This window comes from Gracilinanus agilis, chromosome 4 (assembly GCF_016433145.1).
Source record: "Gracilinanus agilis isolate LMUSP501 chromosome 4, AgileGrace, whole genome shotgun sequence".
Classification (NCBI taxonomy): domain Eukaryota; kingdom Metazoa; phylum Chordata; class Mammalia; order Didelphimorphia; family Didelphidae; genus Gracilinanus; species Gracilinanus agilis.
In genome coordinates this window covers 226,874,024-226,939,993 of record NC_058133.1, presented here as the reverse complement: position 1 = coordinate 226,939,993, position 65,970 = coordinate 226,874,024, and the positions used below count along the sequence as shown (strand labels likewise).

The 65,970-nt window shown below is 38.5% G+C and overlaps 1 protein-coding gene across 1 annotated transcript; it reads right to left on the bottom strand.

Moving 5' to 3' along the window:
• Nucleotides 1-9,135: 9,135 nt before the first annotated feature.
• Nucleotides 9,136-40,023, bottom strand: P4HB (prolyl 4-hydroxylase subunit beta). The gene is made up of 11 exons (XM_044672483.1): nucleotides 39,698-40,023; nucleotides 37,596-37,802; nucleotides 36,933-37,066; nucleotides 36,563-36,700; nucleotides 23,981-24,085; nucleotides 20,263-20,388; nucleotides 18,792-18,992; nucleotides 14,509-14,629; nucleotides 14,194-14,375; nucleotides 13,513-13,599; nucleotides 9,136-10,233 (listed from the first exon to the last, which is right to left on the bottom strand). The coding sequence occupies exons 1-11, from the start codon at nucleotides 39,846-39,848 to the stop codon at nucleotides 10,153-10,155; spliced, it is 1,533 nt and encodes a 510-aa protein (XP_044528418.1). The 5' UTR covers nucleotides 39,849-40,023; the 3' UTR covers nucleotides 9,136-10,152.
• Nucleotides 40,024-65,970: the final 25,947 nt, after the last annotated feature.

Below are 65,970 nucleotides of genomic sequence, written 5' to 3'. Positions count from 1 at the left end.
TATTTCTAGTGCGCACTAGGGGAACTCAGCAAAGGAGTTCCAAAGCAACATAGTCAGAGTGGAGTTTAAATACATTTTTGAAGCTTTGATCTAGTACCTATGAATAGATTCATGGTTTCAGTTCAGTGCTCAGGAAGGAACAGGACTTTACCCTAGAGATAAAAGGACTCAGTGTTTTGGTCTGGTGCTTAGACTTAAGGAGAACAAGACATTACATATCAGACAGGTATGCAAGGTGGGAGTTAGTTGACTGGTTTTAGTTTTAATCATTTACTTTACTTCACTGGGATTTTTGGAATTTTTGGAATTTTTGTTTTTGTTTTTTTAATTTTTTAAACCCTTAACTTCTGTGTATTGACTTATAGGTGGAAGATTGGTAAGGGTAGGCAATGGGGGTCAAGTGACTTGCCCAGGGTCACACAGCTGGCAAGTGTCTGAGGCCGGATTTGAACCTAGGACCTCCGGTCTCTAGGCCTGGCTCTCAATCCACTGAGCTACCCAGCTGCCCCCTTGGAATTTTGCTATAATATTCCTGGGAGTTTTCTTTTTGGGATCTCTTTCAGGAGGTGATCAATGGATTCTTTCAATTTCTATTTTATCATCTGCTTCTAGAATATCAGGGCAGTTTCCCTTGATGATTTCTTAAAAGATGATACCTAAGCTCTTTTTTCTTAAGTCATGGCTTTTGGGTAGTCCAATAATTCTTAGATTATTTCTCCTAGATTTATTTTGCAGGTCAGTTGTTTTTCCCATGAGATGTTTCACATTTTCTTCTATTTTTTCATTTGTTTAATTTTATTTGATTGTTTCTTGATATCTCATGGAGTCATCAGCTTCCACTTGCCCAATTCTAATTTCTAAGGCATGATTTTCTTGAATGACCTTGTACAATTCCTTTTTCATCTTGGCCATTCTACTCTATAAAGAATTCTTTTTCTCATTCTTTCCATATAGCCAATTCTGCTTTTTAAGAAGTTTTTCTCTTCAGTGCATTTTTGATTATCTTTTTCCATCTGGCCAATTCTGGTTTTTAAAAAGTTCTTATCATCAGTGGATTTTTGTGCGTCTTTTACCAATTGGCCTATTCTGTTTTTTAAAGTATTAATTTCTTCAGTATTTTTTTTTTGCCTCCTTTACCAAGCTGTTGACTTTTTTTCATGATTTTCCTGTATCACTCTCATTTCTTTTCCCAATTTTTCTTCTGCCTCTCTTATTTGATTTTAAAAATCCTTTTTGAGTTCCCCCATTAATTTTGGGGGGGCTTGATTGCAATTCATATTTTTTCTTGAAGGTTTTGGATACAGTAGGATTGATTTTGTTGCCTTTTGAGTTTTTGTTTTGGTCTTCCCTGTCACCAAAATAACTTTCAATATTGACTTTCTTTTTTTGTTATTTGCTCATTTTCCAGCTTTTTTTCTTTTTTTGGAATTTAAAAAATTGTTAAAGTTGGGGTCTGTACCTGTGATGAAGGGAATACTGTTCCAGGCTCCAGGTTCTTTGCGCAGCTGCCTTTAGAACTGGCTCTGAAGATCTATCTGTTTTCAGTTCTTCCAAGGTGGTATGATATAAGAAGTGTGTTTAATACTCTCCCAGTCTGTAGTCTGGCCTGCACGTAACCATAAGCACTCTTTTACCCCTCGGAACCATAATCAAGTAAGTGAAGGAAAAGGAGGAGGAGAAAGAAGAGGGGTGTTGCAACTACTATCTTAAATAGTAGTTTAAATAAGTATATACTTTAAAATGGCAGCTAAGTGTTGAAGTGGATAGACTATTAGATTTCCAGTCAGAGAAATTCATCTTCCTGAGTTCAAATCTGCTCAGACCCTTACCAGTTATATGATCCTAGGCAAGTCACTTAGCCTGTTTGACTCAATTTTCTCATATGTCAAATGAAATGGAGAAGGAAATGGCAAAGCACTCCAGTATCTTTGCCAAGAAAACCTCAAATGGGGTCATGAGAAGTTGAACAACAATCATTTCCACTACTCCCCTATTTCTCTTTCACATAGACACACAAACCTCCCTTCCCTGGTAAGATTAAACCCTTCTTGTAACATAAGTATACTCAAGTAAAACAATTGGGCATGTTCTCTGAGATTGTCTTATTCTGAACCTCTAATATTTCACCTTTTTACAACGAGGTGGGAAACATCAGCAGTCCTCTAGAGTTATTAGTTATTGCATTGATAATGGTCTTTCATAGTTATTTTTCAAAGGGGAGGGACATTGTATAAAATTGCTCTCCTGTTTCTGCTCACTTCACTCTGTAGTAGTTCATACAAGTCCTCATAAGTTTCTCTTTAGTCCATCCATGCTTTTCATCATTCTTGCAATTCAATAATATCCCATTGCATCCATACCATAACTTGATCAGTCATTTCCCAATTAATGGGCACTGCCTTAGTTTTCAGCTCTATGCTATAACAAAAGTGCTGCCATAAACTTTTTTTACACATATGGTTCCTTTCTTCTCTCCTTTATCTTTTTGTGGGGCATATGCCTAGTAATTGTATTGCTAGGTCAAAAAGTAGGCATGATTTAATGATTTTTCATGTCATCTTCCCACTCAATAAACTCCAAATAGCTGTTATTACATGTAATCAATAAAAAAAAAGAAAAAAGAAAAAAACACCAGTGGCTTCCTATTGCTTCCAGGCACAATTCTGATTCATGCTGTTCAAATGCCAAAAGCACATTTGCCTAAAATATTATTTTGTGGAGAACTCACACAATAGAAGAGCTCAGATAGAAGTCAGAAGTGAGATACAAGGACATTCTTGTAAGAGGGAAATTTAGGTATTTTATAGATATATATTTAAAACGTGGCCGCCAGGAATCAACAGTTCAGATTGATTCCGTAATTAAATCAGACCCAAGTCAGCATCCTAGTATTTACAACTAGGAAGGTAATGGTATAGGAATAAAGAGAAAGGGAGAGGCTAGTCCAGGCCTGCGAATGCCTGGACTAGAGAGAAGGTTAAAACGCTAAATAAATGAAGCTGCAAGCCTCAAGGCCTAACAACCAGATAGGCTAATGCCTACTTAAGGCCTAGGTAGGCCAAGGAAGTCAGCCTAACTTACCCATGTGACCATTCAGAGTAGAAGCTGCCTGAGGTCTCAGCCTAGATCCTTCAGCACCAAGTTCAAAGCGGGAACTACCTCCACAGGAAGTAACCAACTTACTTAAAGAGATAGTGTCTTTCGTCACTTCCTGTGGGTCCACCTCTAACTCAAGTGGACAAATGGCAGTCTCTACATTGATTTGGACTGCCCAAAGAGCAGTCCCTTGTTCTTGATTTGTTACTTATTGTCACGTGTGGGTAATTGGTCTCCCCTCCCCACTAAGGAAGGTGAGGGTGATGTCATTTCTATGCCTGGGTTGAGTAGGGTTTTGACTATGAATGGGCTAGAGCTAATTCTATTTACACATTCTCAAGGTCTCTGAAGAACTTTGGTATTGATTATGAGATCTGAGAAGCACTAGCATATCCAACATGGCATACCCTCAGCAAAAAAGGCACTATTCTCTATGAGCAAAGCAGAATTTCAGTAGTCCAAAAGAAGTGCTGAGATGTGCAAATTTAGAGCCATCTCCACCCCAACTGTTCATACAGGCTGTTTGTACCCAAACTATGATAGTCTTCTGAGCTTGTATTGGTTTGAACAGCCATAATTGGACAATACTGTACATTGACCCAAAGTGATATAATTTTGGTCTTTTTTGAATATGAAGGATAACACCCAAGAACCAAATACAAAATGCTTTGTTTGGCATTTAAAGCCCTTCATAACCCAGCCCCCACCTATCTTTCCGGTCTTCTCACACTATTCCTATACTGGCCTCCTGGTTGTTCCACAAACAAGACAGATTCTCTGTCTCTTAGTTCTAGGCATTTTCTCCAGTTATTCCCCATGCCTAGAATGCTCATCTATACCTACTGTCTTCTGTGTGGATTCTTTTAAGTCCCAACTTAAATCTCTCTTGTTCGTGTTTCTTCTTGTAATTTAGTTAACTCTTCCTTTAAATATGAAGACGCTATGCTATTTGGGCAGCTAGGCGGCACAGTGGATAGAATGCCAAGCCTGCAATCAGGTAGACTTGTTTTCCTAAGTTCAAATCTCATCTTGGGCATTTAACTGTTTGCTTGTTTCACTTAACTGTTTGCCTATTTCCTCATCTGTAAAATGATCTGAAAAAGGAATTGGCAAGCCATTTCAGTACCTTTACCAAGAAAAATTCCAATTTGGATCGCAAAGAACTAGATGTGACTGAACAACAATAAATGCTATTTGGTGGATCATATTAAGAACTGATATTTCATTATCCACAGTTCCTTTAAACAAAATGAAGTTTCCCCTCATCTTTTATAGCCATGTTTATTTTTATTGACTTATCTGAAAACATGATTATTCCTCTGCTTTTTGAAATTCAACTAAAGCATAATAAAAATTTCCAGTCCTTTTAACTCAGGTTGTGTTTTTATGTTTCTTTGTTTCTTGTAAACAACTTTGTCTGCTTTCTAATTTATCTACTACCTTCCATTTTAAAGGAGAGTTCATCATCCCATTTACATTCATGTTTATTATTGAGTTTATTTACTTCTGTCACCCTTTTGCTCTTTTCTCCTTACTATTCTCTGCAAAGAAGGTGGAGAAAGGACTATGACCAACAATAGTAATCTATGATTAAAATGGCCTCTCCCTACTTCTCTGACTCTTCTCTCTTGGAGAAGCCCAAAGGGTGACCCCTTGTTTCTTTCCCCTCTGTTCAATTACATGAAAAAACAAATTTTTTTAACCTTCATTTTTTTAGAGTCAAATTCTTCCCCTCCATCTTTCTCCTCTCCCTCTCCTTGAGAGAAATCTGATAAAGATTTTACATGTGTAATATTGCAAAACATCTTTCCATATTAGTCATTTTGTGAAAGAGAATTCAAACAAAAGTGAAGAAATAAACCGAAATATAGTAAGTTCCAATTTGCATTTGGACTTCGTCAGTTCTTTCTTTAGAGACATGGTATTTTTCATCATGAATCTTTGAGGATTGTCTTGGATCACCGATTTGCTAAGAAATAGCTAAGTCATTCATAAATGTTCATGATATAATATTGCTGTTACTGTGTACAATGCTCTTCTGGTTCTGTTCTCTTCATGTAGTGACCTTTGGTTCTTATGCTTTTTAATCCATTGGTTCCCTATTAAACTCCCACTACCCATCCCCACTTATTTCTTCCTTGAGGTTTGTGAATTTCTCCACCAAACACTCAAATCTTTTTATGGAGCCCATCCCCGAAACCCTTTCCTTCATGTTTGCATATTTGTGTCACACAATCCAATTATGAAAATAAGTTCCTCTCCCTTTCTCATTTCTTCTCTAGTGTATTCCTTCTTCATTCTTTTCTCTTCTTAAAATCAACAAAACCAGTCTTAGTTCTCATGTTCATGTTTCTTAATTCCCTCAGTGTCCCTTTAAGATAAGTGAGATTCTGAAAAACATGTCTCAACTTGCATTTCTTCAATGTCTCTTCCATTTGCTCAAATGTAAATTAACTTTCTAGCTTTCTTATGCTCTAGTATTTGCATTTCAAAGTTTCTACACAGCACTATTTTCATTTGGAATACTTTCTTAAAAACCCACCCTTCTTTTAAAGATTCTCCCCATTCGATTTTATATATTTATATACACGTATATCTTTTTTTCTTGTAGACTTGTAGAATATTGTATTCGAAGATCTTTTATAGTACTTGCAACAGTCTTGTGCTATCCAGACTGTAAGTTCCTTGGTACTTCCTGGCTGCTTGTGGAACTTTGATTTAGAAGCTCTGGAATTTGGCTATGACATTCCAGAGGGTCTTCTATTTTGAGTTTCTTTCAGGAGGTGACCAACAGATCCTATTTTTACTTTGCCCTTTGGTGCTAATATAGTTGGGCTGGTTTCTTTAAGTGTTTTTTTTTTCCCTTTTTGATTTGGTCATGGTTTTCAGGGACTCATGATTTTCATTATTTTGACTTTTTTCAGGTCAAATGTTTTTGATACTGTACATATTCTATTTTTTAAATCTTTTGACTTTCTTGAAATTATTCTTCTTGTCTGAGTAATTATTGTTCCATCCTATTTTTCAAGAATCCATTACTTAAGTTAAATTTTCCACCTTCTGTTTAAAAGTATTAATTCCTCCTTCCATTTTTTTTCCTCCAGAGCTTATTCATTTCTAATTTCATTACTTATATTGTTTCATGTCTTCCAGCCATTATTGCAGTCCCAATAGCTTTATTTTTTTTAACCCTTACCTTCCATCTTGGAATCAATACTGTGTATTGGTCCCAAGGCAGAAGAAGGGCAAGGGCTAGGCAATGGGGGTTAAGTGATTTGCCCAAGATCACATAGCTAGGCAGTGTCTGAGGCCAGATTTGAACTGAAGACTACCCATCTCTGGGCCTGGCTCTCAATCTACTGAGCTACCTATCCCCTCTCCCCCTCCCCCCACCATTGCTTTTTTTTTTTTTAACCCTTGTACTTCGGTGTATTGTCTCATAGGTGGAAGATTGGTAAGGGTGGGCAATGGGGGTCAAGTGACTTGCCCAGGGTCACACAGCTGGGAAGTGGCTGAGGCCGGGTTTGAACCTAGGACCTCCTGTCTCTAGGCCTGACTCTTACTCCACTGAGCTACCCAGCTGCCCCCATTGCTATTTTTTTTTAACTCCACAATTCTATACTTGTGGAGTTATTCTTTTCATCTGTGTCACCTTCTTGGGTTTCTTTTAATCCAAATGATTTATTCTCTCTGGTGTTTTGCTTATTTATTTTCCCAGTTAAGTATGTCTTTCTCAGTATCCAACTTTCAGGTTCATTTACTGTGGCAGTACTGGTTTTTCTTACAGGAACTCTCTCAGCTTCTGCTGGGTTCTTAGACTCAGTCTCAAAGGCATGAGCTCTGGCATCTTTCTTTTATTAACAAAACAAGCACTACTGGAAACAAATTGTTGGATACTTAACTGTAGCTTCAACATTGTTGTTACAAATCAAGTTTGAAATCAATAAACATTTAAGTTCCTACTATGTGCCAGGTCCTGGGGATACGAAGAACAAAAAAATCAAAATCAAAATCCTTACAAGGAACTTCCTTCCATTCTATCAGGAGATATGTACATGTATAAGTACATACTGAGTAAATGCAAGGCATTTAGCAAGGGCACTAGCAATTGGTCAGGGCAAGATTTAGGAAAAGGTTCATAGAATTGGTGTTTGAGTGGTATCTTGAAGGAAGATTCTATAAGGTGGCAGTGAGGAAGTAATGCATTCAAGAAAATGAGGACCACCAGTACAAAGGCGCAAAACTAGATATGGAGCGCCATGAATAAAAGATGAAGAACTCAGACTCAACTATGGTGGGAGAAGGTAAACAATGTATGATACGGCTGACCAAGGTTGTGAAGGATTTTAAAAGCCAAAACATAAATGAAATCTTATCTTTTTTATCCTAAAAGCAGTAGGAAGGCATTGTAGTATATTAAGTAGGAAAGTGACATGATTGGATCTGTCTTTACAGAAAATTATTTTGGCAGCAATGTAGACAGAACAGAGGTGTCAAACACAGGCTTCAGGTTACATATGAGCCCCCAATATTTCCAGTGTGTCACAAAATAGATTAAAATGTAATTAGTGAGGGCAGCTGGGTAGCTCAGTGGATTGAGAGCCAGGCCTAGAAATGGGAGGTCTCGTATTCAAATTTGACCTCAAGATACTCCCTAGCTGTGTGACACTGGGCAAGTCACTTAACCCCCATTGCCTAGCCCTTACCACTCTTCTACCTTGTAATTAATACAGAGTATTGATTCTAATGCAGAGGGTAAGGGTTTAAAAATATTAAAATGCGATTGGGGGGGCAGCTGGGTAGCTCAGTGGAGTGAGAGTCAGGCCTAGAGACAGGAGGTCCTAGGTTCAAACCCGGCCTCAGCCACTTCCCAGCTGTGTGACCCTGGGCAAGTCACTTGACCCCCATTGCCCACCCTTACCAATCTTCCACCTGTGAGACAATACACCAAAGTACAAGGGTTTAAAAAAAAATGCGATTGGGAAATAGTTAATAAAATAAAAATTCAATAAAACATAATACTACATGTTAAAACAAAGTTAATGTTGCCTGCAGGGATCCTTATATATGGATTAATGGCTCATTTTTTATTGGCATTTGATATCATTGAAGTAGGAAGAGACTTTAGATGCAAGAATAACAATCAGGAGGCTAGTGTAAGTGAGAAATGATAAGGGTCTGAACTAGGGTAATGGTTGTGAATAGAGGAAACAGAGCCAAGACATTTTGTAAAGGTAGAAATAGGAAGATTTAGTAACTTATCATGCATGTGGGATAAGAGTGAAGTCGCAAATATAGGAAGCCTGAAATTTGGTAGATTGGATGAGTTCAAAGAAGGAAAAGTCGAGTTCTTTTTGGACATATTAAGTCTGGGATGTCCAATAGGAAATGGAAATACTTAAGGGCTAGAACTCAGGGGAGACTGGCCCTGGATAAAGAGTCCAGAACTCTTTTTATGAGAATGCATAGGGTCACCAGAAAATGTCGATAAGAGAGTTCCTGACAGAATCTCTCCCCAGTTTGGAGGCATGATATGGATTATGAATCCAAAGGTCTCAGAGGAAGCAGTCAGAAGGTAAATGAACCAAGAGAAAGTAGTGCTATGAAACTGCAAGAAGGAAAGAATATCTAGGAAAAGGTGATCAACACTGTCATACAGCAGAGATACAGAAGAATGAATACTGAGAAAAGTCCAGATTTAGCAAATTAAGAAAATGTTCATAATTTTGGTACAGTTTTAACAGAGTTCAGCTAAAGACAGAAGTCATACTAAAACAGTTTGAAGTATTAATGAAATTTAACATATCCATCCTACTTTACAAGCTTAAGTGAACTAGGCAAGAGCAATGACAACCATTAATTGTAGCAAGGAGGTCTTCAGTTTCAACTTAGGTACCATTAAATTCATTCTTCACACTGTAACTTCCTGAATTGGTTCTTAATGCACTGACACTCTTAAGATTAAGATTCTTGATTCTGTGCCCAATTACTTACAGATTTGAAAAATAAATGAGGTAACAAGATAAAGACAAAACCAAATATTAAAATTTCAACTTTATTTGGCCAATGTGTTCAGTTCCAACATTATGGTGGAAATGCTTAAAGTGTTATCAAGTCTGATTGAGCTCAAACATCCTTGGCCCACCCCCACACAACTGCCCTCCCCAATCCCCAATAATCATAAGTGTCCTGGTTTACTGCATCAAGTAGGCTTTGGAGCCCACCTTGTACACTTGGAAAAGAATCCAATATTCAGAGCAATGCACCAGAAAGTTGTAGAACAAAACCCTGTATCATAACAGGGAAGAGGGTGGTACTACTTCTGGATCTAGTCTAAGTAGGGGAACAGAAACTACCTTCCCCCCTTCACCAATGATTGTTATAAAAAACAAATGATGGCATAGTCCTATCCACCTCTAGAGCATTTAAAAAGTGTCTTTAAAGCAAAATACAAGGACATTCAGCCATGCTAACACTGGTATGAAGGGAAAGAGTCCTTGCATTTAGCTTAGTGGTTGCCCCTCCCCAGACTGAGGAATGGTTGATTCCAGGGAGGACTAGCTAAAAGGTGAGTGACATTGCTATTTGACACCCTGACATGTAGTTGAAATATCAAATGTGCTTTTAAAAAAAGGGATGACATGAACCTTTGTAGGAGATATTATCAGTATGGCAGACACTAAAATGGCTTAGTAATGACAACAGCACTCATGCTTTTAACTTTACAACCCGCTTCAAACCAAAAAACATGTGTGACAAAAAAAAGTACATCACACCACCCCCACCCCTTCCCCTGAAAGAACAGGAGGCTTACCAAATGATCTGGGCTATTAAAGGTAACTCACTTTTCAAAAATTGAAAAGCAAAAAGGAAAGAACATTTGAATTTACATACATGTTAGAATGAAGTATTATTTTTTTTTAAATCCCTGGATTTTCAATTAACACTCTCCTTCAGTTGTTAATCTTACAAGTTTCCAGATGCATTTGCTGCTTGGTTGGAGCAGCCCATAATGTAGTGTCTTATTTTTGGGATATGTCAACTTAGTTCTCTACTTTACAATTCATCTTTTGGAGCTGTCTGATCATCATCTTCTTCCATATCTGGCTCTTCAGCTTCTTCCAAGTCTTCTAGATCCTAAAGTTAAATAAAAAAGTTTGATCACTTGTCAGTTCAACACTCACTTTTTCTTAGTATTCAGTTCAAACATCCAACACTCTATCTCAATACATATTCTTTTATCTAAGCAAGCAGACTTGCTCATTCTTGAGGGGCTCACACACACTGGCACTTATTAAGCCATGAAAATAATCATTCAGATCTTTGAATAATTCATGATCATACTTCATAGATATTAGCTGCATGAATCATGCAGTTTCCTCCTCATCAAACCCCCACCCACCCCTGTCAAAAGAATAGGAAATGAGAATATTTTATATATAAAACAAGAAAAAAACACCTTATAGAAGATCCCAATGACATGCCCATATCTTTCAGATTTATTTTCAAGAGTCAGTACACTGGATGTAAAATGCTCAGACAATTAAACAAGCTAGACAAAAATGAAGCAGTCCCTGCCCTCAAGGAACTTGCATTCTATGGGGGTGGGGTGGGTGGTATATATAAGTAAATATTTCCGAATAAATCACAAACAGGAGTACAAAAAGTATACTAGCAGTCTGGGGAAGGGGAAATTTTGGGAAAAAAGGTGGTGTTTGAGCTGAGTCTTGACAGGTGTTGAGATGAAGACGAGGAGTAAGGACAAAGGCAAAGGAAGATGAAGTGCTATGAGTGAGAAACAGGAAGAAGGCCAATTTCAAAAGTTGAGGGATGGAAAAAAAATATATATATATATCTATATATATATAATAAGGTTAGGAAGACAGAAAGGACAAGATTGTAAAAGACTAAAAGTCAGAGGCAATGTTTGTGACTTGAACTATTCAAGTAACTGATCAATAAATAAAATAGAACCCAGATGCTACAAAGAAAATTAAAACTCTTTTTTGCATGGCAACACACCCTACTTCTTTTGAGAAATTATATTGAATAGTCTTGGTCTAAAATTTTCATTTAATTTGGGTGAAAGAATTGAATAGAATAGAAGAAAATGCAGAAGACAGTGTCCTGATCTAAAGTCCTTTTCACATCTTATTAAAGGACTAATCAGTTGGTTTCTTTTTAAACCCATACCACCTTCCATTCTAAAATCAATACTGTAGGGGGCAGCTGGGTAGCTCAGTGGATTGAGAGCCAGGCCTAGAGACCGGAGGTCCTAGGTTCAAATCCGGCCTCAGACACTTGCCAGCTGTGTGACCCTGGGCAAGTCACTTAACCCCCATTGCCTACCCTTACCACTCTTCCACCTATAAGTCAATACACAGAAGTTAAGGGTTTAAAATAAAAAATAAAATAAAATCAATACTGTATACTGGTTTCAAGGCAGAAGAGTGTTAAGGACTAAGGCTAGCATTTTGGTTTACCTTTTCGAGATCCTGTTTAATTTTATTATGGAATTTTTTTCTTTGTTCTTGAACTCAATAAATTATATATGGAAAAAAAGTTTGAGCAAAGACATTTTCAAAGGCAATATGAATTTCTGTTCCTTTGGGGTCTATTAACCCTTTTGTGTCATGGTCCTCTTTAAACTATTCAGTGAAATTTGGACGCTAATTGAAGATGCTAAGTTTCCAATTAGAGGCAAGCAAAAATAAAGATATGACTTTTTTCCCATCCAAACTCACAAGAATCCAGCTTAAGAATCCCTTAAATCAAAAATGCTTAGTTATTTCAGTAAGTCTACTTCTAGAAGATTTGGCCTAAAATTAATAAAAACCTTTAGAGTACTGGGCCTGCCACCCCTCACCCCCAAGACGGAGTGCCCTGCCTTTTCTTGCCCACATACTGGGTGGGTATGCCCTGCCTCCCATCCCACACAGGGCGGAAGAAATTGCTCCCACTGGGGCTGCTGGGCAGAGGGGCTGGTGAAGTGAGGAATGTTCTCAGTGAATGTGTCGAGGGGGAGGAGAATGGCCCAAGTGCTCCGCTCCCCTCTAGCTCTGCCACCTGTGAGCCGCCCACCTTACCTCCTTGTAACCCCATTGGGTTGCTAGGCAGAGGAGCGTGGAGGGGAGAGGGGCACAGCTCTGCCCAAGGCCCTCTGCTTTTCTAACAATGCACCGGTGTGGGGGGATGGAAGGTGGGGAGGGAGGGTGAGTGCCCACAGAAAATGCTCTGCATCTTTGGCACCCATGCTATAGGTTCGTCATCACTGGTCTAAGGTATACAAAGACATAATCATAGGGACAGAACAAAGCAGAAATGAATTAACTGGAATGGGTGGGCTTTGGTGGGGCTATTCTAGAAAAGGTTCAAAAAACAATAAGATGGTTTAAAAAATTCACACATTTTGACTATGCATTTGTAATGGGTTTTGCTTTTTCTTGTTTTTTTCAATGGATGGGGGGAAGGAGAGAATATGAAGCTGAAAGAAAACTGAATTTTCAATAAAAAGAAATATCAAACATTCATCAAATGTTTTTCTCTAAAAAGATACAGAGTTTAGAACAAGGAAGAAGCCCTTTAGCAACATGGCAAGGTGAGTCATATCCTATGTATTAGAATGTCACTGTCAAATTTAGGATTCAGCACTTTAAGAATAAAGCGGCAGTGATAATACATGTATAATCTAGTCTGAATTGCTTACCATCTCTGAGGGGGGACAGAGGAAGGGAGACAATTTTAATCTTATAATTGCAGAAAATGAATACTGAAAATTGTTATTACATGTAAATGGAAAAATAAAAATATCTTCGAGTGAAAAAAAAATAAAGTGACAGGGGACAGCTATGTGACTTGGTAGATTAAGAGGCAGGCCTAGAGATGGGGAGGTCCTGGGTTCAAAATTTGGCCTCAGATACCTCCTTGCTGTGGGACGAGTCACTTTTAACTCCCACTGCCTAGCCCTCATCATTCTTCTGCCTTGGAACCAATACACAGTATTGATTCTGACATAGAAGAGGTAAGGGTTAAAAAAAAAAAAAAAAAAGGAATAAAGTAGCATTCAATCATCTAAAGTTATATGTTAAGCACTTTGAACTGCAAAGGTCAAAAGAATGTGCTAATATTTAGGGCCCTCTACCCAAAGCCATCTAAAATCATTTGTGTCCTAATCCCTCATCTGATCTGTTTATAATACAGGCATAGGAGCAAGGGACATCATGGTTTCTCCCCCAATTAGGATGAATTCAGTAAGCAGCAATATAAGTCAGTTGGATCGGAACTATTCATGGAAGGAATGGAGTGGAAAAATATCAGAGTAACCATGGTACAGATTTAACATATTCTGAAAGATTTTTCTTTCACTAAAGTAGAGATAAATGGATCTACACTGGTACTCAAAAGAAAAATACTTACATCATCATCCCCTGCCCCATCTTGTCCACCACTCTCCAGGAACTTTTTGAAACCTTCTAGTGTTCTCTCTCCATTGTAATCAATTACCTGAAGGGGGAAGAAAGGGAAATGGGGAAGGTGAAATAGATACCCTCTAAATCCTGTCTGTAACAATTTTCACCCCCAAAACCTCTCCCTTCCTATACAAAGTCAAGGAGCTCAGGAAATATGCATTTCTATCAACCCACAAGGGAAAGAAAGAACTTCTGCTGTGGGGTACCAAAACCAAAACAAAAGCCACACCCCCACTTACAGCTCTTCTACTCCTTCCCCACCAACAAATGGCCCTTTCCCAGCTCCCTTACCTCTGTGCTAAAGCAGCCCCAACCCGATCCTTCCTAGCTCCTGGCTCCCTGGATGACAGATCCCATAGAGAGGCTCTCAAGTGGACTTGAGGGAAGGCAGGTTATGAGAAGAGTACATGCTAGCATCATTGGCATGGAAGCAAGTCTTAACCAGCCCATGATCAATCCCACCCCCCCAAAAATCTCAGAAATACACCTTAGCTTCAAAGATAAAATGTAAACTCTTCCCTTTCCTTCCCACCCCCAACCCAACATTAATCTCAGGATCATGGCAAAAGCCATCCCACTGCAATTGGTCCTTCCCCTCTCCCGCTTCTTGCTGCTGGCAAATCCTTACCGTTCTGTCACCACTTGCAGGGAAGAACTTTAACGTAGGGAAACTGTGAACCTTAACTGCCTCTACTTCATTAGCTGTTGAGTCCATCTTGGCAATGACTATACTTTCATGATCCTTATAAGTCTCTCCCAATTTATCCCAAATGGGAGCCAGCTGTTTGCAGTGACCACACCAGGGAGCATCTGAAAAGGTGACAGGTAAACAGTCAACACAAGGAGGACAGCATTCCCCTGATCCTTAGCCTGTGAACAGGTGTTTTGATACACTAATTAGGTCTTTCTGTATCACAAAAGAAATCATCACAAATATACTTACAAAATTCCACAAAGACATTCTTTTTTTCATCAAAAGCAACTTCCTCAAAGTTTTTCCCAACTAGTACTTTAACAGGCTGCTTGTCCCAGTCATCAGGTAGGTCCTGGCTCATTAAATGAGGCTAAAAATCAAACATAAAAAATAAACAAGTAAATGTAACCTTCTCAGATCATAATGCAATAAAAATAATAATTAGTAAGGGTACCTGGACAGGCAAATCAAAAACTATTTGGAAATTAAATAATATGATTCTCCAAAAAGTTAGTCAAAGAAGAAATCATAGAAACAATCAACAATTTCATTGAAGAGAATGACAATGATGAGACATCCTACCAAACTCTGTGGGATGCAGCCAAGGCAGTACTCAGGGGGAAATTTATATCCTTGAGTACATATATTAACAAATTAGGGAGGGCAGAGATTAGTGAATTGGGCATGCAACTTAAAAAATTAGAAAGCGAGCAAATTAAAACCCCCCAGATGAAAACTAAATTAGAAATAATAAAAATCAAGGGAGAAATTAATAAAATCGAAAGTAAAAGAACTATTGAAATAATAAATAAGACTAGAAGCTGGTATTTTGAAAAAACAGATAAAACAGACACTAAGTACTGGTCAATCTAATAAAAAAAAGGAAAGAAGAAAACCAAATTGACAATATCAAAGATGAAAAGGGAGACTTCACCTCTAATGAAGGGGAAATTAAGGCAATCATAAAAAGCTATTTTGCCCAATTATATGGCAATAAATATGACAATCTAGGAGATATGGATAAATATTTGCAAATATATAAATTGCCTAGATTAACAGCAGAAGAAATAGAATACCTAAATAATCCCATATCAGAAAAAGAAATTGAACAAGCCATCAAAGAACTCCCTAAGAAAAAATCGCCAGGGCCTGATGGATTCACAAGTGAATTCTATCAGACATTCAAAGAGCAACTAATCCCAATACTATACAAATTATTTGATATAATAAGCAAAGAAGGAGTCCTACCAAATTCCTTTTATGACACAAATATGGTACTGATTCCAAAGCCAGGTAGATCAAAAACAGAGAAAGAAAACTATAGACCAATCTCCTTAATCAACATAGATGCAAAAATCTTAAATATAATATTAGCAAAGAGACTCCAGCAAGTAATCAAGAAGATCATCCACCATGATCAGGTGGGATTTATACCAGGAATGCAAGGATAGTTCAACATTAGGAAAAACATCCACATAATTGACCATATCAACAATCTAACAAACAAAAACCACATGATTATCTCAATAGATGCTGAAAAAGCCTTTGACAAAATACAGCATCCATTCCTATTGAAAACACTGAAAAGTATAGGAATAGAAGGACCTTTCCTAAAAATAATAAACAGTATATACCTAAAACCATCAACAAGCATCATATGCAATGGGGATAAATTAGAAGCCTTCCCAATAAGATCAGGAGTGAAACAAGGATGCCCATTATCACCTCTATTATTCAACATAGTACTAGAAACACTAGCAGTAGCAATTAGAGAAGAAAAAGAAATTGAAGGTATCAAAAGAGGCAATGAGGAGACTAAGCTATCACTCTTTGCAGATGATATGATGGTCTACTTAAAAAAATCCCAGAGAATCAACTAAGAAGCTTGTAGAAATAATCAACAACTTTAGCAGAGTTGCAGGATACAAAATAAATGCACATAAATCATCAGCATTTCTATATATTTCCAACACTTTAGAGCAGGAAGAGGTAGAAAGAGAAACACCATTTAAAATCACCCTAGACAATATAAAATACTTGGGAATCTATCTACCAAAACAAACACAGGAATTATATGAAAACAACTACAAAACACTTTCCAAAAAAATAAAACTAGATCTAAACAATTGGAAAACCACTGATTGCTCAAGGGTAGGACGAGCTAACATAATAAAAATGACCATTCTACCCAAATTAATTTACCTATTTAGTGCGCCATACCTATCAAACTACCAAAAAACTTCTTTACTGAATTAGGAAAAACTATAACAAATTTCATTTGGAATAACAAAAGATCAAGAATATCAAGGGAAATAATGAAAAAAATGTGAAGGAAGGGGGCCTAGCAGTACCAGATATTAAACTATACTATAAAGCAGCAGTCATCAAAACAATATGGTACTGGCTAAGAGATAGAAGAGAGGATCAATGGAATAGACTTGGGGTTAATGACATCAGCAAGACAGTGTATGATAAACCCAAAGAGCCCAACTTTGGGGACACGAATCCACTATTTGACAAAAACTGCTGGGAAATTTGGAAAACAATATGGGAGAAATTAGGTTTAGATCAACATCTCATACCCTACACCAAGATAAATTCAGAATGGGTGAATGACCTGAATATAAAGAGGGAAACTATAAATAAGTTAAGTGAACACAGAATAGTATACTTGTCAGATCTCTGGGAAAGGAAAGATTTTAAAACCAAGCAAGAGTTAAGAGAAAATTACAAAATTGTAAAATAAATGGTTTTGATTACATTAAACTAAAAAGCTTTTGTACAAACAAAAACAATGCAGCCAAAATCAGAAGGGAAACAACAAATTGGGAAAACAATCTTTATAACAAAAAACTCTGACAGGGGTCTAATTATTCAAATATACAAGGAGTTAAATCAATTGTATAAAAAAATCAAGCCATTCCCCAATTGAAAAATGGGCAAGAGACACGAACAATTTTCAGGTAAAGAAATCAAAAGTATCAATAAGCACATGAGAAAGTGTTCTAAATCTCTAATAATCAGAGAAATGCAAATCAAAACCACTCAGGTATCACCTCACACCTAGCAGATTAGCTAAAATGAAAGAAGGGGAGAGTAATGAATGCTGGAGGGGATGTGTCCAAATTGGGACATTAATGCATTGCTGGTGGAGCTGTGAACTGACCCAACTATTCTGGCTGGCAATTTGGAACTATGCTCAAAGGGCTATAAAAGAATGCCTGCCCTTTGATCCAACCATACCATTATTGGGTTTGTACCCCAAAGAGATCATAAAGAGACTTGTACGAAAATATTTATAGCTGCGCTTTTTTGTGGTGGCAAAGAACTGGAAAAGGAGGGTATGTCCTTCAATTGGGGAATGGCTGAACAAATTGTGGTATATGCTGGTGATGGAATACTATTGTGCTCAAAGGAATAATAAACTGGAGGAATTTCATGTGAACTGGAAAGACCTCCAGGAACTGATGCAGAGTGAAAGGAGCAGAGCCAGAAGAACATTGTACACAGAGACTGATATACTGTGGTAAAATCGAATGTAATGGACTTCTGTACCAGCAGCAATGCAATGACACAGGACAATTCTGAGGGATTTATGGTAAAGATGCTACCCACATTCAGAGGAAGAACTGCAGGAGAGGAAACATATAAGAAAAACAACTGCTTGAACACATGGGTTGAGGTGGACATGATTGGGGATGTAGACTCGAAACTACCACACCAATGTAACTAACAACAATTTAGAAATAGGTCTTGATCAATGACACATGTTAAAACCAGTGAAAATGTGCATCGGGGTGGGAGGGGGGGGCAAGGGGGGTGGTGAAGGGGAAAGTAGGAGCTGAATCATGTAACTATGTTAAAAATTAATATTAATAAATGGTAAATAAATAAATGAACAAGTGCTCCAGAAGGCCACTGGACACTATGCTAGCAGTACCACTACTTGGTGGGTCAAATGAGACTTGTCTCTCCATCTTGATTCATTTCTCTTTCCCATAGTCCTTCCTGGAGCTTAACCAGAAAATTATACTATGGTGCTACCACTCAGTTTCATTAGGCAAAAAGAAAGCCTGAACACTTAGTATGTGACAGTTCAAACAATTACTGCAAATTATAAGGGGAATGATTGGGGCAGAGCTTTTCCCAGAAAAACAAAGAAAGACCTAAATCCTCCTCTGTTTTCTAAGGACATGGGAACACTGGTTAAAACACAACTAACTTTCTTTCATATATACCATAGCAGTCCCAAAGCAAGAGGGATTTACTGTCATTATTGACTATAAAAAGAAGAGTTATTTTTGTTCTGGCATTGCTGCATCTTGTCTCATGGGCTATGCTCTTTGGCTACTGTTTACAGCTATAGAGGGTCTGAGATAAAGATAGTTCAAAGAGACTATGGTGTCCCTTGCTCTGCTTCAAGGTTGTACATATGGTTCATGCTTTTATTATTTAAGCCAAATCATCAAAAAATCAAGCTTCAATTTCCCCATCTGTAAAGAATGGGATAAAATACTTTTCAGCTCTAATACCTTGACTTTGCCCTCCAAAAATTGGTCACAGAATTCTTTTATCTTTTCTGCTGTTAATTCATCTGACTCAGGCTTGTACTTGGTCATCTCCTCTTCCAAAGTGATGAGGCGGACAGCTGGGCACTCCTCTTTCTTTAAGCCAAAGAACTCAAGAATCCTCTGGTTGTCAGTGTGGTCACTATCAATGAAGATAAATAGGATCTTGGGAACAAAAAAAGAAATTTTTGATATTAGAAAGATTTGAGTGATTCAGGATAATTTTTGCTTGTCCTGTAAAATTCATGCTAAAGAAGTTATTATGTTCCTAATTTATTTACACTTTAGATCAGATATTCATAGACCACATCAAATGCAAGTATAAAAAAGTTACTAAAAAGTCATACAATAAATACCTGCATGGTCCTTTAAAGGAAATTTAAAAAATGATACCTTGTTAATATTTCCCTAGCAGAGGCTGTGCCAAGGTAGCCTAGCAAAGGCACAATTAATTCTTCTTGAGTATTAAGTACATACACACACTTTTGGGGGGGAGGGGGAATGAGGGGTGGGAAAGATGTATAACACTAGAGTTATTTAGGAGACAATTTCACTGACATGATGGATACTTAAGATGGCAATTAAAATGTTAAGAACTTTAAAACTGATGGTCATGTCTCCAAATTGTGACCAATTTGTTATGCTTCCTTTAATATAAAAGCTGCCTATGGAACATTAAATCTATGCACAAGACAGTCAATGCTTCCTTCATCAACATTCCATTTATTTCTGGTTATGCAGAAAAATAAACAAGTTCCATGATTTCACCTCAGACATTTGCACTTATCTAAATATATTGGGTTTTTAGGGATTTTTTTGGAAGAGAAAAAGGATGAGGCAGGATTTCTTCCTTCCTAAAAATTTATCTATAGAGCTACTAAAATTTTGCATTTATTAAAAAGAAAAATCTATGAAAACATTCCTCTGGATTGTACAAGGGAGGCATTAGGGTTGACTATCAAGAAATTTGGCATAAGACTTGTTTTAAACTTGTTATAAAGACTTGGTTTACTTATCTCCAGCTCAATTAGAGGCTGACATCTCTTCATTTTTCCCCATTTCTGCAAGTAAGTAGTCATCTTTAGTCTCTTCTGCTTATTTTCCTTTTGTGAAAATTCTCTTGTCCCCAAATTATCCTTCCCTGCTGTCTTTTTGGGCTTAAAGTCATATTTAATAGGGATCAATTTAATAGAATTTTTTAGACCTGCTTCAGGTTCCTCACATTTCTCCTTTCTCATATCTTGGCTACAAGAGCAGATTAGCTTCCTCTCCTTTAGACACTAGCAGGCAAGATGCATAAGAATTTACCACTAAGCCAGAATGGGAAGGATCATTATAAGGAGTCATTTCTTTCTAATCTCAGATTCCTTTGCTTTGTCATTTTCCCCTAAGAATTTATTTTTACTCCCAAACACCACTGTTTAAAGTCACATACCTTCCCTTTGAAGCTTTCTGCTGCTTTTTTGAAGTTACTTAGTTTGTCATCATAGTCAGAAACACTCTTTGGCAGGAACAGCAGGATGTGAGTCTTGATTTCACCTCCAAAAATTTTGGGGGCTGTCTGGTTAACAGAGAAACACATATTAAAAAGAAAATGATAAAAATGAAATGATCCTATACAATACTCATTCCATTCAAGGTCTTCTTTTGGTTATATACACATTTAGAAAACCATAGGTCAGTAATTAGTTCTGATTCACCAACTACATGGGCTCAATCAAGAATTTATTAAGCACCTATTATAAACCAGGGCCTGGGGATACAAAGAATAAAACAGTTCCTGACTTAAAGCATCTTAACATTTTATTGTTGGGGGAACCAACATCTATATATAAGCATATACAAAATAATTTGAGGGGAGGTGGTCGAGAAGAGTTTTGTGCAAAGGATGGGATTTTGCTAAGTTCTAATGAAACAAGGAGTTTAAGGAGGCAGAAATGAGGAAGGAGCACATTTTAGGTATGAGGGATAGCCAGTTATAAGGAATGGAGGCAGAGATAGTGTCAAGAGTGAGAAAGAGAGGGCCAGTTTAGTTTCACCAGAAAGTGAGAAGGTGAGAAAGTAGGTTGGAATCAATTTATAAAGGACTTTAAATGTCAAACAGAAGGGTTTGCATTTGATCCTAAAGATAATAGGGAGTCAATGGAGTTTATATCTGGTTAGACTTGTGCTTTAAGGAAAATTGTTATAGCAGCAATGTAGAGAATCAATGGAAAAACAGAGAGGAGGCAAAGATTCCAATGAGGCTACTAGTCCAGGAAAAGGCAATGAAAGGCTTAAATCAGGTTGGTGGAAAAGTGAATTGGGAGAAGGGGGTCAGATTCAAGAGATGTTTAGCAATGCTAAGACTTGGCTGCAAGAACAGGAATTTAGTGAAGGGTAAAATGAGGCAAGCTAGTATCATTTAGTTTAAGGGGTATGTGACCTGATAATAAAGGATAGGTCTAATGGTCTAGTCCTTAGCCAATAGCCTATTTTGTACCAAGGTATGACTTCCTTTTGATTGGCCTGATAGTATTTGGACCTCTTCTGGCAAAGGTAAGGCAACTCTGACAGGCCAATATTTTATTGAGATGGGTCGATAGATCTCAGCTCCCCCTCATTACTTCATGATTAGGGGACAAGACTAATCCTTAGGATCAATCTATTAGGAAAGGCAAGGATATAAGGATTACTGGGGGGGGTCCCTAGGTCAAACTGCCTTTTAATAGGGTAAACAAAAAGCAAGTATTCCTGCCTAAGTAGATGTCTTGAGGCTGGAAGTAATGACCTTATTCAGTTATACTTTTCAGAAACAGCCTTGTTCTTCAGAGATTGAAGTCTGAGTAAATGGATGGATTCACATGGAAATATTGGTAATAAATATACAATCTAACATTAGTTTTCCTCATGGTGACTGGATATATGAATTCTATCTATCTCCAGTGCCTGGCACACAATTGGTGCTTATTTATACTGACTCACTTGGGTGAAGGAGAGTGATAAGGATAATGCTGAAGCTGAAAATGAAGGAGACTAAAAGGATAGTGGTGGCACATGATACAAAGAAAAGGGTGGGGTTTGAGAAGCCTGTGGGATATTCACTTAGAAATATTCACCAAACATTAGGGGACAGGATACAGATGAAAAGGAGTGATCAAATGGGAAGGTGAGCAGTGATCAGGAAAAATCAGGAGGAGAGTCAACAATACTTTATATGACATGTCAAAAAGTATGAAGCTTTAGAAAAGGCCAGATTTGGTATTTAAGAGATCATTAGGAACTTTGGAAAGAATAATTTCAGTTGAGAATCAGAGACAAGAGGACAAATTGCACAGGGTTAAAAAATGATATAGGAGGGCTTCAACTCAGTGGACTTTGAGCCAGACCTAGAGATGGAAGGTCTTGGGTTCAAATTTGATCTGAGACACTTTCAAGCTGGGTAACCTCAGGCAAACCACTCAGGCTGGATTTGAACCTGCAATCAACTGATTTTAAGACAGAAGGCAAGGATTTCTTTTATTTATTTATTTTTTTAAGCAGGGGAGGGGTGGGGAATAAAGGCAGTAAGTGTAAACAGCTTTTTCTAGGAGCATAGCATGGGAAGTAGCAAAGACATAACAGGATGGTGGAATCTAGTTAGGTTTAGGGATGGAAGAAAATGGGTGTGTTTGTAGCAGTAGGGAAAGAACCTGTATATAGGGAAAGATCAAAAAATAAGAAAAAAGGGATCACTATGAGGGACAAGTTGTTGGATAAGGCAGGAAGGAATGGGATCAAAGGTAAATGTATAGGGGTTGATTCTGGCAAGTAGAGCCACTTCTTCATAGATAAGAGTAGAGGATGAAATAGAAGAATAAGGACAAAGGATTGTGAGATGTAGAGAAATGGAGAAATGAGCTCATAATGAATGGTTTGTTTTCTCAAAAGAGTAACAGGCAAAGAGTCCTCAGCTGGGGTGGGGAAAGGAGATGATTTGGGAGGTTTGAGGAGATAAAAAAGGTTTAGAACCCAGATCTGTGGGGAAGGAAATAGAAAATCAATAGTGAGGTCAAAAGGACTCCCTTTCTGTTATGAGGGCTCCCATGGGATTATAGGACATAAATCTTTTTATCGACTGGCTGAATGATTTCCTCTAGCTCCATTTATGAGCACCTGAAAAGGAGTCATGATGGGAGTAACCCAAAGTTGGAGTCTGGCAAGGTATCAGTACCAATAGGACTGGAGGACAAGAGCTTGAAGAATAGAGGACAATGAAGAGTTAAACTGGTTAGAGGCAGCTAGGTGGCCTCAGACACTTCCAAGATGTATAACTCCGGGCAAGTCACTTAATCCCCAATGCCTAGCCTTTATCACTCTTCTGCCTTAGAATGGATGTTTAGTGTTGATTCTAAGAGAGAAAGAAAGAGTTAAAAAAGTTAAACTAGTTAAGCTATGGCTGAGATTAGAGAGAGGGAGAAAAGTAAAGTTGGAGTAAGAATAATGGTTTTGGAGAGTATTGAGGAATCAAGGGAATGAAGGTCTTGTGAGTAAGAAAAATAAAAGGTTTTAGAAAGGTTGTAAGGCAAAGTGTGAGACAATTAAAAAGAGGTTATCTGACAAAGGAAATTTTTGAGGTTTTAAACACAGAAACGGAAGACCTGTGAATACAGCTAAAATCAAGAGAATAATTATTCATCCCTAGGGATAGCTGAGGTGGAAGAGAAAACTAGGTCACGGGAACTGAAAAGACAGAGTAACCTGGGAGTTACTCAACCAAATCTCTGAGAGGCAGAAAGCAGAGGGAAGAGATCTAAAATACTGTGAACCCTGTTAGTTAAGGGATGTTCCAGGGGAAAACTGGAAGGGACAGGTAGAAAGAAAGTGGGATACTGGAAAAGTAGGGTTCAGGTAGCTAGAATAAGAATATAACAGTGAAAGCTAGGAATGGGGTGACTTGCTCTTAGCCAGTAATTCATTTTCACAAGGATTAGGAGGGAAGGAGGGAGTCTGAGAGATATGAGAGGAATCTATGCAGAGGGTTTAGGGCACTCCTGATCTCTGGAGGTCTCAGCTGGTAAATGAATTCCAAAGCAATAAATAATCTCTCAGAAAAGAACCTCACGTCCTTCTTACTTCCCAACTCTTGAATTCTCTCTGAGCTAGTAGTATGTTAAAAGCAAAAAGCTTCATACCTGCTCTGTGAACTCAATGACCAAGGGCAGCCGGTGATAATTAACAAAATTCACTAGATTCTCCTTGGTAATCTCTCCATCATAGTTGTTTCGACCTTCATCAAACTGAGAAAAAAAGAAGGGTTACAAGTTAAGCCCTCTGAACATATACTTGAGCCATTCTAGGCTCTTTCTAGTAGGACAGTTTGGCAGCATCTCTGCCTAGTGGCTTTGTGTATCCTACAGATCCTAGCAACAACAACAAAAAAGAATAAAAGACTATACTTTAACATTATTAAGTTAGCCAAATTTTCCCAATAGTGTCTCAACCTGTATCCTGGATTCCTTGCAATAAGTTAACAAGGAATTTTCATAACACTCTAGTCAAACTCAAATCCAAGTGCTCACAGATATAAGGAAGTAATCTGATAGTCAAGCAGAGCAGTGGCAAAGACGACCTCAATCCTTGACACTGCCCTAGAGGACTAGAAAAGCAGTCATGTTGAAGAGCTATCACTTAACAATGCTGTCTTACAACAGGCTAGAAAGTATCAAACCAGACAGTTAACAGACTCTCCAAATCCAAGCCAGTGGGAAGACAGAAAAGAAAAGTGTCATTCTGGGTAATAAGAACCAATAAGCAGTGATGAGGAAATGCTTCCCATTTACCAGGAAAGCATACAAAAAAAGAGGTGGTCTGAAACAGAGCTGATATTTCATTTGCCAACTAACAGTAGTTTACTTATGAGAGCATTTTGTCCCCACAGGGTATAAGGTGGCATCAGGGATAAAAGTCACAGATGTTCACTGGAGATAAGCTTCGGATCTAGTGCCAAAGCCAATTTCATAATAAAACACCACCTATTTTTGCTCTCTATTCTAGGAACCCTCATTTTCTATGGTGCCAGGAAGAAAGGAAATTGGTATATTAGGGTTCAAATGTACACCATCCATTTCTTTCAAAGGTTTTATTTAGAGCATGGGCCAGAATCTTGTTTCTGAAACCCATGTGGTTCAGCAACATATTCCACATGGCTGGACTCTCAGTTTGGGAAAGAGTTAAAAACCCGAATTATCTTTTCATTTTTATTAAAATGCAATTACTGTGTACTAACAAAAATAGTCCTCTAAAAGGAGGGTCTTACAGTTCAAGTCACTTAAACCTTTATTACTGACAAAAATAAACTTCTAAAACTTCTTTTTTCTCTGAATTAATTTTTAGAAACATACACCTGCTTCAGACACATACATATCCATCATTATTTACAGTTTGGGTAAAATTAACAGAGATAAAGGTATTCCGTTCCTGCTTACATACCTTCTATAAACCACTAAAAAATGTTTTTTAAAAATCCATTCCTAACAAGTGGTTAGGATTTAAGCAGTTCTAAAGAGCAGATTTGCAAATTATAAGTGACCAAATGAAAAAATGTCCTAAATCACTGATTGTAAGAGAAATAATAATAATTAAAAAAAAAAAAAGCTCAGGTTTCATCTCACTTATAGAAATCAGCAAAGGTGAAAAAAAGTTGAGGAATAGTTTTTGTTGAAAGGGATGTGTGAGAAGAGGCACCCTGAAATATGCAATAATTTAGTCAACGGGTATTTATTGATTTGGCTCAATGGATAGTCAGACCTGGAGTCCAGAGGACCCCCCCCCCCCAAGGTTTTACATCAGGCCTGAGGTACTTCCTAGCTGTGTGACCCCTGGGCAAGTCATATAACACCAATTGCTTAACCCTAACAGCTTTTTTGCCTTAGAACCAATACCTAGTATCTCATCCTAAGACAGGTTAGAGTTGTTTTTAAAAAGCACATATTTATTAAGTCCCTACCATGTGCCAGGTTCTGGGGTAACAAGTCAAAGCATGCAATGATTCCTATTCACAAGTTTGGAGAGAGACAAGGACATATACAATTACAGAATCAAAAGTTAATAAACACAGTTAAATATAAGGCAGTGTGGTATACACATATGTACATGTACATAAGGATCTATACACAAATACATTTACTGAAATCATAGAAGTAGAAGGTCTAGGAAAAAACTTGGGGAACACATATGTGACATGGATAAGCCAGCAAGACTGAGGAGTATTCAGGGAAGGAGGACGACTGAGAGAAGGAGGATCACAAAAACTCAAGAGTCTAGAGAGTAGTCAATATCATCAAATTCGGGAGAACTGAGCAAAGAAAAGATTTGGCAAATGAAAGATTACTGTTAACGTGGGTGAGAGCAGTTTAAATTGAGTGATGTTTGGAAGTTAAATTTCAAAAGATTGAAGATTAAATCAATGAAAGAAACAGAGTATGGACAGCTATTTTTCCCCTCAGAGTTTAATTGAGAAATGGAGGAGAGATACAAGATGATAGCTTGAGGGTCAGTGAAGATTTTTTAAGGTTAGGAGATGGTTTGAGTCTGCTCGGAAGGAAGAAGGGAAGGAATCAGTAATGTGGGAGAAGTTTATTGAGAATGCAGTCTGTTGGTCAACAGTTGGGAGATACTAGCAAAGATTATATTTGCTGTTAGATATTATCTGTGTATCAGATGTCTGCTTATTTTTTTTTTGTAACAATGGAGAGCTCCATGTGAAGAGATATATAATGCAAAGACAAAATGCAATAAAACCATATATACTGTCCTGATTGAGCCAGGAACTGATTGAGATGATTGTTTTCACTAACCAATTTTGCCAGGAAATAAAGTCTAATTCCAAAAACAGTTTTTCAAACCTTATTTGTAAAAAGAATTAGGACAGAAAGCATAAATGGCAAAATACTTTTTCTTTAAAATACTGATTTGGCAAAACAACTCTGAGGTATCACCTCACACCTAGCAGATTGGCTAAAATGACAACGAGGGATGTTGTCATTTTGTTGGAGGGGATGTGGCAAAATTGGGACATTAATGCATTGCTGGTGGAGTTGTGAACTGATCCAACCATTCTGGATGGCAATTTGGAACTATGCTCAAAGGGCTTTAAAAGACTATCTGGGGGGCAGCTGGGTAGCTCAGTGGAGTGAGAGTCAGGCCTAGAGACAGGAGGTCCTAGGTTCAAACCCGGCCTTAGACACTTCCCAGCTCTGTGACCCTGGGCAAGTCACTTGACCCCCATTGCCCACCCTTACCAATCTTCCACCTATGAGACAATACACCGAAGTACAAGGGTTTAAAAAAAAAAAAAAAAAGACTATCTGCCTTTTGGTCCAGCCATAGCACTGCTTGGATTATCCCCCAAAGAGATCATAGATAAAAAGACTTGTACAAAAATATTTATAGCCATGCTCTTTGTGGTAGCAAAAAACTGGAAAATGAAGGTATGCCCTTCAATTGGGGAATGGCTGAACAAATTGTGGTATCTGTTGGTGATGGAATACTATTGTGCTCAAAGGAATAAAGAACTGGAGGAATTCCATGTGAACTGGAATGACCTCCAGGAACTGATGCAGAGTGAAAGGAGCAGATCCAGGAGAACATTGTACACAGAGACTGATACATCGTGGTACAATCGAACATAATGTTCTTCTCTACTAGCAGTAATGGAAGGATCCAGAGCAAGGCTGAGGGACTTATGAGAAAGAAAACTAGCCACATTCAGAGGAAGAACTGTGGGAGGAAAAACACAGAAGAAAAACAACTGCTTGAACACATGGGCTAACGGGGATATTATTGGGGATGTAGACACTGAACGATAACTCCAGTCCAACTATCAATAATATGGAATTAGGTCTTGATCAGTGATACATGTAAAACCCAGTGGAAATGTGTGTTGGCTAAGGGGGGTGGTGGTTAAGGGGGTTTGGGGGGGAGGGAAAGAACATGAAATATGTAACTATGGGAAAATATTCAAAATTATTTTTTTAAATAAAATAAAAAAAATTGATTTGGTGAGTAATTTTTGAGACCTGTATCTACAAGTCCACTATGGTTTCAATCATTTTCCTTCCTAAACAGTGGCAAAACAGCTTTTTGGGTCCCACCTAATTGCAGGTTTAACAGCAAGCAGCAAATGGAACACAGGCAATGTGTCCCCTCTTATGCCTCAAAAATTTACATCTTTTGCTTCTTAACCAGAGCACACAGTACCATTTCCTACAGAGAAGGAACAAGATTAGAGTGGTCATCAGGAATGAACTGTTATGTATAGTATGACTCTATTTAGATATGACATTAAAAATAGAACTCTACAAGGGCAGCTATGTGTTTCAGTGGATAGAGATCCAGGCCTGGATTCTGGGGACCTGGGTTCAAATGTGACCTCAGATATTTCCTATTGTTATATTAGTGTGACCCTGGGCACTTAACTCCAAATGTCTAAGCCCTTACTGTTCTTCTTCATAGGAATTAATACTTAGTATCAATTGTAAGAAAAAGATAATGGTTAAAAAAACACAACTCTACCAATTGAGAGAAAATCTTGAAAAGTTGTAGAAATAAGATCTCTGAGCAATTTATGAGACCCTGATGCATGCATATAAACTGGGATAAAAAGATAAAATTCTTGACTACTGCTATGAAACCTTGCTGGGTCTTAAAGTTCCCAAATCTCTGGCCTCAGAAATGGTCTTAATAAAAGCATGGCAGGGGGCAGCTGGGTAGCTCAGTGTATTGAGAACCAGGCCTAGAGATGGGAGGTCCTAGGTTCAAATCTGGCCTCAGACACTTCCCAGCTGTGTGACCCTGGGCAAGTCACTTGATCCCCATTGCCTACCCTTACCACTCTTCTGCCTTGGAGCCAATACACAGTATTGACTCCAAGATGGAAGGTAAGGCCTTAAAAATAAATAAATAAAAGCATGGCAAAAACTTCAATAAATTATGTGAAAGAAAGCAAAGAAGCAGAACTAAAACAAACAGATAAATGAAGGAAAGCTAACATTTTTCTTTATCAACACTGAATGAGAAATTATGTTAGATGCTGGACTCCTCTAGTCACTAGAATTAAATCAGTCACCCCCTATCAGTTGGGATAATTCCAGAATGCCACTTGACAACTAGCCTATGGTCCAATAATGTTTACAGAGGTTGTATGTTTTTGTTATTGTCCTCATTGCTAACACTGCCTGGAGACTTAAAATCATGAAATGATGTCAAACCTGCACTGGGAAGGTAGTCCAACTCTGCCCTCTATTGCTCTTAGTGACACCCAGAAGGATCTCATTGGCACCTGGAGCTGATGCAAAGGATCATCAAAACTGGAAGTTGCAGCAAATATAGGAGCTTGGCCTTCTGGCAGGTAATTAAATTAAAAACAAACAACCCCCCCAAAAAAACTTACTAAGCACCTGTTGAAGTTGATGTTCATTTCCAGAAGACCGTGGCTTTCTAAGCACTCTACTAAGTATAGTACAAAGCAAAGTTTATCCAAGAGATATAAAGTACTCTTAAGAGTTCAGCCTCTTCCCCCCTCCCCCGCAAAAGCACACATTCAAGTGAAGAGGGGGAGGGGGAAATAAGAATAGAAATTGTAGTTGAGGTAGATCTCAAAGGACACTTGTTTCCTATGTGCCAAAGAGGAAACAACAGAAAAAATGTAATAGTCCCTGTTCTCAAGATACTTATATTCTTCTAGGGAAAATAACTACCTATAAAAATATTTATAGCATAAAGTTAAAAAATAAAAGCCAAGGGGCAGCTGGGTAGCTCAGTGGATTGAGAGCCAGGCCTAGAGACGGGAGGTCCTAGGTTCAAATCCGGCCTCAGACACTTCCCAGCTGTGTGACCCCGGGCAAGTCACTTGACCCCCATTGCCTACCCTTACCACTCTTCCACCTATAAGTCAATACACAGAAGTTAAGGGTTTAAAATTAAAAATAAAATAAAATAAAATAAAAGCCAAAATAAGGCACTTATAAATACAATGTAGTTTGTGAGAGTATTAATAGCGATTATTAGCAGAAGGTATTATATGAAATCAGGAAAAAGATTTAAGCTGAATCTTAAAAGGAGGGGAAAGTCTATGGTGTATCCTCCAAGCATGAGAACCAGCTAATGAAAAGATAAAAAGAGGGAGGAACAGAGAAAAGTATAGTTTGGCTCTATATGGTGAGGTTGGAAGAAAGACAGGTTGGGACTAGGTTGTGAAGGGCTTTAAAAGCCAAACAAAAGAAATTTTTACTTTATCCTAGAGGCAATGGGAAACCACTGGAGTTGGTTAAACAGGGAAGTGATATGGTCAAATCTTTAAGAAAAATCACTTTGAGGAAAGGTAAGTAGGTAGCACGATGGATAAAACACCAGGGCTGGAGTCAGGAGGACCTGGGTTCAAATTTGGCTTCAGACACATTCCAGCTCTGTAGGCTTGGGCAAGTCACTTAACTGTTAGCCTAGATTTTGCCCTTCTTTCTTAGAGTTGTTACTAGGACAGACAGTAAAAGGTGTTTTTGTTTTTTTTTTAAATCACTTTTGCAGCAGTGTGTTGGAATGATTGAAGTAGGGAGACAAATTAGGGGGTTGCCTCAGTAATCTAGACAAGATGAAGGACTGGTGAAGGGGAATGCTAACTTCAGTCTAAGATCATTTAAATGGTTATGTACAACCAGTTGAGAAGTCACATGTAGAAAAACAAATTTGGAAGTCCTCTCTAGTGAGGCAATATTTTAAATTCTAGTACTGTACAAAATTGCCCAAAAATTAAGTAGAGTGAAAAGTGTGGATGCCAGAATCATGGAAAACAGAAAGAAAAGCCAGCAAATGAAGGTAGAGTTTTATTATTTCTACAAAGCAGACCAAGGAAAGTCTCATTTTTGTCAGATCTCTGCAGAAAGGCCCAAGAATTAGATATTAGATTTGGCAATCAGAAATTACCTTAAGGAGAACAGTTTTTATAGAATCGAGGGCAAAGACAAACTGGAAAAATGAGTGGATAGACTACTCTTAGAAGAAGAAAGTCAGAGAATTTATCAAAAAATTAACAAGCATTGATTTAAGTACCTGCTTTGCACTAGAGATATAAAGACAAAAATTAAAGGCTCTGCCCTTCAAGAGGTTTATATTCTAGCCAGAAAAACATAATACAAGTGTATTTGTGTGCATATACACATAATCTATACTTAAATACACAAACATGCATTTGTATATAGAATGATATAGATGTATAAACAAAATTTAACATTAAGTAATTGGGAGAAAGGTACTGGAACCTGAAAGAAAGATAACATGGCTTCAGAGTAAAAGGATTAAAATAAGAGTCTCTCAGAATAAGGCAAATGTGGAGGTTAATTATCTGTGGAAAATGGGGAAGAATGAGAGTAAACTGAAAAGATCTACCTCATGGAATAAAATTAAAAAGATGAATAAAAAGGTTTTAGTCCAAAAACACTGAAGGCCTACCCCTAATGTTATATTATGAATTGTTAGTGTAGTATAGTCTCAACAGCAAAAATGATAAAAGATGAAATTATTATATTTATCTTTTCACAGTATCTCCAGCATTGATAAATACAATGTTGACGGAACCAGGAATTTAACCATACTGGAAAACTAATTTAGAGCTATGCTGGACAAGTAGCTAAACCATTCATACCATTTGGCCCACTAATAGTAATAGGTCATTTACACTAAAGAGATCACAGAAAGTCTTCCTATCTCTAGAGGTACTTTTTGTGGTATGAAGAAAATGGGAACTAAAGTTTATGTCCATTTGGGGAAGGGCCAAAAGGACTGTGAAACATGAATGCAATGAAGTATTATTAAACTAAGTGATGAATATGAAGAAGTTAGAAACTGGAAGGCTTGTATGAACTGATGCAGAATGCTTTTTAGTAATTATAATGATGGAAAGGAAAAAACGCAATAATATAAAACAGGGGAGAAAAATATCAAATAGCAAAAGAACGAATGATGATGAAATACATCTCCCTTATTGCAAATGAGAAGTGGTTAACTAAAAGTTTGGGAAAAAGTTACATATTGTTCAGCTCTTAATGATATACTTAACTAGGTATGACTCTATTGGGGTAAAAAGAATAGAACTGAGAAATTTTATTTTACTCTAGAGAAATACCTGCTGAGGAAGGAAAATAAGAAACAGTCACTTAGCTCTATGTTCCTCAAATTTTTTAACTTCTTTCCTACATAAAAAAAAAAAAAAAAAATAGGACCTTAGATCTGTATTCCTATTGCTTCCAAGTTATCTCAGCTGATTAAGCAGATAAAGTTCACTGGGACTAGTTTATGGTCCATATTTTTTGGCAAAAGACTGCCAGAAGGCAAAAATGTTTCATGGTTCATGGATAAAGCAAACTATTTATAGAGTCTCATAATTCAATCATTTGCTAACTTGATTTGAAAGTGGTTCATATTAATTAATCTCAGGCCCAAACCAGAAGAGCAGACAGTCTCAGAATTAAGTTCAATAATATTTATCAAGAGCCTATTGTGCTCTTAACACTATTAGGTCCAACATCAAGAAATGGTCCCTGCCTTAAAAGAGCTTACATTCTCCTTAGGGAGATTTGCAAACATGAAATGGTTAAGAAAAATCTAAGGGAGCAGCTGGGTAGCTCAGTGGATTGAGAGCTAGGCCTAGAGATGAGAGGTCCTAGGTTCAAATCTGGCCTCAGATACTTCCCAGCTGTGTGACCCTGGGCAAGTCACTTAACCCCCACTGCCTAGCCCTTACCACTCTTCTATCTTACTTTCTGTCTTAGAGTATTGACTCTAAGACAGAAAGTAAGAGTTATAAAAAAAAAAAAAAAAAAAAAAAAAAAAAAAAAAAAAAAAGAAAGAAAGAAAGAAAGAAAAATCTAAATCCAGAGAAAGAACCAATGGACTCTGAATCTCAAAGCATACTATTGTTCACTTCATTTTGGGGGTTTGTGTTTGGGTCTCCTCTCCCCACAAAAACTGATATGGAAATATTTTGGAAAATATATGTTGAAAACTATATGTAATAGGGAAAAAAATGTTTTTAAAAAGACAAGAAAAATCCAAGCCAGTGATTGATTACCAAAATAAATGAGTCAAATAAGCAACAAGACATAAACATTAGATTTTTCTGAAGAAAAAATTCTTGATGTTCCCCTTATAGTTGCAGTAATAGGACCCATTCTTCCAAGAGTCCATTTGAATAACAGAACCACTCTAGACTTTAGAAAAAGCTTCAATCTCCAAAGTATTTTGTAATGGTAAATTTTAAAATATTATTGAATTGTACCATTCTCTTCTTACAAAGCATTCTTTACCCCATCCATAAGGGGAGAGTTAATATAACTGCAGTCCAAATTCCTTAATTGGTATTGGTTCACCTATTAGACCTACTAAGTATGTAAATCTCATTTAAATGTTTAGGAAAAACGCCTTTCTCCTAACAATTAATAGCTCCAAACACTGTACTTTTGAAAGGTTTGCCCATTTTTCCATTAAATAATATTAGAATTCCTTAGGAAAAGGTGTAACAAATAGGAAATTATAGTAGGACTACTAAAACAAATTGTTCCAAATCACAGTGATTTTCTTTCTTTTTTTTTTTTTTACCCTTAACTTCTGTCTATTGGTTCACAGGTGGAAGATTGGTAAGGGTGGGCAATGGGGGTCAAGTGACTTGCCCAAGGTCACACAGCTGGGAAGTGTCTGAGGCCAGATTTGAACCTAGGACCTCCTGTCTCTAGGCCTGGCTCTCAATCCACTGAGCTACCCAGCTGCCCCCACAGTGATTTTCTTACTGAAAATAGCTTCTATTATACTTTTAGGAAAGACTGTACTCCCCTACCAAGATAAATTCAGAATGGGTGAATGTCTTGAATATTAAGAAAGAAACTATAAGTAAATTAGGTGAACATAGAATAGTTTACCTGTCAGATCTATGAGAAAGGAAAGATTTTTAGACCAAGCAAGAGTTAGAAAATATTACAAAATGTAAAATAAATCATTTTGACTACATTAAATTAAAAAGCTTTTGTACAAATAAAACCAATGCAATCAAAATTAGAAGGGAAGTAACAAATTGGGAAAAAAAATCGAAAAAGTGTTCTAAATCTCTAATAATTAGAGAAATGCAAATCAAAACAACTCTGAGGCACCATCTCACACCTAGCAGATTGGCTAACAGGACAGCAAAGGAAAGTAATAAATGTTGGAAAGGATGTGGCAAAATAGGGACATCAATACATTGCTGGTGGAGTTGTGAATTGTTTCAACCATTCTGGATGGCAATTTGGAACTATGCTCAAAGGGATTTAAAATACTGCCTGCCTTTTGACCCAGCCATCTACCACTGCTGGCTTTATACCCCAAAGAGTTAATAAGGAAAAAGACTTGTACAAAAATATTTACAGCTGCACTCTTTGTGGTAGCAAAAATTTGGAAAATGAGGGGATGCCTTTTGATTGGGGAATGGCTAAACAAATTGTGGTATCTGTTGGTGATGGAATACTATTGTGCTATAAGGAAGAATGAACTGGAGGAATTCCATGTGAACTGGAATGACCTCTAGGAATTGATGCAGAGCAAAAGGAGCAGAACCAGGAGAACCATATACACAGAGACTGATACACTGTGGCACAATCGAATGTAATGGACTTCTCTACTAGCAGCAATGCAATAATCCAGGACAATTCTGAGGGACTTGTGAGAAAGAACACTATTCACACATCCAGAGAAAGAACTGTGGAAGTAGAAACACAGAAGAAAAACAACTGCTTGATCACATGGGTCAATGGGGACATGTTTGGTGATGTAGACTCTAAGTGATCACCCTAATGCAAATATTAATAATACAGAAATAGGTCTTAATCGATGATATATGTAAAACCCAGTGGAATTACTTGTTGGCTAGGGGAGGGGGGGAGGGAGAAGAATATGAATCATGCAACCGTGGAAAACTATTCTTAATTAAAATTCATCAATTAAAAAAAAAAAGACCATACTCTGCTTTTTTGGGGGTCACAAAATTCTATCAAGAGTGCCTGTGTTAATATATCTTGTAAGTGCTTAAAATCCTGAAAATTAAAAAAATATGTTTACTCAATTTCATTTATCCCTCATTATGCTACTTAAAAAAAAAAAATCTTAGATTCTAGCTGTTAACCAAAATGTTTCCTTCTCACCATACAACACAAGCACCATGCCTTTTCCTTAATGAACAATAATTACATCTACTTTCCAACTACTTATTCTTTTCAGTCAACTTGTATTAATTTGATCTAACTTTCCAACTTGCTGGTATAAGAGAAAATTATGAGACTGGACATAAATTAATAATTTTATTAATCAAGTAGTAGTAGGGGAAAAAGATGGAAAAATAGGAGAGATATATAGGCTACTTTCTGGTTTGCTCCATTTAACTTCCTATTCTGTGGCTACCATTAGGAACCTCTAGCCATACTCACAGGGAAGTCCAGCCAGTAACACAAAAGAGAGCAACATCTACTCTTGCCTTCTGCCTCTGTTTATCAAACTTTTTTCTCTGCCCACTAACTCTCACACATAACGTTTTGGGAGCCAAATGTGGCTTTCTATTTTGCCTGGACTGCTGGCAGTCCAGGAAGCAGTGCAGGGGACATCCACTGCCTTTTTCCATTCCCGTTCTATCCTTGTGACCCAATTCATTCAATGATTTCCTTCACACAATCCTCACCTCTGGGTCAAGTTCAAATATATGCAGATAGCTGTTCAACCCCAGAAAATAGGGAAGGTAAATTTCCTTCTAACACTAGTCCTAGTGGAGAGAGCTCTCCAAAGCAGGCACTGCTTTGGATTTAATGAATGAGCAGTTCTTAGCAAACTCACCTGAATAAATCTTTCCACTATTAACTTAGTACTACAGACAGTTCTTGCTTTATGTAAGTGGACCACTTTACAAAAAGTGATTTTTATAAAATCTGAATTTGCCCTGGAAGGGTAAGGAAGGGAAAGAAGGCAGGAGACCTTACACATGGAAGGAAAATATGGGTACATGGTTCAAGGATATGTAGGAGCTTGGTCAGAATAGAGGAAAAATGTGTAGGAAGAGAGGGTCAGAGACAGAAGAGGACTGGCCCTCTGGTACTGGAGCACTAACATTCAGGTAGGGGAAATGCTTGTCTCAGAGATTGAGGTCTCAAGACCAGATCTGGGGTGGCTACAGTCTTTCTGAACAATCCTTTTTTTACTTAGAAATCGAGGGGAGGCATGGGAGATTGGGATTGGTGGAGAGGCCTCAAGCAGGCATGGAGAAAGAACATAGTACTATAGAGAAATGTTAACATGGTTGGTTTTTTGGGAATATGGATTTCTTTCAGAATTCTAAATGTAAAGCAGAATTTGTGTAATGCAAATCTAGGTAAAATGAGAACTGTCTTGTACTCCCCCCCCCCCACCTTTTAAGTATTCCAAAATGATTTATCAGCTGTTAACCTACCAATTACCATTCTCTATCAGTTTTTTTTAAAGGAAACAAAAAAAATGTCCTTTCCCCACAGCAGATTATAGTTTAGAAATAGAATCTTTTCCCCTAATAAATTTGCAGGACTAATCTTATCTTAATTTGATCAAGATGAAGAATCTCAGATCCACTCTGTTCCAGAGTCTCAGAGGGTAAGGTGCTCAAAGGCATTATTACTCTCCAAAGACCAAAACAGAATTATATTTCATTTTAGAGTTCAAGAAACCAAACAACTTACCTTCTTAAAGAGGACAATGCCATCTTTATCCATTTGATATTTGGAATACACATCATTGTTGGAAGAGATTCCAAATGGGATATCATCAATGGACTCTGCAGCCAATGTGAACTGTTTGACAAATTCTGAATCTACATCCTAGGAGAGGAAGATTGAAAAGACAAGAGTTAATGATTTACTGGCTGTGCATAGTCGGTACATATGAGAGCAAAAGCATCAGAACCTGTGGTCCAACCACAATGAAGGCTCTTCACTTAACGTGTGCTAGTGCCCTGGACAACAAGATGACATGCAGTCACTTGCTCCAGCAGTTGTGCTAGGGATGACACAAAAAGCAATAGAATCTGAAATTAAGTACTAAAAGATCTACCTTGAATAAGCCAATAACAGCAACTTCACTGGAATCCACCAAGGACTCAGCAGCAGCAACATCCGCGAGGACAGTGACTGCGGGACTGGTCCGTTTCCTCAGCCAGTTCACAATGTCTTCGGCTTCTCTACCAGCTGTGTCCCCCACCCCCAAAAGAGTTCAAATTTACTTTAGTATATGAGAAGATTCTTTCATTCAATAAACATTTGTGAAGTGCCAACAATGAACTTCCACAGTAGGAGGGGAGAGGAGAGGATACAAAGATCAACATAGCCAAGGCCTAATCCAGAAGTAACTTGCCAGTTATCACCAAATCACCTTGAATCTTGGGCAAGTCAACCTCTTGATTTGAGACTTTTCCTAATTGTAAATTAGGGCTAATATCTACCTTGACCTTATCTTTACAGGGCTATAGTAAAGATCAGAGCTATAAAGAACTTTGAACTTTTCAGAGGTGGCTAATATATATGGGCTAAAGTAGTATTCCTGCCCTAATTACCTCATCAAGTTGTTGGAAGGAAAAAATTAGCATGTAAAATGCTTTGAAAAGTTATTCCAGTATACCAAACGAATCTAAGGGATTATATTTTCAGGTTTTTTTTTTTCCTTGTGTATCTATCCCTACCTAAAAGAACTTGGTTACTTCCTAGGAAGAAGACCTACCTGTATACTCTTTAGGAGAAACTGTATCTCCATTCTTAAAAAATTTGATAGTGGGGTACCCCCGAACCCCAAACTGCCGTGCGAGATCAGATTCTTCAGTGGCATCTACTTTGGCCAATCTGATTTTAGAACCTTCAGCCTTCAATTTTCCAGCTGCCTTGGCATACTCAGGTGCTAGAGCTTTACAGTGGCCACACCAAGGAGCATCTGAAAAGAAAAATAAGCATTAACCAGGAGCACCTGATGTAGTTCTAGTTCTTTAAGAGTTTCCCTAACCCCTCATAGATTTTCCTTCATGGAAACTCAATAGCAATATCTATTTAATATACTGTTAAATGAATTCTCAGTGCTCTTTCGCAGTATAAGGACATAAATATTCCCATCAAAAGAAAACCATAAACAACAAAAAAAGCCACACTCTTAATCTGTTTTGTTACTGAAAGTTCCTAGTGGCTTTTTAGACTCTAATTAATAACTATTACCAGCTTTTAAACAGTAGGTTTGTTTTTTGTTTTCACCAAATCTGTAGTTTCATCACTGCAGTTTCACAACTCTGGATAAAAAATTCCAACAAATGCAGTTTTATATCTGCCTTGCAACTTGTCTTTAAGATTTGAGAAATTAAATAATTTGCCCAGATTAGAGCAAGTATGTTCCAGAAGCAAGACTTGAACACTGTTAACAGGTGATTACAGAAAACATACCTAGGAATCACTGCCAGTCCCTTAAATATTCAAAGCTGTCAACACTTTAGTTATCTGCTTGGTAGTGATCAAAAAATCCGTAATATTTGAGTTTCTTTCCTCAGTGATCCCAACTCATCCAGGCCTGTTACATTCTGTGAAACTCTTGTCCATATCTTCCCATGAGTTCACCACAGGGAGTCTACCTAAAATGCTACAGGACTTCCCTTAACATCAAGAGAGCCCCAGTGGAACTCTCTGATTGTCCACCTATCATTCCCTGGCCACATGACTAGCCCATTTAAAAAAATATATTTCTTTGATGATACCTTTTATTCCTCTTTCAAAAGTTCCTCATTGGTTCGCTGTTGCACCCAATGGAAACAATTCACCCAATGGAAACAATTATCTTGAAACTATAAATGGAGCACACTATTAAAGTTTATTACTCCCACACAGTGTGTTTCCCTGTTCCGTATGACAAGTTAGCAACTATTACTGCTTGACTGCTGCTGAAGAGATTACTAAAAGCTCAAATGACAACACAAACTAAGATGCAAGTTCTGGTTTGCACTATTAAGACAGACATAAATTAACAGGGTCGCATCCAGGTGACACTGGAGCATTAAACCAGAAGAATAGTTCTTTTATATTTGCTTTTCCCTGAATAAGCTGATCCTCTTCATGCTTACAGAGGAAGTTTGCCATGAGGACATCATGCACGAAGACACCCAACTTGGTCTATCAGTCAATATAAAAGTTACTGAATATAACTTAGGCATTAAAGATAAATTGTAACGGATAGAAAAGGCTTAAATTTGAGCGCTCCTTAAGGAAGGATGGATGCTACCTTCTTCTCAATCCTCCCGCCGTCCCCAAAGTGGCTTTTTGGTGACTTTTCCTATTCCCTCAGAAGTGGCCTGAATACCGAAGACATCTCCAGCGACAAAATAAAGTCTTGTAACCCCCAAGATCGCATATAAACTTGAGAATTGTGTGGTTCTAAAAGGATAGTTCCCCGCAGAAACAAAGAACCTGGGGAGGACGGAGCCATTGCCAAGTTCCGGTAAAACTAGACCTAGTCAAGAGGATCATCGATGAGGACCCCTCAACCTCTAGCAGGGAAAGGGCACAGAAGGCACGACACCCACTGCAGTCAAAGCACCCTCTTTCACGGAGAATCCAGAGATCCCCACTCCTGCTTATCTCTATGGATTTGAAAGCAGCCTCCCCCTCCCCTCCTCCCGCCCAGACCCAGGAGAGGAAACTCGGGTCTGCTGCACCACCCACCCCAGGATCACACGCGCGTCCCTGGCCTGCCAAGCTCCCCGAGAGCCTCGGGGAAGGGGGCCGCTCGCTTTCCTGGGGGCCGAGACCGGCGGGGCAAGGCCGGGTCGGGCCAGGGAGGTGGCCACTCACAGAACTCCACCAGGAGATACTCGTAGTTCTTCAACGCCTCCCCGAAGTTATTCTTATTCAGGACCAGGACGTCGTCCTCTTCCTTAGGGGAGTCAGCGTAGACCCCGGCCGTCACGGCCAGGGTTAGCCAGAGCAGGACACGATTCAGCATGTCTTTCTTCAGGCCCGGCGGGCGGTGGTAGGCCAAAGGCGCGCGGAAGGGGCGGGCGCGAGAGGGAGTGTAGGACCGGAGGCGCTACGGTTACGTCCCCAGGACGGAGAAAAGGGCTGAAGCGCGCTTTCTGTCTTGGGGCCTTGCCTTTATAGATCCTGTTCCCGAGAGTGCGCGCCCGGCTACCTCCCACTTCTCACAGGCTTCCGCGCGCGCGCTTACTCCGCCTCTCGCCCCGCTCCAATTGGCAGGCTGACTCCAGCACCTGCCATTTTCCTCCTCCGATTGGTTGCTAAGTTAGGCCTATGGTCCTCCTCCGAATGGCTGCAAAATGGAACTAGCCCTCTTCCGTTTATCATTGGTTAAAACAATTATGCTCACGCCCTGCCCACGTTTCTTATTGGCTAAAAGAGAGAACTTTCTCTTTCCCTACTTCTGACTGGTAGAACTCACAGGCACCTTCCCTTTTTTGATTGGTTGCTACGTTCGGGGGGGGGAAACCCGGATATTGAAGGTTTTGATTGGCTAGTAGGCGCACGCGCTCTTTACCGTTTCCTTGTAGAACGTGGCAATGAGGATGGTGAGGTAAGGGAGAGACCCAGTTGAAGGGCTGAGAGGCGCGTGCGCTGAGGAAACCCCTCGTGTTGGATTCTGACTGGACCGTGTCTCCATAGCCGTCACCGCCTCCTCCTCCTGCCCCCGCCCAGGAATGAAGGAAGTGTCCGTGAAGTAGCTTCCGGTGAGCGTGTGGTCCGTGCGGTTCCTGCCTTGGGAAGCTCGATCTGGAAGGGAGGGAAACGGATTCGAACTCAGGGCCCACGTTGTCGTAGGCCACTAGCCATGGGCTCTCCGGCGGCCCCTGGCCCCCTTCTTTCAATACTTCTTTTTTCTCGAGTCTGTCCGTAGCCCAAAGACTGCGGGGCGGGACTGGGGGCGAGGCCGCAAACCCATGTTGGACACCTGCTGGCTGCTTCTTGGAGGAAGCCATCCATCTCATTCTGACTTCTTCTGATTCTACTCCGGCCTCTAACCGTTCCTCTCTTTAGAAGAATTAGAACTGGAAGGGATATGATCCGGAGTCCACGGACTCGAGGGTAGATGTCAACCCAGTTGTGAACCCAAATTGACATTTGAATCTTTTCTAACCGTCTCTTTGAAAATTAGTATTTCCTTCAGTTACTTTTAAAACATTCTGGGAAGGGCCCCATCAAACCGCCCAAAGTCGCTCAAAAAAAAAAAAGACCCCTTACCTAGATCAACTATTAATTTTTACAGGTAAAACAGCAGACCGAAAGAAGAAATGACTTGCCCAGGAGAACAAAAATTATAGGTAAATAAAGCCCAAGATTCAGACCCAGGGTTTTTTCCAGTATACCAAGCTGTCTTCTCTTTTTCTGTTGACTCTTGAAATCCAAGTCTTCATACTCTTAGTCTTCTCTGCTGTTTCTTAGAAAACAACCATTTATCTGATATCTACAGAAACTAGATAGATATCCAATTGCCTTACTAAACTTTTTTTATACAATCCTATTTTTACTAACTGTTCAAGATTGTGCATTAGTGAAGGTTCTCTTTTCCAATGGAATCAAAAGGGTGTTTATAAGAACACTAGGAAACTGGAGAGACAGCTGAGCTTTAACTTTTAAGTGCTTTGATGGTGCTTAAATTCCAACAAATAGCTATCCAACATCTAGAGTATCTTTCCCAGAAAACTGACCTCACCCCACCTATACATTTTTTCCTTGACAACCTCCACTATTTATCTCATTGTGAAAAAAAATCTATCTTAACTGCCTACCCTTTTCAAAGTAATGGGCATGATGAAGAGTTTGCTCTAAGTGACCTTAAGAAGTCATCTGATCTATCTCCCTTATTTTACAGTTGAGGAAATTGAAACCAGTAGAGGTTAAGTAATTTGCCCAAGGTCACAGTAACCAAGCCAACACTAGATCAAGGTTCTCTTCCAGTGAAATCAAAAGGCTGGTATTAGAGCACTAGGAAACAGAGATGGGCTGAGCTTTATCTCACCTCTCCTCCCTTTCCCTCCTAATACCAGAAGAAATTGCCTTAAACTTTTTAATCACTTTGATGACCTGGACTATACTTTATATTTAAATTCCATCAAATAGCTATCCAACATCTAGGATGGGATTTGTTTGTGTGTGTCTAATCTAGGAGATTAGGAAGCCACTCAGAATGGGTAAAGACATAAAACAGATAACTGATACGAAGAGGAATAATTTTTAAGTTCAAAGGAGAGATTCAGTAAAAGTACTATGGATTATTTGAAGAGTTGGTAGAAGGTCATAGTTGGAGGAAGTGAGAACCGAATTAGACCTTATGGGAAGGGAGGAGCTTCAATAAATAGACTGTGGATTTAGATATAGATAGAAGGATTTCATTTAACTCATGGGAGTTATGCAAACTTACAGAGACAATATAAGGCAGAATGGGGACTGGTTAGAGAAAATATTCCAATTTGGCAGGTGTATGAACTGAGAGTTGTGTAAAGTAAGGTTGAATAGGTAGGTTATAACAGGATTATGGTAAACCTTAATCAGGATCAGGAATAAAAAAAAAAACTCTGGGAAGTGATGGAGAACAAATAAAGGTTTTTGAACAGAGAAGTGATGGAAGGTTATTCAGGTAGTAAAATGTTCTCCCAAGTCCACATCTGTAATGCCATCAAATTAACTTCATTAGCACCTCTAACTCAAGATATATAAGACTTAATCCTCTTAAATCTTTTCCTGCTTGTAACTTCTTTAGTTTTTCTTTAAAAAAATTTTGTGATGATAAACATCAGTGTGAATGTGAATGATGCAAAATTACATGCCCAGCAAAATTATGTAACTCCCAGGATCACAGGACTAGCGTTTGAATTGGGAATTGAACACAGGTCTTCCTGACTCCAAGTCTAGCACTCTATTCTCTATATCATGGGCCCCCAAATCCTTTCCTCTTTCTCTACTCATACCCCAACAGAATTCTCTCCAGAAACAAAGTACAATTAAATAATACAAATCACATTATCTCTGTATGATATGGTATACCTCATTCTGCATCTGTAGTCCTCTACTTCTTTGGGAAGAGGAGGGAGACAACTTCATCACCTATACATCATCCTGAACAGTCACTGCCTTGATGAAATTCTAGTATCTTCAATACTATTTTACTTTATTTTGGTTTTATTTCTTCTAGTAGCAATACTATTTACCTATATCTTTGCAAAATCTCAGCTATCTTTCCTCTTACCATGGCTGCCTCTCATTATTATTCATCTACATGTTAAAGTAGCTTCATAATTAGTCTTGCTTTTTCCCCTTCAGTCCCTACTGCCAGACTTCAGTGGGATACCTATTGTTTCCCAACTCTAGACCTGGCTCTCTATCCATTATGCTATCCTAGCTACCCCTTTCTGTGCAGTTTTTTAAATGTCTTGATGGGGGGTAACTGGGTGGCTCAGTGGATTGAGAGTCAGGCCTAGAGATGGGAGGTCCTAGGTTCAAATCTGGCCTCAGACACTTCCTAGCTGTGTAACCCTGGGCAAGTCACTTAACCCCCATTGCCTAGCCCTTACCACTCTTATACCTTGGAGTCAATACACAGTATTAACTCTAAGACAGAAGGTAAGGATTTTAAAAAATGATAAAAATAAAATGTCGGTGGAAGGTGTTGGGTTCAAATTTGACTCAGACACTTCCTAGTTGTGTAACCCTGGGCAAATCAATTAATCCCAACTGTTTAGTACTTACCCACTCTTTTGCCTTGGAACCTAAGAAGTTGAGGGTTTAAAAAAATACCTAGAACAAGAAGGAAAACCAAATAAGCAGGAAAACTTTGAAAGTTATTTGGGGAATTTATTGTGTACTTTTTTTAAAAACCCTTACCTTCCATTTTAGAATCAATATTGTATTGGTTCTAAGGCTGAAGAGTGATAAGGGTTAGGCAATGGGGGGGTTAAGGGTCACATAGCTAGGAAGTTTCTGAGGTCAGATTTGAACCTAGGACCTTCTGTCTCTAGGCCTGGCTCTCAATTCACTGAGCCACTCAGCTGCCCCCAATTTATTATATACTTAAAAGTAAGCTATACACAATAGAGATCTGCAGTGTCATGTATAATACTTTTTTCTGTTCTACTTTATACATAAAAATATTCATTTGTTATATTCAGAAAAAAATTTTTTTTCTTTCTTACCGTATCTGTTTCTTGTACACTTTTCTCTGAAGGCCAGCTAAACCAAAAGGCCTACCTCAAATGTCACCTTCATGAAGACATCCCTGATTCCTTCATTCAGTAATGAACCTTTCCTCCTCAGACTTCTGTTAAACTTGGTTTGTACCTCTTATATACTTAGAATATATCATATATCATCTCACATTATGGTTGTTTGTATCTACTAATCCTTACTAGATCTGTACTATGATGCCTCATTGTGGGTGGTTCAGAGATGACTCTGGGTTTGTAGAAATTGTGCCAGCCAAGTGTAAACTAGCTAGACAGTCCTACTAGACAGAAAAGGCCTGGTGATGAGATCCTGTGTCTTAAAACCAAGTTGGTCATAAAGTAATGATGAATTTTTGGACCTTGAAGAAAGGCGGTTAGGCACAATGGATAGAGTCCTGGGCTTGTAGTCAGGAAGACATCTTCCTGAGTTCAAATCTGGCCTTAGATACTACTTAACTAGCTCTATGATCCTAGGCAAGTCCTTTAACCCTGTTTGTCTCAGGCTCATCTGTAAAATAGGCTAGAGAGTATTGGCAAACCAGTATCTTTGCCAAGAAAATCCCAAATAGGGTCCATGAAACATGCAACACTTGGAAGTGGAACTAGACTAAAATATAATTGGGAAATATCTAACAAAATAAAAATACAAGTTAAATAATGTCAATATTTTTTTAGGCGAATATGTGGCCCTCAGAGATCCTTATGTAGGGTTTAGTGACCCTAACCTGCCTTCTCATCATTCTCCACAACACAGTAGGTGTTGAATAGTTATTTGTCAGAATTGAAGTATATATCATTGTCTGGGCCATCTAAGCACTTAAAGTTTAGTAAGTGAGACAATTATATCTGTGTTCTCTAAGAGCATAAAGGACTGTTATTTAAGAGTCAGAAGACTTGGGTTCAAATCCCATACTGAGCTGTGTGACCTCTTTTTAATCATTTAACCTCTTTTGAGTCTAGTTTCCTCATTTGTAAAATGAGATACTAATATTTTTACTCCCTCCTTAGGATTCTTGTGAGGTATAAAAGTAGAACATAAACTCTTGGAAAGAAAGAACTGTTGGTTTTTTTCTTTGTGTCCCCATAAACAAACAGTGCCTGGTATAAAGTAAACCCTTCCTAGATGTTTGTTGAATTGGATTGCAAATTGCAAAACAAGGTAGAATTGTGAGCTCATTATTTTGATCAGTGGGCTTTCAGCAATCATATACCAAGCACTAATGAAGTGTCTTCTATGTGCCAGGTATTATGCTGGGATACAAGTACAAATAAGTGAAGCAAGATCCTCCCTGCTGTGGTATTTCATTTTTTTCATTTAGAAAAAATTATCCTCACCCTCCCATCTCAACTGAAAACATTTGAAAACTCCCACCCAGCTGAAAACACAAGAAAAGCAAAACCCCTGTTTAGTCATTTAGTCAAGTAAAACAAATTTCTACATTGGCTATGTCCAAAAAATTTTTGTCTCTCTCTATTCTCTGAGTCCTTCGTCTCTCAGGAGTTAGGTACCATGTTTCATCATTGGTGGAATCCTGGTTTGTAATCATGCTGATAAGAGTTCCCAAATCTTTCAAAGTTGTCTTTATCATAGTGTTGTCATTGTATAAATTGTTCTTCTGTTTGTTTCACTCTGCTTCTGTTCATACAAATCTTTCCAGATATCTCTGAAAACATCTCCTTCCTCATCTTTCAACACAGTAATATTTTTATATTCATATACCATAATTTATTCATCCTTTCCCCAGTTTGTGGCCATCCCCTCAGATTCCCATCATTGCCACTTCAAGAAGAGCTATAAATATTTTTGAACGTCTTTGGAATTTGTTTTGCTTAGGACTAATCCCTCCCTTAATCTACCATCCAATTCTTCCTCTTCCCTTTCCCTCCTATTTCCCAATTGAGTAAAATGTACTTCTGTACCCAACTGTGTGTGCGTTCTTCCCACCTTTGACCAGTTCAGATGAGAGTAAGGTTCAAGTGTTAACCACTCCCCTCTCTTCTCATTTGTAGAAATGTCTACTTTCATACTCTTGATTATGCAAGATTATTTCCCTTAACTCTAGTCCTTGTTTATTCTTGCTTATTCTCATCTTGTTCATTCATGTTCACCTTTTTATTTTCTCTTAAACTCCTGTGTTTGAATGTCAGAATTTCTACACAGCTCTAGTCTATTCTCTGGAATGCTTGAACATTCTCTATTTTATTAAAAATTCATTTTTCCTCTTGTAGTATAATAGATTTGCTAGATATGTTTTTATCAGCTATAATCCTATATCATTTAATTTCGGGAATAATATATTGTATTCCTTTATAGTGGCGGTTGCTAAATCATGTGTGCTCCTGACTAGCTCCTCACAATTCTTGAATTCTCTTTTTGATTGCTACAGTATTTTTTCTTTTTCCTGGAAGCTCTAAGTTTTGGCTATAAAGTTACAGGGAATTTTCATTGTGAGGTTTCTTTCAGATGACCAATAGTTTCTTTCTACTTCTATTTAGTCCTCCAGTTCAAAGAGATTTGTGCAGTTTTCCTTAAAGATTTCTTAAAATATAATGTCTAGGATTTTTTTTGTTGTTCTGACAGTTGGATGATTAAGTTTTTTCTACTCCATTTGTTTCCCAGGTCAGTTGTTTTTTCTTTGAGATAACTTTTAAATTTTCTTTCTATTTTTTCAGTCTTTTGACTTTAATTTAATTTCTTCTTGTCTTATGGAGGCATTGATTTCTATTTGGCCCATTCAAATTTTCAGGGAGTTTATTGTTTGGGCAAGGTTTTTACCTCTTGTGCCAAGTTGTTAATTCCTTTTCCAATTCTTTCTTCCTTTGCTCTCCCTTCTTATCCAGTTTTTTCTTCAAGCAATATAATTTCGTCTATAAGAAACATTTTAAACTTTTAAAAATTTTTGTTTCCGGGGACAGCTGGGTTGCTCAGTGGATTGAGAGCCAGGCCCAGAGATGGTAGGTCCTGGGTTCAAATTTGGCCTCAGACACTTCCCAGCTGTGTGACCCTGGGCAAGTCACTTAACCCCCATTGCCTAGCCCTTACCACTCTTCTGCCTTAGAACCAATACTCAGTATTGATTCTAAGATGGAAGGTAAGGGTTTAAAAATAAATTTTTTTTGCTTCATCTCTTCCAAGTCTAAAAGTTGAGTTTGTGCTCAAATCTCTGAGGCTTTGCTTGTAGATGTTTTGAAGTCATTCTCTTCTACTGGGTTTGTATCTTGAGCATCGCTGATGCTCACAAAGAGCCCTTTATGGTGAGATTCTTTTTTTTTTTTTTTTTTTTCTCTTTCTTCCAGCCTACTTTCGGACTTTGGACATGATTGGGCTGGGCTCTGCCAAAATTCTGGAGGGAAGATCTAGATTTGTCCTGTTGCTCCTTTTTTGAGGTAGCAAGTATATTGTATTGTTCTAGAATCTCAGAGACCACTCAGGCTAGGAACCTGCAAACTTTTCAGGGCAAAGTTTGATTATTGCCTCCTCTGGTCTGAGCTCTGCAATTTTCTTACTTGAGTTTAGGGCTTAGCAACTGTAGAACACTGTTGGATTCAGCACCTATCTGCCAAATGGAAATTCTATTGGTTGGAATTGTAATGGTAATGGAATTGTAGACTTTCCCATTGTTCTGGAATTCTTACCCTAGTCATTTCTCTGTAAGCTTTAAATTGGGCTAATTGCTATAAATGAGATCCCACTGTGTTCTTGGGGAGTCTGAGCCATACTGTTGCTGCTTCTGAAATTTCCTCCTTTCTCAATTCATTACCCAGGCTATCCCTATTAAGGAATATCAGTCTTCGACCCAAGTCCCCTTCTCAATCCACCCTGAATCTGTGACCTAAAACTGGGTAGTGGGCCACAAAGTGAACATTTGGCACCTATCCTTCTTATGGGGCTCCCATAAAGTTCTAGGATAAAGACTGAGACCTCTACTTGCCCAGTTCATAGCCTCTTCCTGGGTGCTAAAGAATTTTGTGAGCTTGGCCTATCTCCTGCCCTTAACCTGTTCCCAAGTGTACACAGACCTCTGACTGACTCCTTATGCTGACTTCGTTCTAAAAAAGACTTTCTTTACATTTCCCCATCAGGATTGAATCTATTATATTTTCTTAGTCTCTTTGGAAGAATTATTTACGGGAATTTGTCTTTAGTTTCTCCAGTATTTTTCAACTATATTCCCTCTTCATCCCTAAACTTTTGTTCTGTTGCCAAAGTAGGTAAACTTGTTCTTTGTAATGACTTTCAAGTTTACTGCTTTCACTGCTGCCCTAGTCTAGGCCCACAGCTCCTCGAACTTGGTTTATTATTACAGTCCCAAACATTAACCCAACCCACAGATCCAAGCTGCCCAAATAATAGAGTTATTAATTAAGTCACTTATCGCTGACTTATTTTTTTTTTTAAACCTTTACCTTCCGTCTTAGAATCAATACTATGTATTAGTTCTAAAGCAGAAAAGCAGTAAGGGCTAAGTAATGGAGGTTAAGTGACTTGCCCAGAGTCACACAGCTAAGAAGTATCTAGGCCAGATTTGAACCTCCTGTCTATAGACCTGGATCTCTATCCATTGAGCCGCCTAGCTTCCTTTTAACTTTTTAACTTCTAGTAGCTCCATAGCTTCCTTCTTATTCACCTTAAAATCTAAACTAATAAACTTAGCTTTCCAAACATCCCTGATTTCTCCCCCTACATCTCTCACCTTCAAAGCTCAGTTTTTTTAGATGGCCTTACTTTACCAACCCTACTCAGCTGTTCATTTCTTCACTTTCACAGATGTTTTGCCTCCCTAACTAAATAGTTAATTTCTTATATATATTTTTTTCCTTCATAGGGTAATTTGATAAGCAGTAAGTAGAACTGAAAAAGACCTTAGAAGTCATTTAGACCAATGGCCTATTTTACAAATAAGCAAACTGAGGCCTGGGAGGGGAAATGAGTTAAACTGACAGAAAGGCATAATTATCCGAGGTGGGTTTGGAGCCCAGATATTCTGACTTTCAATTCTGTGCTCCATCTATGACCCTAAGAGCTTTTAGTGTAATTAGCCTTGAGGCCATGCTTATGGATAAGCTGTAGATAAGATGGTTATGCAGACTAGAACTGAATTACTTCACATTTGTAGACCAGTCTGACTTCAATCCTTAAAATCTCCCTTCTCTCTGACCAAGTAACCCTTTGGAAACCAGATTCTTTTGAGGGCTTTTTTTTTTTTCAAGCTTTGTAACTTGTAGAAGCAGAAAAGCCAGTTTCCCTAGAGGACCTTGTAGGAGGCCCAACTTGGTGTGTTAAATTTGAATGCCTCTTTATTTGCCGTGTCTAATGGTAAAAAGTAGAATTTATGGGAAATGAGGTCATTAAAAAAAAAAAAAAAAAAAAAAGGAAAATACATTGGGAACACCTAGCCCATCTAGCATACAGAGCTCACCAAATAGTAATCTGGTGATCTGACAAGGACAAAATGGCATGAATTCCAGTCCTACAACGGGTAATTATTAATGGAGCTTAGTGACTGCTTAGTGGCAGAACAATAGTTAGGGTGGGGGAAGAAGTATAGTCACCCCAGCTACTGCCAAGAAGTGGCCATATATTTGCTTCTCAGCTAGGAAGTTTCTTCCTGCTACTCCAACCCATAGAGAAATAGATCTTTGGGGTTGAGAATATGCATGTCAGGGTTAGAATTGAAGGTTTTATGGAGACTAGGGAATATTTCATTATTGGAACTGAAGGACTAAAAGGTATGTGGAAGATGGTAATGTGGTATGGTGGAAGAACACTGAGCTGGGTTCAAGAAACTTGCTTGCAGTCTGCTATGTGATTGTGGATAAGACATTTGAGCTTTCTGGGCCAAAGTTTCTTTCAGGAAATGAAGGAGTTGGAGTAGGTGATCTCTTTAAGTTCTGAAGTTCTTTGACACTGCTTCTGTGGTATCTGGAGTAGGCAGAGGATTGAAAATCTCAAGAGTCTAACATCATTCTGAAAATTTGTCCCAGGAGTATGCCAAAAATAGCCTGTAATTGGATGGAATAATCCTGTTTGTACTAAGCACATAGTAGGTGCACAGTGTTGAGGTTTGCTCAGTCACAGAGAATCCTTTGACCTTCATCCAGAAAAGCAAGCTGCCAATAATTAAGACCAATTTTTTTTTGTCCAGCTCTCTTTTTCTGTTCTACTACATATATGTGAATGCCATTCTATTTAGTGTTTGTTAAATTCAAAATAAAAATTATTTAAAAGGAAAAACTTCAGCCTTGGACCTCTCATTACCCCACCTTCCCTCTCCCTGGTGAGAAACAAAAGTGGCCCGAGTTGGGGAGAGAAAGAATAGCAAAGTGGAAATAGCAGTGAAGTTGGAGAACAGTGTCAATAACATAGGGGAGAAAGTTGGAGGAGTGGAGCCTTTCATTTCCATGTCTGTTAGACTGGAAAAACAAGCAGCAAAGTTGTGTAAACTTGGAGTTGGAACCAAAAGAATCAGTTTAGACTTAGGACCCATGAAACACATCACAGACATTCACCCAGTGCCACCTCATGTTCATTTAACTCAAAGGAGGAACTGAACAAAGTCCTGACTGTTGGCCCCATGTCAGTACAACCTGGCACCTTAGGGTCTGAGTTCAAATGAAGCCTATGTAAAAACTAAAGCAGAAATATGCCTTTTGACCCAACCTTGAATCTCTTTTATATGATAGGCACTCCCTTTCCCCTACTTGTGCAAAGTCTTTCTACTTTGAAGAGCTATCACCGATAAGTACCTTGCTGATACCAGTCCTCAGCAATGGATTCTGTGTGATTCACTTCCTGGCGAGTAAGCCACCCTGAGTAGAACTGGTTTGATGGTTAAGGAACTGATATCTTGAGCCAGATCTCTCGGCTTCCCTCTTTTTGTGTCTCTTTCCTTTCCCTCTCTCCCTCTCTCAGTTTTTTTCCCCAGTCCTTCCCTTCACCTGCCTCTTTCTTCTCTTTTTCTTCTCACCAGACTTTACCCTCTCCCTTCTTCCTTTTTCAGCCAAACTCCTTGAAAAAGCTTTTGTCCTCCAACTTCACTGCTATTTCCACTTTGCTATTATTTCTCTCTCCTACTTGGGCCACTTTTGTTTCTCACCAGGGAGGGAAGGTGGGGTAATGAGAGGTCCAAGGCTGAAGTTTTTCCTTTTAAATAATTTTTATTTTTATTTTGAATTTAACAAACACTAAATAGTTGTACTGACATGGGGCCAACAGTCAGGACTTTGTTCAGTTCCTCCTTTGACTCATTGCCTCTACTTCCTCTCCTCTCATTTGCTTCTCAACTCTCTGTAAACTGCCTTCTGACCTCAGCTTTCAACTGACACTGCTTCTCTCTCCAGAGTTACCAATGATTTCTTAATTGCCAGATATGATGACCTTTTCTCAACTGTCATTCTTCTTGACTTCCCTGTCGTATTTACCAGTTTGACCACTCTCCTCCTCCTGGTTACCCTCTCTGCTCTGGTTTTCATTACACTGCTCCTTCTTGTACTCCTACTTGACTGGTCATTTCTCAATCTCCTTTGCTGGTTCATTATTGATATCACACCCAGTAATTGTAAGTATAGTCCAGAAGTCTGTCTTGGGCTCTCTTTTCTATATAGACTCCCTTACTTGACCTTATCAACTCCTATAGCTTAATTATCATCTCCATACAGATGACACCCAGATCTGTGTATTCATCTTGGGTCTCTCTTATGAGCACCAATCTCACATCAAAAACTGCCTCTTAGACATTTCAAACTGGATATCCTCTTGTAGACATCTCAAAATCATTTCCAAAAATGAATTTCTCTTTCTCCCAAACTTACCCCTTTTTAAACTTTCCCGTATCTATCATGAGCACCACTATCCTCCCAATCCCTAGGTTCGCAACCTCTACTTTACCTTTGTCTCCTTGACATGGGTATTGTGCAGAGATGGCAGGGACCCTGTACCCCTTAACTCAGGCAGGCTGTGAACAGGGAAATTCCCTTCCATTCCAAAGACCATTATCCTTGGAAGTCCTTTAGATTGAGTTAGACAAAGATCAGGCTACACCTTGATAGCCTAAGCCCAGAGGATCTCAGACAGACCCCCCCCCATCCACAGAATGCCTGAGTGCCAGAAGTCACGTCCACACTACTACAAAGAATATAAAAATCCCTGAACTGGGGCACTTGGGGAGCAACCCCTGATAGTTGCTCCACTTATGCTGCCATGCCATGCCTTGGAGGGCAACCCCCCAGGGTTGTTCCACTCATGCTGTCTTGCTGGCCATTAATCCTATCTTACTAATAAATCTTTCTTTTTACTTTTAAGCTAAGCTTGGAGTCCTCTCATTCTTGAGAAAGGTTTCCTTCCTGAACCCAGGGGTTCACCATTTACACCCCTATAACATCCTTACTTTACCTCACTCCATATATGCCCATTTTGTTGCTAGTTCTTACTATTTCTGCCTCTACAACATTTCTCACATCTGATTCCTTTCTACTTGCATGGCCACTACCCAATTTCAGGTCCTTATCACCTCTCATTTAAACCATTGCAATAGCTTCCTAATTGGTCTCCCTACCTAAAGTCTCCACTCTCTTTATTCTGTCTTTCACACAGCAACAAGACCTGACCACATTACTCCCCCACTCAGTAAATTACACTAGCTCCCATTTGCTTCTAGGATCAAATATAAACAGTTGTTTTGTTCAGTGGATTTTTTCACTCATGTCCAACTCTTTGTGACCCCATTTGGTTTTCTCTGCAAAGATACTAGAATGGTTTGCTCTTCTCCAGCTCATTTTACAGATGGGGAAACTGAGGCCAACTGGGTTAAGTGACTTGCCCAGGATCACAAAGATAGTGTCTGAGGCCAAGTTGAATTCAGGAAGAGGAGTCCTCCCAACTTCAGGCCCAGCATTCTGTCCACTGAGCTACCTAAGTTGTCCTTACATTTCTTTGTAAACTCTTAAAAGTGAGAGTCCTTTGGAAGACAGGCTCTTCAAAGCTAAATGTGTAGAAGAAACTATTGAAAGCAGGAATAGTGAGTATTCCTTAGGTTATTTCCCTTGTAAATATGTTAAAAAGACTTTTGTGCCATCATTTAAAGAATGTTGTATTTTTATTTAAAATAATAACAACTCTAATTTTGAAGGTTACATATGACCTTGAGACTATAAGACAATATATTTTAGTGTGAGAAATACATCTCTTTTTATGAACTGGACTTTTTTTAATATTCAAAGTTATTTTATTTTTCTAATTACATGTATTAACAATTTACGTTTTCCAAAAGTATAAGATCCTCACTCTCTTCTCCTCCCCCATCTCAGAGATAGGAGAAATACACCTCTACTTAAAAAAAAATCTAAGAAATCAATAATCATGTTAGGAAAATGTTCTAAATCCCTCAGGATTAAGGAAATGCAAGTTAAAACAACTCCGAGGTACTACTTCACACCTATCAGATTACCCAACGTGATAATAAAGGAAAATTATAAATGTTGGAGGGGATGTGGCAAAATTGGGACACTAATGTATTGCTGGTAGAGTTGTGGACTGATCCAACCATTGTGGAGGACAATTTGGAATTATGCCCAAATGGCTATAAAACAATGTGTACCCATTGATCAAGTAATACCACTACTAGGTCTGTATCCCAAAGAGATAATAAAAAAGAGGAAAGGACCTACTTGTACAAAAATATTTGTCTGCTCTTTTTGTGGTGGCAAAGAATTGGAGACTAAAGGGATAGCCATCAAATGGGGAATGGCTGAACAAATTGTGGTATATGATGGTGATTGTGTTGTAAGGAATGATAAACAGGATTATTTCAGAAAAAACTGAAGAGACCTATGTGACTTGATGCAGAGTAAAATAAGCAGAACCAAGAGAAGATTATAAGCAATACTGTGGAATGATCAAATATTACAGGCTTAGCTATTATCAGCAATACAGTGATCCAGGACAATTCTGAGGGACTTAATGACAAAGAGTATTATCCACTTCCAGAGAAAGAACTGTTAGATTCAGATGCAGATGTTGGGGGGGGGTTGGGTTTTATAAGATTATTCATTTACAAAGATGAAAAATACAGAAATATGTTTTGCATGATAATACATGCGTAACCCAGACTGAATTGCTTAATGGCTCCAGGAGGGGCTCAGGCAGGGAGGGAGACAATTTGGATCATACAACTTCAGAAAAATGTATGTGGAAATTTGTTATTACATATAACTGATTAAAAAATAAAAATTAAAAAAATCTAATATTGTCTTTAAGGATTACTGCTGTAACTTATTGAAGGATTATACTAACACAAATTTTAATGCCAGTAAATACACTTAATAGGACTGGAAACAGACTTTATTTGGTAAAGAGGCTTATTTGGATTGATTTTGAAACCGATTGGAGGACTGGGTGGTATAATAAGTTGTAGCTACTTCACAACTAAGTATTAGCTCAGTTCAGAAAGTCAGGCCAAATGCTAAATTAAGTGAGCTATATATATATATATATATATATCTGTTTAGAATTATTAAGCTACATTTAAAATTTTTAAATATTAAGAATCTCTAATATGACAGAAAACTGGACAGAAAAGTCCTAAAAATGCTTAGAGTAGCCTTAAAAACAACTATATTTTCATTATTTGTTTCTTTACTCAAAGAGGATGAAATTTGATAAATTGCTTTGACAATTTTTCATTTGATTCATAATAACTAATGCCAAAATGGTTTTAACAGTTGTACAAAGATCAGTTCTCCTTGTACAGTTAAGTACTGTTCCCATCTACAGACCTTGCTTTGTCCATAACAGACTAAAGCTGATTTTTTTAAAGTCCATCCAAAATGTACACAAAACAATGATTTCTGAAACACCTACTACACATTCATATGTAATCTTTTATAACTGATTCATCATCCTTAAATTCTAAATATATCTACAGTAGAACTTTAAAGCTACAAGGAAAAGGACCAGCTCATCCATACCCTCCAAATTATCCAACATTCTTATTATGAATAATTTTTTCCTCTTTCTGTTTCATTCTGTTCATAAAGCCATTTTCTGTCATAATTTTCTGTCAAATGTAAATAGCTTTGGTTAAATCTCTCCACAACTAGCACAAGGCTGCCTTTCCAGCCACATTATATATTACTCCCCTTCATAAACCCTGGTCCAACCATTCTTCGTAACTAGTCACCAGACCTTTATACTGGTTGTTTTCCTCATACTTGGTACATATTCTCTCCTCACTTCTCTCCTGCATCTCTCCCAGGAGGGACTCATTTGGAAAATAAGCAGACAAATTAAGAGACAGGATTTTCGTAGGGTTCCAAGAAGTCAGCTATCAGTTTTGGAGGAAGGAGCTAGATGTCAAAGATAATATCAAAAATAACAATGCATCACCTTCCTTCAAAAATTCAAAATTCAAAAATTACATTGTAGTCATATATTTATTGTCCAAATGTCCTCTAATAAACTCCTTAAGAACAGGACCTTTCATTTTTGTTTTATCTGCCTAGCACAATTCTGGCCTGTATAGAAGCTTAATATATGCTTGGAGATTAATTGACTGAGCCTCCTCGGGGGTCCTCCAAGTTGTGTATGCCTTTTGCTTACTCTGGGAAAAAGGGACACAAGATCATAAACTCAGGAAAGAACCTGAGAGGTTATCTCATTTTACAGCTCAGGAAACTAAGGCCTAGACTATTAAATGAAGCAACTTGCACAGGGTCACAGAGGCAGCAGATGGCAGAGTTGGGAGCTGCATTATTTCTTTCATGTTTTCCAAAAGCAGATAGGATAAAGCTGTTTGCTTGATCATGACACAGAACATATGTTCTGCTTAGAAGCTCCCCAGGCCCTTATTCATCCATTCCCATGTACAAACAAATCCACTGAAACTACCTAGATCAAACATTCTGCCCTAACACCACCCCCTTCCCTAGCCCATTCATTCCCTCTGATCCTGTTCTGACCTAAGACAGCTGGTACCAGATAGATTTGGCTTTGTCACATGCTACCACTTCCTTATTTCAGTACCAACACTCTCCCTGCCTGGAAGAAAAGGTTTATGAAAAAAGACTAGCTAGCTTATTCAAGATTCAGCTCAAATGCCATCTTCTGCAGGGGGCCTACCAAGATCTCTACATCCTCTTTCCCCCAAGCTTTTAGAACCTTCTCTAAGGATACCTCCCACCTACTCTGTATCTATTGGTAAGTAAAAAATAGAGTATGTACCTATTTATAAATTGCTAGCATTTTGCTTTAATGTCTGCAAAACATTTTATGCATTATCACATTTGATTCCCAATGCAGCCCTATGAGGATGGTGCTATTATCCTCATTTTGCAAATGAGAAAATCAAGGTTGAGGTTAAGTGACTTGCAAGAAGTCACAGTACTTGAGGCAGGATTTGAATTCAGGTCTTTCTGACTTCAAGTCTAGCACTATCTGCAGTGCCACCCAGCACTTCATAACAAGTATTGTCTCTTCAGATAGAAAGTAAGCTCTTTGAGTTACACAAAGCACTTTTTTACCTTTTTATTTCTTGGCACTTAAGAACTTAATAAATGTTTGTTATTTGATAGTTAGCAAGTCAGATCTCCTGGGAAACCTGATTAAGTGGTAGGTCTTGGCAGGTGACTGTTTGCTCAGGCCTGAGAGGTGATGAGGGCATCATGTGTACTTCTCCAAACTCTGGACAAGCTCCCAGGTGGGACTTACCCGGAAAATAAGCAGACAGTTAAGAGACAGGGTTTCCATGGGGTTCCAAGAAGGCAGCTACCAGATTTGGAGGAAGGAGCTAGAAGACAAAGATAATATCAGAAATAGTTGTTTTTAAATGCAGCAATTTCCCCCTCCCACTGCATCAGTATAAAGTTTCACCACTTTTCTAAACGGCCTAGACCATACAAAACCCTGAAGGTTTCACAACTGACAACAAGGAGCCCAAGACTCCATCATTCTCTACTGTAGTTGTTGAGTGATGGTTTTAGGGAAGAAGTCTTCCTGGGCAGGAAATTATTATTGAGTTGAAAAGAAAACCTTAGCTTTAGGAGGTTTTTCTTAGTGAGGAAGGGATTCCCAGAATCAAGGAGTAGTTAGGTAACCAAACTTATCCCAGCCAGTGTTCTCATCACAAAGGAAAAGCAGCATCAAAGGAGGCCTGTGTTTCAATGTTGCCTCTAACATTTACTAGCTGTATGACTGGAGACAAGTCCTCTCTCTCTCTCTGAGGCTCCAATTCCTCATGTATAATAATGTATCCACCTCACAGGGTTGGCGTGAGGATCAAACATGATATAAATTATATAAAGCATCTTACAGAGTTTATGTAAATATGTAGTCATTGTTAGGATCAATAAACAGTTGGGAGGGAGGGGCAGAGGGGATGGGTGGCCCAGTAGATTGAGAACCAGGCTTAGAGGTCCTAGGTTCAAACCTGACTTCAGATACATCCTAACTGTGTGACCCTGGATAAGTCACTTGACTCCCATTGTCTAGTCTTTACCACTCTTCTGCCTTGCAACCACTACACAAACTTGATTCCAAGATGGAAGGTAAGGATTTAAAGAAAGAAAGAAAGTGTTAGTGATCAGGTGGACCTCTAAATTTAGAGTTTAGGAGATCTTTATTCCCTAACTCCAATTCCCTCATTTTTCAGCTGATAAAACTGAGGCTCAGAGAGGTACTTCATGGTTCAGAGAATCATAGGTTTAGGAATAGAAGTGGACCATAGAGGTTATCTAATCTCATCATTTTACAGATGAGGAAATTGAGGCTTATTAAGGTTAAATGACTTGTTCTATCATGTGGGCAGTAAATGACTGAGGCAGTTTGAACTAAGATCTCCTAACTCCAAAGCCAGAGTTCTCTACACTGTACAGTATAGCTGAGAGATGTTAACACTGGCCCAGGCAAGGCCTACCTTGGAAACTCAGAGGGAATGATGTATTTCTAATTGTCCTTTCTATTGATTTAACAAATCAATTAACAAAAAAAACAAACAAATTTAACAAAATAGAACAATACAGAAAGAATACTCAATAAATAAAATGCTCTAGGTAACCACAGAAATGCCTGTTTATAGGCTAAACAGAGGGAACAGTAAGGGGTGGATGGCCCTGATATCTTCTAGAATTCCTTACATTTCATCTCCTGCCCCTGTCCCCTTCACAATTAATAAACAACTACCAAGCATGCCAGTGCCTCCGAGTCATGCTAAAAAATTAATAGTCTCCTTGCCACAAAAAGGTTAGTCCTTAGTTTTCCTAATATCAGTTAATGATACAACTATCCTGAGGGCCCCACCTGTTTGGATGATTTACAATTTTCCCTAAGTATTATTATATGGTAGAACATCACATGGTAGGCATTAGGGGAGCTATTAAGTTTTTAAAAATAACAAGTCTATATCTGTTCAATAACAATTTAGGATCATAGATTTGAAGATTATCTAGAATATTGGTGTCAAATAGAAATGGATCCCTAGAAAACCATAAATTAGCTATATTGGATTGCATTGTTATTTTCCCAGGGGCATTTTAACCTGGTTCATTTGGGAGTTTTGCTGATACTTGGAGCCTATTTGCCACCTCTGATCTAAAACAATTCCCTTATTTTACAGATGAAGCTCAGAGAAAAGAAATTACTATTACCCAAGGTTACAATATGCTAGAGTCAAGATTTGAACCTTGGTCTTCCAAATCCATATAGGGAATAGTAATGAAATATACGAAGTTGGGGAAAGAAGCTAAAGTGTCCACCATATTTGAAAATAGATAGCTTAGCTTCTACTAAAGTAGCCTTGGAAAATTTCTATTAATCAGGTCAGTAGTTGATTGATAGTCTATTGTATTGATTTGAGAATATATGATTTATTTTTGTTTTCATATCTATATGTGTATATGTTTATCTGTGTATAAACACACATGTACAAATCTGTAGTCAATTCTTATTTGCTGTGGTTATGTCAATGTGAACTCTGAATTAGCAAATACTGAACCAGTGCTTCTAGGGGAAATACAGGATTAGATTCTTGAAAGCTTCCTGTTACGTTTACTTTAGTACTTTGTAAAGCTGTCTTATGTACAGATCAGTGAATTTCTTCTACCTTTTCCTAGATGTACCATATTGTTGATTCATTAACATTGAACTCATGGCCAACAGCATTATAACTCATGCCTGGAAAAAGGCACAGCATTAGAGAGCACTTCAGTACTACTACACTTGGGAGCCATTTTATACAGTGAAATCACCAACAAAAAGCACAAAAATGTGAAAAATTTGACTCTAAATAAACTGCAGAAAGGATACGTGTTTACAGTATGAGAGTTGAAACAAGAAGGCAGATCTTCATTGCCTAGTTCAAACTACTGAAATAGTGGGTGTCTGGTGACTCAAAATTTTTCTTTGAGCATGTCTACAAATGACTGCAAAAGTGCTACAAGTATTGATTTGGGACTTGAAAAACTTAGCAAGTAAGCAAATTTGCAAATACAGAATCCATGAATAATGAGAATTAACTATTTTATTTTTGGCTTTGTATCTCTCAAACACCTGATATGTAGTAGACAATCAGCAAATGGAGCATCTTCTTTTTCCAAATTATTCTGTGTGAATATATATACATATAGCATGCACATAGGTGTTTGCATGATGTCTCCTCCACTAGACTGAGCTTTTTGAAATCAGGGACCACCCACAAGCATTTCTTTTCACTCATTGGGGGAGGCACAAGCAGTTAGGAGGGTATTACATAAGGCCTCTTCTAGGTAGTAGCATTTGAGCAGAACTTTGAAGAATACTAGGAGTCCTGAGGAGCAGAGGGGAGGAAGAAGTGCATTCCAGCTGGGAGTGGGAGTGGGACAGCTTATAGAAAGGCATGGAGTTGGGAGATGGAGTTCAATGTCTGAAGAACCAAAAAAAAAAAAAAAAAAAAATCTGGTCACACCATAAAGAGTGTGAAGGGAACTAATGTATAAGTTTGGAAAGAAAGATGGAAACTGGATTCTGAAAGGTTTCAAATACTGAACAGAGGAATTTGTATTAGATCCTGCAGTTTACCAATGTAACTTTGGCAGCTGACATTAGAGTTACAAAAAGGACATATAAGGAATAGCTTGGTAGCTCAATGGGTAGGACACTGGGTCTGGAGTTGGGAGGACCTGGTTCGAATCTGACACCAGATCCTAGCTCATGACCCTGAGAAAGCCACTTGACCCAATTGCCTAAACCTTGCCCTTCTGGCTTAGTATTATTATCAAGATAGAAAATAAGGGTTTAAAGAAAAATGAAAAAAAAATGTACATAGCCCCTTCTTTTAAGGAGTTTGCAGTATACTGGATGAATACCACATATTGTTAGGTATTGAGACTATGATGTCTAAGCCTATATCTTATGTCTATGTCACCCATATCCCCATAGTTCTCAGCACAATGCTTTAGAGATCATTTAATTCAACCAGTATTTATTAAGGATCTGCTGAGTGCCAAAGGCTCTGCTAGTTGCTGAGGATACAAAAAAAAAACCAACAAAAAAAAACCTTAAAAAAGTCCCTCCCCTCTAGAAGCTTACATTCTACTAGGGGGGGAAAGAACATATATGCAGATAAGTAAATACGAAATATATATCAAGTAATTTCAGTGGGGGAGTGAACACTAACAACTAGGGGATCAGAAAAGTCAACAAGTCATTTATCCTGGCTCCTGAGCTGAACCGTCAAGGAAATTATTAGCTGCTGATTCTAGACTGAGGAAGGAGAATATTCCAAGTATAAAAATGGAGATAGATGATTGGTCACAGACATATAACAGTGCTTTTCCTGGTACTTGAGTAAAGTGACATTTTGAAATCAGTATAGCATCATGTGTAAAGCACTTTAACATTTGCAAAGCATTTTTTATATATTCTCATTTTGTCCTCACAACTAACTAAGGTAAGTGTGGCTATTTTAACAAATGAGGAAATTGAGATTTAGGATAGGTGACTTACCCAGGATAGCCAGTAAGTATCTGAGAGGGACTTGAGGATGATGGAGGGGAGAGACTAGAGGCAGAGAGGCCAGTTAAGAGGGCTACTGCAGTTAGAGGTGATGAGGGTCTGATGGCCAGGTGAGTAAAGAGAAGGGGGCAGACATGAGAAATATTGTGGCATTAGAACCAGTGAGACGGTACAGCAGGCATGATTCAGTACCTGGAGTTGTTTTGGCCTCCTGGTAAAGTATATATCCCTTGCTGAGGTGATAGCACCTTCTGATTGGCTCCCATGCCTGGGGAGGTTTGCACCAGAAATAACTGGGGATTGAGCAGGGACAGACTCATCAAGAGATAGTCTGTAATAAGAAGGGCTGTAGGAACACTCTTGTCCTTCCAGACAGCTGGAAGGTGGCCCACTGGTCAGAGTGCAGGCCTCTAGTCAGGCAGACTCATCTTTCTGAGTTCAAATTTGGCTTCAGATACTAACTAGCTGTGTGTGATCCTGGGCAAGTCACTTCATCCTATTTGCCTTGAGCTCCTTATCTGTCAAATGAGTTGGAGAAGGAAATGGCAAACCATTCCAGGATCTTTGCCAAGAAAACCCCAAATGGGGTCATGAGGAGTTGGACACAACTTAACAAAAGTAGTGGAGAATATGAGCATTTGTCTTTTACTGATACCTACACTGTACATTGAGTTCTTTTTTTTTAGGAGGCACCTTGTTATCCACATATTGAGACAACCATGGATCATTCCTAAGCTTTGTTTAGAGATTTTCCTGCAGTTTTACCCCAAGTGAAGTCAGAGCAAGAGGAGGAGGATGGGCAAGGAGAGAAGGAGGGAGAGAGGGAGAGAAGAAAGAGAAAGGAAGAAAGGCCAGGACCATGTTTTTGCCTTTCTTTGTGATGCTAGTACCTAGCACTGTGCCTGACTCACTTATGCACTTAATAGATGTATGGTGATTACAGACTGACACTCCTTTCTCTTTGAGGTCCCAGAATAAATCCAGGTCCAGGTGAACACAGCCCCAGAGCCCCCTGTGAGGGTGAGGGAGTATTGTTTGTTTAATAAACAATTGTGTTCAGATGAACACAAATATGTTAAAAGTAGAATGGGATGGGGACCAAAAAGAGATCGTGAGAAAATGTTCTGAGAAAATCAGGGAAGAAATTACTTTTAATTGGGTAGGTCAGAGAAGGCTTCATGGAGAATGGAGGTAAATTCTTCTCTGATGGTCACAGTGAACAGCAATAGCTGTTCCATTGTAGCTGGTCAAGAATATAGGCCACAGGGGAAGCTAGGTGGCTCAGTGGATTGAGAGCCAGGCCCAGGAAGAGGAGGTTCTGGGTTCAAATTTGACCTCATATACTTTCTAGCTGTGTGACCCTGGGCAAGTGAGGAAACTGAGGCAAACAGGGTTAAATGACTTGCCTAGGATCACACACAGCTAGTAAGTGTCTGAGGCCAAATTTGAACTCAGAAAGATGATTCCTCCTTACTATAAGCCTGAGATACTAGCCACTGCGCCACCTAGCTGCCCAATTCATATCATTGAACATTATCCAGATCCCCAAACAGCCCTTTTTGGGAAAATGATACTTGCACTACCTATTTCTTAAGGGTGTGGTGAGGAAAGCACTTTCTAATCCTTAAGGGCTACATAAATGGAAGATTTCATCATGTTAATAAATCATTTCATAGTTGGAATATTTCAACAGATTTTCTAATTGGCCTTTTACTTCCAATCTCACCTAGGTTTTAGAATAGTTGTCTCCAGGGGTAATTTTCAACCTGTCGCTTCTCTGTTCCAGAATCTCCAGCGGATCCCCTTTACCTGCCAAATCCAAACTTCTCAGCAGCCTTCAAGGACTTCCACCACCTGTTGTTTCAACCCACCCTCAGGTCATTTATTCCTCCTGAATACTATTGCTCCACTCAAATTGGCACACTACCTGTATCTATGCGGTAAGTCATTTGGCTTCTCTAGACATCAGTTTCCTCATCTATAAAACAAAGACATTGAACTAGATGATGCCTTGGATCCCTTTCAACTCTTAAATTTATAACTTGTTCATTTCTACATTTTTACACTCACAAACATTCCTTTTTTACTCAATATACCTTGCTTATCAATGCTCATTTTTCTTTAAAACACAACTCAGAACTCATCAGTTCTAAGAATACTTCCCTGTTTAAATCCATCATTCCTCTATCATGGCACCTCCAGCATCACATTTTGATGTTGCTTTTTAAATACAGTTTTTTTTTTTATTTTAAACCCTTAACTTCTGTGTATTGACTTATAGGTGGAAAAGTGGTAGGGGTAGGCAATGGGGGTCAAGTGACTTGCCCAGGGTCACACAGCTGGGAAGTGTCTGAGGCCGGATTTGAACCTAGGACCTCCCGTCTCTAGGCCTGGCTCTCAATCCACTGAGCTACCCAGCTGCCCCCTTAAATACAGTTTTAATCTATGAAAGCTTAACCACTGCACTAAAACTTTTGGTACACCCTGTAAAATTGCACATTTATACAGTAGCTAGGGGGCTTAGTAGATAGAGAGGCAGGTCTGGAGACAGGAGGCAAGTCACTTAACTCCAATTACCTAGCCCTTACCCCTCTTCTGCCTTGGAACTGGTGCTTAATTTTAAGACTAAAGGAAAAGGTTAAAACACACACACACATAATACCCCTGCACATTTGTCCTATCTTCCCAATGAGGTTTCACATTCCACAAGGATGGGTGTATTTGTATTGTGATGTTTTTCATAGTGTTCTACAATGAGTTGATTTCTTTTTAAACAGACTATTTTATGTTGAATTTTTTTTATTAATAGAATTTATTTCTGGGTATCTTAACCCCCTCCTTTCCTCTCCTCCCCACATCATGGGCATCATCCATCAAATATATTTTACATATATATATACATATATATATGTTATGTCTCTTGTGTTTCTGCTTCTCAGTTCATTCTCTGGAGGTGAACATTCACAAGTTATCCTTCAGATATTAAATCTGTAGGTGTATATAATGTTCTTTTGGTTCTACTTGTTTCAGTCTTCATGATCTCATGTAGTTCTTTCCAAGTTAAAAAAAAAATTACCTGCTCATCTTTTCTCATAGTACAATAGTATTCCATCACAATCATATACCACAGTTTGTTTAGCTATTCCCCAATTGATGGACAGCCCCTAGATTTCTAGTTCTTTTCTTTTTGCCTTGATCTCCTTGAAAAACAGACCTAGCAATGACTTGCTGGATCTAAAGGTCTACAGTATTATTGCTCTCTGGGCATAATTCCAAATCACTTTCCAAAATGGTTGGATCAATTCACAGTTCTACCGATTTTCCACATCTCCTCCAAAACGTTTGTCATTTTAGCCAGTGTAACGGGTGTGAAATGATACCTCATAAATGATAAATGTTTTGGTTTGCATTTCCCTAATCAGTAGTGATTTTAGCGGGCTGTCTTGATTAAAACTTTGATTATTTTCATTTAGTTTGGTGGCAAGGGCTTGAGAAAAGCATTTGTTTTCTTGTGGTTAGGTAGGCAGCATGGTAGAACGAGTGAATAGAATGCTACTTTTGGGAGTTGGGAAGACCTGGGCTTGAATCCCGCCCCAGACACTTACTAGCTATGTGAACATGGACAATTTCTCTGGGCCTCCTCAGCAAAATTTCTACAAATTATGTTGTGTGGATGTATCCATCTATCTTGTGTATACATAGTTTGCATGTTATCTCCCCTACTAGACTGGAAGCTCCTTGTATCCTCATGGCTTAGCACAGTGCCTGGCTCATAGTAGATACTTAAATTAAATATTAAATAATTAAATGATTGATGGTTGACTACTTTATAGGGTTGTTTTGAGGATCAATTAAGAAATTATATGTATTATAAGACTATAGATTTAGAACTGAAAGGGACTTTTGAGATCAAATCCAACCATTCCCTTTAGAGATGAGGAAGCTGAGGCCCAGAGTGACTTCCCTATTTTTGTCAAGACACCCCCATCCCTCCATGACCCCTAAGTTTATAACCTTACCATTGTCCCTTCCCCTTTCCCATTCTTCTTTACCCCAAATACTGAATATTACCAAATCTCGCCATTTCTACCTCCCCATTATTCAGATCTGACTCAGTCTCTCTGCCTACACCCATATCCCTTTAGATTGTCATTAGCCTCCCGATTGCCCTGCCTTGTCTCTTTCCACTCTAGCCCATCCTACACACTGCTCCCAAAGTGATTTTCCTTTAGCAAAGATCTGATCGAGTCACCCCCCTACTCCATCAATTCCAATGGTTTCCTATTCCCTTTAGAATATTTACTCTTGTGCTTAATTTTAAAAACCTTACAAAACGGGGCCCTAACCTCTTTCTAACTTTGACCCTTCCCATCACCCTGCAATCCCCAAACTTGTGATCTAATTTGGTCCTTAATAGGACATCATTCATGTCCTATCTCTGTCTTTTCACTGGCTGAAATGTACTCCTTCCTCACCCATCTCAGAGAAGCCCTCTTCCTCCAAAGCATTATTTCACTTTATGAAGCCTTTCTTGATCTCTCCAAAATCTAGTATATTCCTAAACTATTTTATATTTAACTGCTTCATATTTTATTCATTATACCTTGCTTATAATTATGTGCTTCTCTCTAAACATAAGCACCTTGTAAGTATATATCATGATATATACTTTAGTACCTGCCATTGTAGGCATTTAAAGCTGAATTGGGGGTGAAGAGGGGTGACTAGGAAGCTCAGTGGATTGATAGCCAGGGCAAGAGATGGGAGGTCCTGGGTTTAAATCTGGCCTCAGACTTCCTAGATGTGTGACCCTGGGCAAGTCACTTAACCCCCATTGCCTAGCCCTTACCAGTCTTCTGCCTTGGAACTAATGCACAATGTTTTCTAATAGGTAAGGGTTTAAAAAAAAAATA

Coding starts and splice junctions, on each gene's coding strand:
- P4HB (XM_044672483.1), bottom strand. CDS start 39,848: ATGCTGAATCGTGTCCTGCTCTGGCTAACCCTGGCCGTGACGGCCGGG. Junction 20,389..23,980: donor TCATTGAGTTCACAGAGCAG/GTATGAAGCTTT, acceptor TCTGTTAACCAG/ACAGCCCCCAAAATTTTTGG. Junction 10,234..13,512: donor ATGGGGCAGGGGATGATGAT/GTAAGTATTTTT, acceptor ATTTAACTTTAG/GATCTAGAAGACTTGGAAGA.